At 45.7% G+C, this 72,089-nt stretch overlaps 1 protein-coding gene across 1 annotated transcript; it reads left to right on the top strand.

Annotated features, from left to right (window-relative positions):
- The first annotated feature begins 38,067 nt into the window (after nt 1-38,067).
- Nucleotides 38,068-66,917, top strand: YPEL5 (yippee like 5). The gene is made up of 3 exons (XM_085613009.1): nt 38,068-38,269; nt 51,053-51,223; nt 65,949-66,917. The coding sequence occupies exons 2-3, from the start codon at nt 51,083-51,085 to the stop codon at nt 66,171-66,173; spliced, it is 366 nt and encodes a 121-aa protein (XP_085469135.1). The 5' UTR covers nt 38,068-38,269; nt 51,053-51,082; the 3' UTR covers nt 66,174-66,917.
- The last annotated feature ends 5,172 nt before the right edge of the window (nt 66,918-72,089 follow it).

Raw genomic sequence — 72,089 nt, 5'->3', positions numbered from 1 at the left:
ATTCCTAGGCTGAAATTGATCTTCCTCAGCCGGCAGTTGTTGGTAAAAGTTATCTGCCAGATATGGATACATTTTTTCTTGAGTGGTATATCTCACATCTTTTTTGAGCTTCTCTGTTTTTCGTTTCATAAGGTATTCATGGTAAGATAACATCTCTGTTTCTACCTCTTCTAATTTCTTTTTCGCTTAAGGAAGCTCAATAGACAACCACGCTGCAGTCTATTCTCATTGCAGCACATGTTCACGCTGCTAGCTGTTTATTGTACTGGTTCCAGTAGTTCTCACTGTTCTTTATATGTAACTGCTACTGGCTTTCTTTCTACAGGTTGTAGTTAACACAGTTTTTGCTGCTGATTCTCTTGCAGTTGTTTTTTCTTGCATCTAGTAGTTCTTGGTAAAGGTTGTCCTTGCTACTCCTTTTCTTTTTGTTGGTCATATTTACTTCTAGTTGCCTTTTTTGCTACTCACATATTGCGCTTCTGGGTTTGTTCTTATACCAGTTTGTTTTATTTTTACTGGTTGTGCATGCTAATGTTTATACATGCTGATTAATGGCTATGGTTCTTGCTTGCTGTACGTTTTGCTACTTTGGCTTCACCTGCGCTTTTTGCTAGGGCTATCCAATTGTCGCTTATTTAAATTTGCGTTTCTTCCCATGATATTACTGCCGTTTTGATTTTATAGTAAATGTATTTGTGTTTTGAGGTGCACGTCCTGCATGTTGTGCTCAACATTGTTTTAAGTTGTCTGTTTCTTTCTGCGGTCCTTGCTCTTGCTGTGGGCTGAATCTATGTGTGTTCTTGTTGCCTTTGTTTGCTGCCTGATGTCCCCACAGTGTTATTTCTGCAGGTAGTTCTATCCTTCTGCTTGTTTTCTTGCTACTGATTATGCGTGCTGTTGCTGGGTCCACTTGTTTACGTTTGTCTTGGTGATGTTCTTGTTTTCAACTCTGGGTGTACTTGCTAGTGATTTTAGTTGTAGCTGGTTGTGCGTGCTAAATGTCGTGTTGTTGCTGCTGCTGGTTTTGATTCTTGTTGGTTGTATTCTTGGTGCTGTACAGGTTATGCTTCTTGCCTTTGGCAATTGCTGCTGTATGTCTAGTTGTTGGCTGTGCTTGCTGTTCTGTTTTCTTTACTGGCTATACACGTGCCTTCATCCTTCGAGATCCCCTTTCTCTCCATGTTGTGACTTAAGCTGCTGGACTCCTAGGTGAGTTCTAAAGCTCTGTGAATCACCATGTCCTGGGACATTCCTACGCCATTCAGGAAAGGAGTGCTTGTTTGCTGGCCACGAATGACAGTGGGAGGTCGGTGGAGTGGAGGGAATGAGGTCCCTTCCTGCAGATGCTCCGTGTGAAGGGTTTCCCGTTTAGATTTCTGAAAACATCTGTTTGCAGCACAACTGTGTAACACGCAAGCACGTTGGGAAGGATGCCTCCTGTTTAAACAAGCATTGGCATAGCCAATAGGTCTCGCCTTTGGGACCTTATAAGTGTTTAGCCATGCAACAGTTGATATTGCACCAAGGATATTGTGCTGCATAACTAAATGCTTATAAGGTCTCAAAAGCGAGACCTATTGGCTATGCCAATGCTTGTTAATATCTATATGCATCCACCGGCGGAAACTGTTGTCCCCTTTTGGATTCATATAGTCACTTACGCCGATGACACTCAGTTGATGGTGGCTTTGACCCAGGCCATCATGCTACTTGGCAACCAGCTAAATTTTAAAGCCAACACAATGTGGCCATCTTGTATGGGATCGGCACCCATCCCAAAAACAGAGATAAAAAGTCTGGGTGTCTGGTTAGACCAAGATCTCTCATTTAAAGTCCAAGCCAGAAAAACTGTTGCTCTTTGTTTTGGCTTGCTAAGAATGATCCGCCAAGTTCTGCCACTTCTACCGGACCAAGCCAAAAGAACTCTGGTACAGGCACTCATCCTATCCAGGATAGATTATGGTAACGCCCTTTATTTGGGCGCCCCTAACCATGTCATCTCAAAACTGCAGATTGTGCAGAATTCAGCTGCAAGACTGCTCACGGGAACCCAGAACCGATGCTCAGCAAAGCCGGCACTTTGCATACTCCAATGGTTACCGGTGCAGGAAAGAATTAATTTTAAGGCCCTGTGTGTTGCCCATAAGACCCTTGGTAGAAATGGGCCTCCCATTATCAAATATATGATCTGCACTTACAAGGCCAACAGAAGCCTTCGCTTGGATGAGATGTACCTTGCAGTGGTACCTAGGGTCAGGAAGGCCAGAAGTGGAGGCCGGAGTTTCTCACTACTTCCTTTAATTAACCCTCTCAGGGGATTCCTCTCAAGGGTAGTGTCCCCTTTCAAAGACCTGCGCACTTCTTTCTGTAGCTTATCTGTTCCCTTTGAGCAACTGCGGTGTTGGTTGGAGTCTCAATTAAAAATATCAAGCCGAACAGTGACAGAGTCCAAAGGTGACACCATCTGCTCTAGACTCGGAAAACTTTGTGCTCCTACTCTCTGTAGCTTCCCTTTGAACTTCTCCCTCCGTCCGCATAGCCCAGGATAGTTCGTATTTTTTATTCTATAATTCATGTTGGTTCAGTTTGCCCACTCCGATATGCTCCCACTTTCTGTTTAATAGTTTTAACTATACCCAGTATGCACTCTGATATCATATTTCCTCTTCTTTCTAAGGCAATACTTGCAGCATGCAATTCAATCGTGGATAAGCACAATCGTGGATAAGCACGCTAAGTATTGTAAACGGCAATGCCTTTTATTTATGTTTTCAAAACATGCAAGTGGTGTTCATGCACCGCTTGCAGGTTTTCAGAACACATAATTAGAAGGCATTGCCATTTATAATGCCAATAGCTCAAGCTCTCACAAATGCGAGACCTATTGCATTGCAAATGCTTGTTAGAGTTCTCCTTAGTCTCTAAGGACTGCCACTGTGGGCTTCCCTGACTCTGTTCCCCTCCGCTTTAAGCTCTGGTTTTAATGTGTGACATTACTTTATATTCCTCTATTGAGTCTAGAGCCGTGCACCTAAAGGACTGTAGAGGCTGTGAGTTTATGAACATTAAATATTTTCTAGGACACACTGCCACACGGGAGGCTTTTAACCCATGTGTTTTTTCAAGTGCTCTGTGATTGAAGTTCAAAGGCAGATGGCGAAGGCAGTAAATGAAAGGCTTCAGTGTTTTGTTCATCCTTGATGCTTGTCGGTAGTAAAGTTGGGGTCTGTGACTCCTTGCACAGCCCCACATTACTTACTCTTTGTAGTATTCGATAAATTGAGGCATTATTGTGTCTTTTTTCTATGAATTGGTTGAGTTTAGTGGCCACATTTTTGTAGAAATTTGGGACTCAGCGCTACCTTTTTTTCAAGGGGGGGAGGGAGATGTGCGAGGGGGCAAGTGGAGAACCGAGCAGCACAAACAAGGTATTTGAATTGCCCAGTGCCCCTTGCTTTCCGAAGATTAGGTGCAGAGGGGAGATGAGAGGTCCACTGAGCCAGGGGCCACTGCTGACAGGAGTCCTCCAGGCTCCTGAAACATGTCAGGGGTCCAGGTGGAGCTGCGCGAGAGTGCAGAATCACCCCTGGCCCAGTGAAGTGCAGTGAGTAATTGAGCACAGTGAGAAAGTGAGCTAAGGACCACTGCTCACAGGAGTCCTCCAGGCTCCTGAAACATGTCCCTGGTACAGGTGGGGCTGTGCTGGAGTGCAAAATCACCGCTAGCCCAGTGGAGTGCAGAACCCCCTCGGGCCCAGAGGAGTACAGAACCCCTCGGGCCCAGAGGAGTACAGAACCCCCTCTGGCCCAGAGGAGTACAGAACCCCCTCTGGCCCAGTGGAGCGCAGAACCCCCTCTGGCCCAGTGGAGTACAGTAAGAAGGACTGAAGTGAGATGTAAAAAGCAGTGTCTCTGGATGTTGAACAAGTTGTACCAGGAGCCCTCCTTGTGACTGATGGTGGGAGGACAGTGTGTCTGGGTGAGCCTGGGGCAGAATGAAGGTGCTTTCTGAGCTGGGTTAATGATGGACACTCTGTCCTGGCTGTCAGTGGGGAGCTGGCATGAGAAATGCTGTGCTCAGCAGCCCTCATCATTACAAAATTTTAAAGAGTGCTTATCCACTGAGGTCTAAGAGATGGGGGGTGAGGGGGGCCGGTGGCATCTTCAGTGAGCATTTGGAGCACGAGCGAAGCTCTGCCGCTGCTGTAAAGACGGTTAAAGTGCCCCAGGGGCTCGCCCGGCCTCTGATCTGCCCTCCCAGGCCCCTCTTCCGTGAAGGCCCCTTTCAAACTCCTTTGTAAGGCCTGGAGGGCGCGCGGTCCTGGCTGAGCCACACGCTGAGCTGCTGACACTGCAGCCGATGCCGGGAAAGGCACAAGGGGCCTCGCTTCCAGGGACTGCCCCCGCCCCCTCCTGCCTGCCTCCTTCACTGCAGGCTGTGTGCGCCGGAAATGTGAAAAATGCACAAGGGGCCTCAATTCAAGGGACTGCCCCCACCCCCTCCTGCCTCCTTCACTGCAGGCTGTGTGCACCGGAAATGTGAACAAGCATTTGCAATACAATATGTCTTGCATTTACGCGAGTTTGAGCTATTGACATTGCAAATGGCAATGCTTTTTATTTACGTTTTAGTTTTCAAAACATAAATAAAAGGCATGTCATTTACAATGCCAAAAGCTTAACCTCGCGTAAATGCGAGACCTATTGCATTGCAAATGCTTGTTAATCATTGGTAATTACTGTCAACTCTGTCAAATGTATTTTAAATACGTTTTTTTATATTCTGTTGTATCTGGACTGGTTTTGGACATTTTAGTTATCTGTATTCGCCTAATAAACAAACAGATTTTTTGGGACGGGTCATGTAATGTCTCTTTGGACCAGATGAAGCAACACTACATAGACGAAAAATACGTTAGGCCTAGTTTATGAGGTATAAAAGATTTGGTTTTTGAATAAAAATCTACAAATCAATGACTTGCTCAAGTCTCCAGTGTGATATCTATATACAACAACGTGACCTCAAACTGTCTGTAAGTCATCTCAATAAAAGACAGCATTTGGTAGTACCACAAACGCTGTGGGGGAACGTGTTGTGGATCTGGCGCACCAAGGCCTTCAAAGGGCTGCTATGACCAAAGCAAAGCTGAAACACAAAGTATGGTTTCCTAGCATGAACACGGTCGTGGACGACAAGATAAAATGTGTTACCCTTGCAAAATCACAGGCAGAAGGCCACACCCAGTCAGTGTTCCACAAAGCCCATCCTTGAAACGTGGTTGCCACATTTGGCCTGCCCACTGAGCTAGATAGATAACGGGCCCCTGTTCCAAGGCTGTGAAGCAAAAAAATATCTTAAGTCCTTTGGGCTCCAACACAGACGAGTCACGGCATAGTGGCCATAGGCCAATGTTAAAGTGGTGCATTCTATGAAGACACTGAACAAGGTGCTATAAATCGGTGATGACCAAGGGGATTATCTTGAATGGTGCCTGCACCAATTTTTTGTGAGTATATTGCAACACGTCCCATTGCATAACTTTGTGCTCAATATTTTCCTTAATGTTCAAGCGGCCAGTACGCACCAGTCTCTCTGCTAGACCAACGGTGCATCCCACAGTGTTGGATTTTGCCCTAGCTTCACACAAAATATGAATGACAATGCAAGCCATGAGCGTCAAGTGTAAACTTTGAGACATGAATGGAGAACTAATATGAGGCAGACACCAAGGGTTGACATTTAGTGCACCTTTCAAAAGTAACCCCTGGTTTGTAATCAACGTAAATGGCACTATGGTGACCAGCTCTCAAGGGCGAAGACAATAACCAGGAACTTTTTGTGGTTCAAGAAGGTGAGGGCTGCTGGGTCACCATAGGAAGAAGATCCTACTGTAAATTGGAAGCAACCTGCTAGCATGCAAGGGTTAAGTAGATTGCCCTGCTGAAATCACAAAAGAAATGGCCAGGTTGCCTGGGACACCAGGAGCATCCTGGCCCAGGATAAAAACTGTTGAGGACAACGAATCAGGGACGCCGAGTAGCCAACAGTACCACCTGCTGCTCAACCGTCCCCTTAGCCAATCACTGCGTGGGCTTTTGTGTACATTGCAGCCCAAGGCTGCACCCACTACCATACATGCCAACAGACCCGATTCGGATAGTAGACTCCAGATTTTTTAAGCCAAATATGGCTTTACTTTAGGTGTGTCTCACCTAAAATTGGCGCTGTTTCAATATAAGCCAATCAATAAAACACACTCCTCCGATTTTTTTAAGCACTTTGAAAATGTTGGCATATGCACTTGCAAGGAGGACATACCTGATTTCTTACGTGGGAAGAGATGTCGAGTGCCACCAGGCCTCTACGTGCAAGGAAATGAGGTTTAGGCCTGGCGCATCCCAGGAGATAAATAAAAGGACTGATAGGCCAGGCCCTCTCCTGTAGCGAAGTGTATGAGTGCAAGTATTTCGATTATGTACCTATTAGAGCGCACCTCCAGTACTGACTTACCCAGAGCTTTAAGTGGGCCAGGTCTCATCGGTGCTGAGCACCGGCAGTTTTTTAAAGGGGGCCTCGAAACAGGTCTCTATTGGGCTCTGTTTGTGCCCTGGCTCAGACGGTCCGTTTTTTTCCGGACTGCAGTGACAGCAGGCACATCGCTGTGCGCGTGCTCACACTGCTCACTAGTGGAGAAGTTACGGCATGACGTTATGCCAGGTGAGCATTGTAAGAGAAGGGAAAGTCTTTACAGAAAGTCCTTTTCTCCCTGGATTTCCCTTCTCTTTTCGAAACTCAGGAGCAGCAACATTGTCGTGGTGTCACCAGGGCTTTAAGTGGAAGCTTTTTCAATATCATACACAAGCCATAGTTGATGCTCATTTATCTTATACAACTAACAACAATTGACAAAGCCAAGAGTCCTGCCTTGTTTTAGGTATGATATTTCTTGTATCATATCTGGATGCAATGACAGAAACAGCATATTACAAGTCGGGCGGCACACTATGCTTAGTGCCAATATCGGCAACACTCCCCATCCCTCCCACAGCAATTATCCTGGAGAAATACACAGACAAGACACCTTTGTGGAGAAATATGCTGCAGGTTTATTTGCATAACAAATTTGCTAACATGGTGGGTTATCTTACGGGCGATCCCAGGGCAGGCAGCCCTCGCCGCCTGCCCACCTGATGAGCCGAATTACACCGTGGTCCTAGCCAACCGGTGTTTGCCATATTTGGGGGGGGAAGGTATAGCCCCTCCCTCCGGGGGACTGCCAGTCTACCCCCTTACTCACACCCCCCAGAAAGGGAGCTGAGCGTTGCAGGCAACCCCCGGTTGCTCAGGTTCACAACCGCCCGTAGGACTAACGGGGCACCGTCGCTCCTCAAGGGTCCAACGCGAGGACCTCCCTGGGAATATTTGGCCTTTGCACTCTTGTGGTGCTCGAGCAGAGGGTACCCCTCTGTACCTTACAGCCTCTTGATCGCCCTGTAACTCCGCCACAGCACTGGGTGTGGCCGTCACCCCAGGGCCCCCCACCACGATAGACCTAGTTACCTACACCCTGCGGATTCCAAGGCCTCCCCTTGATCAAGCAAGTACAGGTCCATTCCCACTCTGGACAGGTGTATCCCATCTTCATCAAAACGCCCTATGGACTTGGCGTGCAGTAAACCATGCCGGATGAAACCAAAACCCCTTTGTTCGGTGAATTTACGCTTGGCGCTGTTAGCCCTCCTGTGCGAGGTATCCATGACTTCCCCTGATTGCCCTCCTACACCGTAAAGTCAAGTCATTGCCTCCCAGGTGTATGGCCAAAATTGTTGGGGGGGGAGATACCCCCCCCTTAGTCTGTGTGGCAGCCTCTACAGCAAGCTGTTCCAGCACATGCCTGGGAGCCCCACTCACAGGACGCCCGGAAGGCCCTCCCCCAAGACCGTTGGTCCTGGCAACTTGAAGAAATATTAGGTGGCAAAACCCCCTTTGTTGAGCACTGCATACTATTCTATACAGCTAATCCAAAATTTTGGTCCGTAAGGGGATCGGTCCCGCGACCTTGGCATTATAAGCACCACGCTCCAACCCACTGAGCTAACTGGCCAAGGCTTGCACATACTTGCCTAATAACACTGCACCCCAACAAACCTCAGGTGCCTATGGTATATTCACCATTCGCCTGTACTTAAAACACTTAACCTGTCACCCGGCCACTCCCCTGGGTGGCTGTTGCCGGATGTACCTCTTAACACATTGGGATTCACCTCGTCCCACCTGCATGATGCGCTCCACTGACAAGCCTGCCCAGATCGGTGGGCTTGCTGCCCCTTCAAAAGAGTGCTTGCAAAGTTGCCTGCCCGGCATCGCAAGCCTGACATTTAATTATGCCTTCCATACCTGTTCAACCCCAAAATGGTAAGGGGTGTGCTGTCAGCATGAACCAGAGTACCCCACTCCCGAAGGACCAGGTAAGGAGCGACCATACATCAATCTCCCAGCTGGGTGTACAGAATACCCTTCAGCCAAGCCTGGTCGGAATGTGCCCTTCTTCCTACCCCTTGTAAGGGACCACCACACCCACCCGTCATCCTAGGCCAAAATTGGGGCATTCGTCCCCTTGTTGGATGGGAGGACATGGAGTAAACCTATGGTCAGTATATCTGTACCCTCTTAACTATAAAAGCAAAACGTGCTCTGATCGTAGTCCGTCTTTGTGATCCTAACCTTCTATTCCAACAATATTAGGGTACCAGCACCCTATTGGGAATGGAAAACTCACACCCTAGTTGACAGGATAGAGCCTATTCGTGCTCGATCTAAAAGACCTAACCGACACCTCAAACCTTGATAAGAGGAGGCCTGCTAACCTGCCCCCCGCTGAGTAAACAACAACCTGTGCAATAGTTGGGGAAGCTGCCACCCAGAAAAACCCTCCCCGGCACCCAAGGGTCAAGCAGTCGCTCCTTGGCCTGAAACGAACGACGTTCACAGGTGGATGAAGTCCAAAGACCCATCTCACAGCGCATGCTTGCAACCTGTCCCCTACATCACCCTAGTCAGAGAACGACTGCAGGGAGCATGCCGAGCAAGTCGTTCCCAATTACTGGCCCAGGTCCCCATCCTCACTTGAGTAGCCCATGGCCGGAGTCCTGCTGACACCTACCAGAATGCCGTCCTGCGTGTGGAAAATCTACTGGAATGGGGCGCTGGAAAGTGGATCTACCAAGATCCAAACCAGTGACCAAGAGGTCGAACACCAGCCCCTTTAATTTCTGCCGCTCCACAGGCCTGTGAAATTGTATCCTAGGGCCGACTACCGGCACCTGAATCCTTACTTGGACATGCCCGAGCTAGAAACCAACCTCTAGAAGGCCTGCCAACAGGCTGACCACCTCCAACACTAGAGTGTCACACAGCCACTCCGTAGCCAGGAACTAAACCAGGTATGTGTATCAGCAGACCCATCTCTTGGAGCATGCCAGCCACAAATTTCACTGCGTATCCTAGTCTGTTAAAACCAGGGCACAGGGTAGCTGTCAGAGCTAAGCCCACAAAGAAATCGCCCGCCACTGCGTGCCGATCAAGCATCCCTTACTCGCCCTGCCAACGAGACTTACATGTTAAATGTAGCTGTCAGGCACTAGCCTCACCCTGCTTGCACTGGAAGTGGCCCAAATTCCAGTCACCGAAAAATTGACAATGGCATGACCGCACTGGGCCCCTCCTAATAAAAGATTCTATATTATAACCCTAAATTAAACTTGTTGGAAGCTTTAATACCCGTGCCAGGGTGCGACTAGGGGGTTGCTGTGTCCCTGCTGACAAGTTTTTTTTTTTTTTGAAAACCTTTATTTCGAAATTCAGGACACAGCTATTCAGCCGACAGCCCGAAGGTTCGGCAGCATTGCAAGTTAGATACAGTAATGCGTCCCGGGTACAGTACGAAGAGTAATGCAAAGGTCCAATTTTAAATAAACACAGAAAAAACACACTACAAACCCCAGCAAGGCAGAACATTGAAATCCCATGGCAAAAGCCCCCAGGGGAGGCAGGACCCCACTCATCTACTAATTATAAGACTGTGTGCGGAGGAAGAAGGGGAGCAGCAGAGGCCCAGAACGGATACCTAAACCAAACTGTACTGGAAGGTAGGTCAGGGGGAAAGCTGTTCCTCGGGAGGTTCCAGATCCGGGGCAAGACATATTCCCCCCCTATATTGGTTCCACCGCCCCCAGATGGCGTGCCACTTCCGGGGGCGACCTCTAGAGCAGTAGACCGTCTTCTCCCTAAACATGCTCCAATCCATGTTCTCCTTCCACGCGGTCAGTGTAGGGGGACCCGAGGAGCCCCATAATCGCGCGATATCCCTCTTAGCCACCATGTTACCCAGAGTCACCCATTGGGTCTGTGCCTCATCAAGATCAGTGGGCCCCCAAACGTTCAGGAGGCAACACCGCGCCTCCGGCTGTATCACAATGCCCGTCACCTCCCCCATGACTACATGGACTCTCCTCCAGAACTCCACAATGACCCCACATTCCCAAATGATGTGCAGGAAAGTACCCACCATACCACAGCCCCTTCTGCACAGTCCATCCTCCGAGAATCCCATGTGGACCAGCCGTGGCCCCGTAACATACACCCGGTGCAGTATTTTGAGCTGCACCAGCCTCAGACGCGACGGGATCGCAACCTCCTTAGGCGAAGAAACCGCTGACTGCCAGTCCTCATTATCCAACTCGAGGCCATCCCTGGTCCACTGCTCTCTCAGCCCCAATAGCAAGTCTGCCCGGACGTTTATCAACTTCTTATATATGAGCGAAATCGTGCTCTCGGGCATGTGACCATCGAGGACTCGGTCCTCAAGGGGAGAGGACTCCGGCACCTTCTCACCCTCCACTAGGACTGATCGGAGGGCGTGACGCAGCTGGATATACCTAAAATACTCTGAAGGCCCTAGCTCAAACTCAGTCTGCAACTCCTCGAAAGACTTCACCCTCCCCTTATGCAGCACATCCCCCACCTTGGATATCCCTATCAGATCCCACTTATCAAAGCCCTTCGTATGCCAGAGTCTTCCCAACCGTTCCGATTCAAACAATGGGGTAGCGAGGGTTAGCCTGTCCTTCCAGCCCAGCGAGTCGGTCGCCATCTTCCATACGCGCACCGCCACACCTGTGGGCCCCGTGAGGGACGAGTCTAGGGACTGTGAATACAACGCCCTGTAGTAGTTGCCGCCGCGCAGCAGCCACCTATCCGTTGCATACCCAGGGCTGAGGGCAGGGCCGTAAAACCCATGGTTGATCGCGCTCAACTGCGTGGCCCAGTAGTACCGTCGGATGTCTGGGAGCGCAATGCCCCCATCGTACCATGGGAGCGTCAACTTTGAAATAGCTATTCGCGGCCGCCCATCCCACAGCAACGTCCTTTGGAGGCCTTCGACCTCCCGAAAGTATTTAGCCGGTACCCAGTCCAAGGTGTTCTGGAGGGCGTAGAGGAAGCGGGGAAGAGACATCATTTTGAACAGGGCCGCACGCCCAACAAGGGAGAGCGGCAGCCTCCGCCAACCCTCAACATCTCGCCTCAAGCGTGCCAAGGGGGGGAGCAGGTTCCTCTCATAGCGCACAGCAGGATCCATGGATATAAAAATCCCCAAATACACAAAACCTTGCTGGGCAACCTGTATCGAACATGTTCTAGGGATCGGTGGGACCTCGCCACTAAGAACGTACAAGTACGATTTGCCCCAATTAATCACAAGCCCCGAGTTCCTACCGAACGATGCGAGTACGTCACAGACCACTATAAGTGACTTCTTAGGTGAGGCAAGATACAGCAGGATATCATCGGCATAAAGTGAAATCCGGTCCTCGTGATCAGGCGACCACCGAAGGCCCCTTATATCCGGGTGCCAACGTATCCACGCAGCCAAAGGTTCAAGGGCGAGGGCGAACAACAGAGGCGACAGGGGGCAGCCCTGCCGAGTACCCCTTCCAAGCTGAAAAGGAGCAGATGCCCGACCATTCACCACAACATTCGCTAGTGGCCCCTCGTACAGCAACCGGACCCAACTCACAAACCCGCGACCGAAACCAAACTTGGCCAGCACGGCCCATAAATATGCCCACTCCACCGTGTCAAAGGCCATCGTGGCATCGAGAGATGCCACTACAGCCGGTTCACGCAGCGTGCCCGCCCTGGCGATGACGCCATGAAGACGCCTAAGGTTCAATGCTGTGTTTCGGTGCGGGATAAAGCCAGATTGATCCGGGTGGACCAGATCGCCAAGTACTCTAATCAGACGGGTTGCCAGGAGTTTGGCCAGAATTTTCGGCTCAGCGTTGAGGAGTGAAATGGGCCGATAGGAGGCGCATCTATCTCGGGGCTTACCCTCTTTGTGTATGACCACGATCGACGCCAGCCGCTGATCCAACGGAAGGACCCCATCCCCCCGCGCCTCCAAGAACATGGCGCGCAGGTGAGGGGCGACCCTATCCGGGAACAGTTTGTACACATCGATCGGCAGTCCGTTCGGTCCAGAGGCCTTACCCGAGTTCAACGCGCGAATCGCCCCCGCCACCTCGTCAACCGTGATGTCGCCATCCAAATCGTCCCTATCTATGTCAGAGAGGCAGGGCAACTCGATATCACGAAGGAGGTCAGACGAGTCCTCGGGCGGCCTGTCCGACACAGAGGAATAAACCCTATGAAAATACTCCGCGAAACACTCCACAATCCCTTCAGGTTCCACAATCACCTCTCCCCCCCTCTCCAATCAACTCTGGCACCACTCTATTGACCCGTTCCTTCCTGTCCAGCCACGCCAGGAGTTTCCCTGCCTTATCTCCAACATCATACAGACGGCCCTGTTGTTCCCTACTGAGGGTCTTGGCGGCGTCAGTCACCAGGTCCCTATACTCCGCCTGCTTCAAGCAAAGCTCATGCAATGAGGACTCCGTGACCTCCTCCTCCATATCCCCTTCAAGGGCCGCAATCTCCTCCTCTACTTGCCGCACTTCGCAATCCCTCCGATTCTTGGCAGTCACCACCAGGGAGAGGGCCTCCCCCCAAAGCACGGTCTTAAAAGCTTCCCACAGCGAGATCGCCGAGTCCACGGATCCCAGATTGTCCTTAAAGTAATTATCTACCTTCTTTACCAGGGCGCTGCGCATCTTGGGGTCTCGGAAATACCAAGGGTTAATGGGGGCCACCCTCCCTCCTCCCTCCCGACCGAGATCCAGCCGGATCCACACTGGCGAGTGATCAGAGATACCACGTGCCATGTGCCTCGCCTCGGATATCAACGAGGCATGTGCGGCCAAAGTGAGCAGGTAGTCAATCCTGGAGAGGCTACCATGCGCCCCGGAGTGAAACGTGTATTGACTCTGTGTGGGGTGCCGGAGCCTCCAGCAGTCTATCAGGCCAAACGTGTCTAGGAGGTCTGGAAGCCATTTCTGAGCCCCCCCTGTGTCCCTGGGCGGGTATCTATCCAGCAGTCCGGAACCCACAGCGTTGAAATCCCCTCCCACTACCAGCATGCCCCCCGGGAGAGTCAGCAAAGCCCTGCCCAATTCAGCAAATGTGGCGGCCTGCAGGGCCGGCGGGACATAAACTGAAACCAAAACCAAAGTCCTTCCTTCCCACCGCCCCGCCACTGCCACAAACCTCCCCCTATCGTCAACGATGGTGGAGTCCACCTCAAAAGGCAAAGATGCTCTAACGAGGATGCCCGCCCCCCTGGACCCAGAAGAGAATCCCGAGTGTGCAATGAATTTATACCCCTTCCTATTCAGGGCATAGCACGTATTGCCTATGAGGTGCGTCTCCTGCAGCAGTACAACGTCAGGCATCGAGCGTTTCAGAAATTGCAAAACAATCCCCCTCTTAATGCGATCCCCCAAACCATTAACATTCCAGCTTATAACACTTAGGCCCCTACCCCCCATCCTCAAACGGAAAGAGGCCCACCCCACACCCGAGGCGCCACCATGGAACAGCCCTGAGGATAATCATCATGCCTTGCAGAAATAACCCCCCCAACAACACACTCAAACTCCCCATAACTCCCCCCACCCTGCACCCCTGCTGCAGCTTAAAAAGCCCCCCCAACTTGCAGTGTGCCTGTCGCCCCACAAAAACAAAAATCTACAAAAAGTACCCCAAGGGAGGAAAAGAGCACCCCTCGTCCTCCCGCAACCCTCCACAGTTACTGCACTCTATTCAAATCTACAAATATGGTCAAATCAAGTCAGGCCGGCTTTGAGTTATCAGCCCTGTCCATCCCGGCCACTGTCTCCATGCTCAGCTGTGTCGTCCCCGGTCCGTCGCCGGGGCAAAGCGTCCAGCCACTCATCGGCCATAACAGGAGGGTCAAAAAAGAATGTCCGATCTTCATGCACCACCCGTAGTCTGGCGGGGAAAAGCATGGCATACTTTAGGTCCCGCTCCCGAAGCCTTCGCTTCACCCCCAGGAAGCTCTGTCGCTGTCTCTGCACCTGCTGGGTAAAGTCCGGGTAAAAATTCACCGACGCATTCTGGAAGGGGACTGGGCCCGTCACCCTCGAAGCTTGCAGGATAGCGTCCCGATCTCGGAAATGAAAGAGCCGGGCGACAATCGGCCGCGGCGGGGCACCCGCCTTGGGCCGCCCGCCTGGCACCCTATGGGCCCGTTCCACCGCAAAAAACTTCCCAAGGCCCTTGGGCTTCAGATGATTGAGGACCAAATCTTCCACAAGCAGGTCCGCCGAAGCCTCATCCGAGGACTCCGGGACCCCGATTACGCGCACGTTGTTGCGCCTGGACCGGCTCTCGAAGTCCTCCAGCCGGCGGGCGGCGAGGTCACTCTCGGCCCTCAGCTTCCGGACCTCGTTCTGCAGGTCCGCGACCTCATCAGTGAGGCCCGTGGTCTTGTGGTCCAGGTCCTTAACGCGCTCGTTTGTCTTGCCCAGGTCCGAGCGGATCAAGTTGACATCCACCAGGATGGCATCCACCTTATGCGCCAGGGCCTCGAATTGCCTCCCCATCGAGGTCTGCATCCCATCCAGCGCGCCCATGACATCCTGCAGGGAGAGCTCCGGGGTCCCAGGCGAGTCCTCCTTCTGGGCATCCGGCGCCTGGCTCGACCCACTCGGCGATGTTTTCGGGAGGGCGTATCGGTCCATACTATTAACTTGGGAGTACGTTCCCCGCCTGGTGGACTTAGTCTTCAGCCTATCTCCTTCTGCCTTGCCCGACATAATGGACTCCAAGCAATCCAATGCAGTGAGGACCGTCCCCTCTCAGAGAGAGGTATAAGGAGTGAGCAGGTCCGCCTTGTTCTTCCAAAATAGCCCACCGAGCGTCCCTGGGGTTATAGAACCACCCAGAGCACTACAGTGTCCGGGCAGACAAAGGGAACGAAACCGAAAGTGAAAGAGCGAGGGCCTCCGTCCGGTAGTTCACACCTCACCAGGCCGTTGTTGATCAACTAGGAGTCGGGCAGCCTGCCAACTCTAGCCCCTGGCATCTCCTGGAGTTAGGCCGCAATCTTTCGCCAGTCATAAGTCCGGTTCCCGGTGGACGATCCGGTCGCGGGTAGCATCAATCGCCTCCCTGACAACTCAGCAACACGGTGCCATGCATACCATCAGGATTTGAGTCAGGATAGTCGACGGAGGGCGCGAGGGTCTCGGGAGCTCTAAGCTCACGCGGCCATCTTGGTCAAGCGCTAGGCTCCTCCCCCCTGCTGACAAGTTTTGAACCCTATGACCCATCCCTGAAATGATCTCCGCTGAAGGAGTTTGCGCTGGATGTCCTGGTCGACCAAAGGGTGGGGACTGGCCTGAGTCTCCCTGCCCAAAACTTACCACAGACACAATAACACCCAAAGCTATTGCTCACCGACCTGAGGGCAGGAAGACACACTAGCCAGTCCTTAGACCAACGGACCCCTAACCCCAAACAAGGTGACCCACCACAAACAACTGAAATTGCCATTATGGTCACCCCACATTCACCAAACAGGACTGCTGGGAACACAGTCCACCAAATTCGCCGACCACCGACAACAGGACAGGCCGAGCTCATGCCCAAACCGAGCGACACATGCTACCAACCACACGTGGCACAGTTCCCTTGCCTGGTTCCTCCAACCTTTTCACGCACCTACTGCAGGAGCCTGAGAATTAGTTCTTGTGATCTGCATTGGATAAATTAGTGAAAGATGCACGTTTGAACTGGTAGCTGATAATGTTAATAAGCCTGCAAATACTATGCTCAGAGCAACCCGCTAGACAATGGCTTCCCCTGAAAAGGCGGTGCCAACAGACCTCCAAGCACCGGCGGCGGCACATCTGCGTACAGCTTCAGTCTAACAGATGCCCCTTGCATCAGATATCAACCATACACACCTGGCTGAAAGCTGCTCAGTGCTTCTGATGCATCGGCGCTCCCTGGCCCCCAGCCCGCTCACCCTGATAAAATCAGCTCGTGACTGGGACTTAACTGTGCGATGAAAGCACTAGACGCACTTACCCGACATTAGCTCTTCAACTAGGCTCCACCACAAAAGCCCTTCACAAGCCATGTGGCCTAAAACATTCGCCCTGTGGGGCAGTTGCAAATGGACTGCCAACAACTCCTAGGCATTCTCTACCAATGTCATAAGTGGAGTTTCTGGTTGGCTAAGGTCTGCACCTGAGCCTGGCCGAACCCACCACTAGTCAGGAGAAGAGAGTACACCCTTAAGCTAAGGCCTGCTCAGCCCCTAAGTAGCTAGGCAGAGCCTTAGGGCTTATCCCAGAGGCAGTGTAAATTTAATGTGCCAACAGCAGACCCACAGTAGCAAACTAGGCACACCACAGAGGAGACTCCATACAAGGTTATTCAAATAATCCTTCGTATCCTTCATAAAAGAAAAAATGTAGTTCCAACTGCCTATATCACACTGTGCTACCAAACCTCGTCATGACTCCAAAGGGATCACATCAATCACTATGTCAATTGGGTCACTGTCCTACAGATCAGTTAGCACAACCCAGTAGTTACTGGTAGGAACTGTACTTAACACAACACATTATGCATCAATTCACTCAGCAGTGTACCCTACTAACACTTGTAGCCGGGCGCATATCAAAATTACCTCATGTACAACTTAGGCATCACAGATCACCCTAGCGTTGCATACAGTTGGCTTCACACAGGGTCTAGGGTGCAGCTTCTACACCCTCCTGTTGGCCAATCTCTGGTAATACCTTCACAACGTGAAGCACAGAAGCCTCTGGACCAGCCCCATGCAACTCTGCCTTCGGACGCTTCGAGTCAAAGAAATAAGCAACTGACATGCACGCGCAGTCACAAGTAGAGGTAAGTCACGAGCCCAGGGAGAAAGTTACTGAGGGCAAATGCCACCCAGTGGCCCCAACTTGGCTGTACTCCTAAAAGTGTCCCCAAACCCGTAACTGATCAACTCTGGTGAAGGGGGCTATGAACACGGTATTGTACTAATTTGCAACATATACTTCCAGAGAGGATACATACACAGAGCATGCTAGTATCTTAAGCTTGAGTTGAGTTGCAACCTGTAAATATGTAAATTTAGTGGCTTTTGGACATTGAACCTGCTTCAGTTTTGAAATGCAAAGGCTGTGCAAGCTCTTTGAACCTGCTTAAGTTATGAAAAGATAAGGCTGTGCAGGCTCATGCTCAGACACTATTGAAGTCACTATTGAAGATACATCACCGGCAAAACGGTCGACAAAACTACCTTATTCGCCACGTTACTCCAGATTGCGCACCCAAAACGCGAGCCACCGTCGACACCCATAGCTACAGCCACCTCGCCTTCTGCTGCTACAATCCCCCTCCTCCTTGGAGCAGCTGCACTGAAAAGATGTCCAGCGAGCATTATACACCCGACATTTTGGCATGAAAACCAGGTAACATTCAGACCGGTTGAGAAAACAGTAGAGCCGTGCTACCTAGTGGCCTGACACTTTAAGCCATAGAAGGGGGGATACAACAACTCCCTTTACCTAAAATGTAGGATAAAATCAACCGGACCGACCACCTACCCCTGGATTCTCTGGAGCACTAATGCCTGCTGACCGGCCATGGTGTTGTGCCTCAAAAGAAGTCACCCTGGGTAATCTATTCAGCCTGTAACAGTGCCGCTGCTGCAGGTACATCATACCGCCAACAGGCTGCAGCGACGCGGGACACACTGAGGCCCGGTTCACAACGCCTGGCAATGTAGCCATATAATCACCACTAGTGCCAAATTTGTCCTTTACCCCAGTTGTTGCTGGCAGAATACACCTTACGTGCACCCGTTTGCCCTGCTGTCATTGACTCTGCCTTTACGCGAAAGGGCACCTCCAACATCCGCGCCGTGGAAGCAACCCCTGCGGCACCCCTTACACCAGAGTCCCAGAGTGGCACACGAGACCGGGATGGACCCGAGACGTAGGAGCCATCCCAAAACCACTGAGTCAACTTTTAACATCGGCAAAAATATATCTATGTAAGATAAGCACCGAACGAATCGCTTAACAAAGCGAAAGTCAACCCGACATACATGAAACCCCGAAGAACAGGTCTGCTCCTCCGCTCACACAGAACACATCCGCTTCCTTCAAGCCAAACTTGACTGTCCTACCCGTATTACATCATGCAAGAAAAGGGGGCGTCAACAATATAGACATCTTCCCTGTGAACAGTGTTTTTAAAAGGATGCTGCAAAGCTTTACGGTTACCGTGTAAAAAAACCAAAAAAAAGTAACTCACCTGCTTTGCCCTTGGCTTGGTGCTAGTCCGCCCCCACCCCAGTGCGCAGCCCGCAGACGGGCCTGGCAAGGCATGGGGCACCCCACCCAAGAGAAAGTCCTATGTACGCGGATGACTGAGGTTCGGCCGCGCCACCCCCACGACAAACTGACACACACAACCTTCAAGCTCCGGTCCCGGCCCAAACAAGCAGGTCGCCCAGTTTTGGGAAGCGTACTGTTCATACTGACTTTCACTCAACATCAGGTTGCATTCTTGACCATGGGCCTTGAAATTACCAGCATGAAAGGCACACTTAGACAAATGGTGCATGGTTCACTGAGCCCACACACTGCCTGTAGGGAGATGGTGCTCCAGCGTAATGAGGTCACTGAGGCCCTTTACAGCGGTTTATCTCATCAGATGCCTCACAGTGCCCTGGTCTTGGAAAGGGGGCCCACCACTCAGTGGACACACCCACCCCGAGAAGGTTTTCAGAGGCCCAAAGCCTCTCTCAACTTGGCAAGTAATGGCATCTGACTCAATATCCCCGACGCTTCCAAGTCAAGCGTCATGCCTCATGCTTAGCAATACAATTCCAGGCGTCAGCTTAGAGGTACAATCCACGCAGCTAAGCGCTACGCTATGTTGGACTGAATTTTCATTATTTCAATGGCTGTGATATAAGTATCCTTACATCTCCCCCACTCTATCTTATTTAACTCTCCATAACAGTCAGTGCCTAATCCAGGAGTTAGATCGTGTTAGAAATTCATATTCAGTATGGCACATTAAATAACACTTGATAGCAACATGGCGTTGCTCGCGGCCCTCCCCCAACACCACAGGCCCCATGCCCCCCCTAACTGATAAAGGGAGGCTTGACTGAACTGGGGAGGGCGCCCCGTGACGCTCCCTGCCACAACAGATCCCTGTGGGCATGCAGACTCAAGAAGCGCCTGTATCGGGGGCGGGGGAGGATTAGGGGTAAACCGCGATAACAATATCTTCTCGTAGCGGCGCAGCAGTAGTGACCGAGCCCCTCCTCCAGGCAGTGCAGACGAAGCAAGCTCCCACTCCACTAAGGGCAGCGGGACTCGAGGCAACGTCTTCCTAGGGCAGTGCACACCTCATATTGACTCTTCAAAGTTCTTTACACGCAGCTGGGCTTCTGTGCATCACAAGGCTTCTGAACTCTGCAGTTTTGCTTCCTTAGCTGCTGGAATATCTCTCATGAATGCTAGAGGGTAGCCGTGTATTGAGATGAGGCAGGGACACCACGTCCTGGTGTCAGCATTCAAAACCGGACCAGCCCCCATACAACATCGCCGCTGGGGGTCCTTAACGTCCTGTAACCTACATGGCCCATGTTCTCTCTCCCCGGGAGCAACCCAGGCCGGAGAGTCTGCCCCCCACTTGGCCGCCACTATCCTAATCCTAACCAGACAGTCTGTAATCAGGGTCCGTGCTCTGCTGTACCCTCGCAGACATGGAACCCACATGGGCAAGGCCAGGAAGCACTAACCACAAAACCCGACCCCCACTGTTCACGGGGCCTCGGGTCACCCACCATGCCCCTCGAGTCCCCGCACAGCCCTATACTGACGGTGAGACTTGTGTGGGAGGGGTTAACAATACCCCTGAACTCACCAGGACAATGCTGACGTGAGGACACGACAGCGGAAAAACCGACGCCAGACAACGGACACCATCAAAATGGCGTCAGGGCAGCAGGACAAAGAGGGCGACCAGTGGACGAGAACGGTATAAGTACCTCGCCCCCCTCCGTCCCGGAAGTGACGCGGGCATGTGGACACTGGGCGGCTGACTCGTGTGGCACTAAGGGGGCCGCCCTCTTAGGAGGGCCCCCTTCGTGGGCCCGGGGCAGCCCTGCAAAACAGATTTTTAGCTTTTGTGTTTTTAAGCCACGCCCTTAATTACATTGGTCATGCCCCTTCGAGAGACCCCTCCCCCCCCCAGTTTTTTCATCCAACTTAAAGCCCTGGGTTTACTGTTAAGGTAACAAGTCGCTCTTTCTCTTTAAGAGCGACTTGTTATTCACGCGCTGTTACTTAGGTCTCTCGAGCGTCTTCTCCGCGCTCTATGTACTTTTAATGTGTCCCGTTAATTCCAAGGTTGTTGCGGTAGCTGTCTGTAACCGCTCATTCAGGCAGTTGCTGTGGGAGCTGTTGAGTGACCGGTTGTGGGCTTTCTTTTCCTGTACTTGATGTCGACAATTAAACATCAGATCTTCAGCACAACTTAAGGAGTATTTCATCATTTCTACATTTGGCGACAAGGATCCATTTCAGCAAGCCCACCGATCGAAGAAAAGATTCAACAGCCTTTTTCACACAAAACTCACAGCTCATCTACGACGCTGCAGCAATCTTCCGCCCCGATCTCACGAAGGATTACATTTCACCCGACGATGATTTTGGCACCTCCCCTCTGACGTTGTGACGCTCCTCGCTTACACGGCTAGAGGGATTGCTTCAATATTTCACCTGTTTTGGGCTAAAACACACTCCGTACACAAGACGGAAAAGTTGGTTGCCTAGCAACGCTACCAGCAAACACTTGTCCTCCGTTTTCGCGACGTTTCTCACAGAAACTTCGTCCTGCTTTCAACGCGAGGACAATTTATAAGGCGGTAAGACTTGCCCATCCATCGGTGATGAGCACACCATTAATTTAATCAATTTTGAGGGAGGTTTTACATAATTCCTAACCTGCATGGCTTAAAAACATAGATACTTGAAGCTAAAAGCATTTATTTCCGCCTGTTTCTTCAGTGACAGGCACACTTTACATACATCCATTTGGAGATTGACATTACTATTCACTATGGCATCAAATAGTCACCTGTTGAACATTTCTGACTTTTTACCTTCACCAGGCAAACCGATTGTTCCCTGGAAACATTGGCTGAATTTATTTCAAAACTATCTGGTTGCCAATGATGCAAATAAATTTGATCCAAAAAGAAAATTTGCGCTCCTTTATGGTCATTTGGGCTTTGAAGAGTGTTCAATAATTTGCCACAAATCCAACCCCCGGCGGGAGCTCAAGAGGGTTGGAATGTCTATGTTGAAGGTTTAGCAAGACTCTCAAGAAAGTTCACAGAAGAACCAAGTATACTTCTTGAACGTTTTAACTTTATGAAGAGAAAACAGCACATAGATGAATCTGTAGAAGATTATATTTCAATCCTGAGACATTTAGCCTCCACATGTAATTTTGGAGCCGTATTAGACACATGCCTTAGAGATCAATTTGTGTATCACTGTGCGTCTAAAAAAATACAAGAAAGGCTATTAGGGTGCAGAGACCCAACATTGAGTGAAACAATTGAAATAGCAAAGAGTACAGAGAGGTCCATAATCTCTTCAAAGGTTATATCTAATGATCTTATTTCTCCAAGTCCATCAGTATCAATAGTTTCAAATGATGAGGAGGAGCCTAGCGCGCAACCAAGATGGCCGCGTAGGTGCGAGGCTCCCGAGGACCTCCGCGACCTCCTGCATAAATCCTGACTATATCCTGTCCTAGACGAGGGGACTGTGTTCGTGAGACCGAGCTGAGGTGCCACCCGTTTTCCGTTTCCAAATCGGACCTCGGACACCGGCGGGAGCATCGATTGAGGTTTGCGGCCTTCTCCACGCCGGCCCCCCGGATTGGAGTTGTGGGGCGATCCGGAGACAAAGTGAACAACAGCGGCGGGCGAGGCTGGGCGATTCGCGTACCCCGCACTTTCACTTTCGCGCCCTCCTTGCTGCCAAGCGAGGTAGGGTCGCGAGGCGGCGTGCGGTGGTGTGACTTCATCGGGGTGCCCTGCCGGCCCGCCAGCTGTGATCCGCCCTTCGGAGCTGTGGTCGCCCTCCCCCGGAGCCCGTGAACCGGTCTGTCAGCCCATTTCAAGGAGATTGGCACGATTTGGGGACTGGAGCCATGTCCACGAAACAAGATGGCGACCGAGCAAAGGTGAAATCGACCCGCCGTGGCGCAGCCCCTCAGTCTAACAGCTACACCCTCCAGAAGGGATCTCCAGAGGCGCCGCGTAGGTCCCCTGTTGGCCCGACTGATGCCCCTGCTTTGCCCGCGGATCTGACCCTCCGGGACGTCATGGGCGCCATCGCCGAGATGAAGGCCTCAGTGGACCAGCGCTTTGACACTCTGGCGCAAAAGATTGACTCGGTCCTCGTGGATGTGGGCCTGGTGAGGGCCGATCTGTCCAAGACGAATGACCGGGTCGACTCTTTGGCCCACACCACCTCGGGCCTCACAACGGACGTGGCGGCCCTCCAAAAGGAGGTGCGCCGACTGGGCCAGGCGAGCGCCCTGATGGATCGTCGACTGGAAGATTCCGAGGGTCGGGCCCGGAGGAACAATGTTCGCATTGTCGGGGTGCCGGAGGGACGTGAGGAGGAGGCGGCGGATGTGTTTGTGGAGGACCTGATCCTCACCCGTCTCCAGCCCCGGGGGCTGAGTAAACTCTTCGCAGTGGAACGTGCCCACAGGGTCCCCGGAGGGAGACCTAAGATCGGAGCCCCTCCGAGGCCTCTCATTGCCCGGATCTTCAACTTTCGGGACAGAGACGCTATCCTGCAGACTTCTAGGCAACAAGGACCGGTCAGACTCGACAATATGGACGTAAACTTCTATCCTGATTTTACTCCGGCGGTCCAGAAGCAGAGACTGAGTTTTCTCGGAGTCAAACGTCGCCTACGGGACCTGAACCTCAAGTACGCGATGCTTTTTCCAGCGAAGTTGAGGGTAGAGGTGGATGGCCGCACGCACTTTTTTGATCGTCCCGAGGCGGCCGGGGACTGGTTGGACACTTTGCCCGGGGATCGGGGTCGGGGGGTGGGGGGGGCGCGGTTGGTGGGGAGGGCTTGCCGGATCAGGACTGAGGGACTAATAGTAGGCCTTGCTCTGGACAACATTATTGTCATCATTGACTGATTGTGTAAGTTCCCCTCCCGTGGAGGTCGTACGGGGTCTCTTGGGGGCTTTCCCTCCTCCTCTGGGGGACTAGTTAGTGTTTTCATATATGGGGCGACAGGCACACTGCACTTTGGGGGGGCTGTTCGGGCTCATGCAGGGGTGCAGGGAGGGGGGAGTTCTGTTGGGACGGGTGGGTTGGGGTGGGGTGTTGTTCGTTTTTACCGCAAGGCAAACCCTTTACTGTATTGGTGTTTTTGAGGTGCTCTCGGGGGGACGAGTGATGGCTTCTGTATGTGATGGGGGGTAGGGACTTGACTTTGTTGTCCTGGAACGTTAATGGACTGGGGGATAGGATTAAGCGAGGTGTGGTCCTGCAGTATCTGAAACGAATTTCGCCAGATGTGGTCTTTCTGCAGGAGACACACCTTATTGGTAATTCCTTCTTTGCCATGAATCGGCGTGGCTATCGTTTGGTGGCCCACTCGGGCTTCACGTCTGGCTCGCGGGGGGTGGGCATCATGGTTAAGAACTCGCTCCCGCTGGAAATAGATGAGGTGCGCCATGATGAGAGGGGACGCTACACTGCCTTGGTGGGGAGAATGGAGGGCAAAGTGGTTGTCTTTGTTTCAGTGTATGTCCCACCGGGGCTACAGTCTACCACTTTTGCGGACCTGGGGCGCCTCCTCCTTGACCTTCCGGGGGGGCTTCTGGTGGTTGGGGGGGATTTCAATGCGGTGGTTTCTGGGACTATGGATCGTCACCCCCCTAGGGACCTCCCCCGGGCGCAGGCGTGGCTGTCCGGCCTTTTAGATACATTGGGATTGGTGGACTGCTGGCGCTTAAAACATCCCGCGCAGCTGCAATACACCTTCCATTCGGGTGCCCATGGTAGCTTCTCGCGGCTTGATCATATCCTTGTCCCTGCGGCCTATGCTGGGAGGGTGGGAGAGGTGCGCCATCTGGCGCGGGGTATTTCAGATCACTCCCCGCTCCTGTTGCACTTTGGTGTCCTCCCGAGGGGGGAGGGCAGGGTAGCTCCAATCAATGCCTGGTATCTGCGCGACCCCACTATTCGCGCTGACCTGATTAAATCCTTGCAGCGGTATTTCGAGGAGAATGTGGGGTCTGTCCCTTCGGCTATCTCCCTTTGGGAGGCCTTCAAGACAGTTATTAGGGGGGAGGCCCTCTCCTTCATATCCCATGCCCGGAGTCGCGAGCAGGAGGAGGTGACCCGAGTGGAGGCCGAAATTACTGAACTAGAGGGTGATTTGGGGAGTGGGGTGACGGATGCTGCACTGCATGTTCTACACCTTAAGCAAGCGGCCTATAGGGCCCTCGTCACGGAGGCAGCCAGTGGCCTCAGTAGAGAGCAACAGGGGCGACTGTATGATGTGGGTGATAAGGCTGGTAAATTGATTGCGTGGTTGGATAAAAAGGAGAGAGCGAGTCGTGTGGTTCCGCTGATTGAGAGGATGGATGGTGTACGTGTCACCGAGCCAGAAGACATTGTCTCTTGCTTCGCGGATTATTTCCGCGAGGTGTATTCCCCGGTCTCTCCCTGCTCGGAGGCGGATTCTCATGCCCTGCTTCGAGATATCGCGCTGCCCTCCCTTTCGGTGGAGGACAGGGAGTCGTTGGATGCTGCTCCTACCTCGGACGAAATTGCCCTCGCTATACGCTCGGTTGCATCTGGCAAGGCCATGGGCCCGAACGGCATCCCTATCGAGTTGTATAAGCTGCGACCGGACGTACTGGCACCCCACCTCCGCGCGATGTTCCTTGCGGCCCACTCGCGGGGCTCCCTCCCGCCGGACCAACGTCTGGCTACAATCGTGGTGATCCACAAGGAGGGGAAACCCCGAGACCGGGTTACCTCCTATCGGCCTATCTCGCTCTTGAATGCGGAGCCCAAAATCCTTGCCAAGGTGCTTGCCAACCGGCTGGTCGGCGTGGTGGGCGATTTGGTCCACCAAGACCAGTCTGGCTTTATCCCCCATCGCAACACGGCCCTCAATCTGCGGCGCTTGCACGGGGTGCTCGCACGTGTTCCGTTTGTGCGGGAGCCGGCCATCTTGGCGTCCTTAGACGCCACCATGGCGTTTGACACGCTCGAATGGCCATACATTTGGGCGATGCTGGCGAAATTTGGATTTGGACCGGGATTCATCAGCTGGGTTAAATTGTTGTACTCGGGCCCGTTAGCGCAGGTGGTAGTGAATGGGCGAGTCTCGGCCCCGTTCGCGCTGGGACGGGGCACGCGACAGGGTTGCCCCTTGTCGCCGCTCCTGTTTGCATTGGCCTTGGAACCCCTGGCGGAGTGGCTGCGGTGGCACCCTTCCATCCGTGGTCTTCGTTGGACCCCCGAGTATGAGGACCGCGTGTCCCTCTACGCTGACGATATCCTTTTGTACCTAGCCTCCCCGCGCAAATCACTGATTGTCCTGCTTGATGTCCTGCGCTCCTTTGGCCGTAACTCAGGCCTTGTCATCAACTGGGCCAAATCATGTGTCTATGTGCTTTCCGGGGAGGCTCCCGTCCTCCCGCGGGGATGTCCGATCCAGATTGCCTCGCAGGGGTTTCGGTACCTGGGTGTCTATATCACGCTGGACCCGGCGGCCCGCTACGAGCGAAACTTGCTTCCCCCCCTCCAGCGCTTGAAGGAGGACGTCGCGCGCTGGCGGCACCTGCCGCTTTCGCCGCTCGGCCGGGCGGCATTGTTTAAGATGATGTCGTTGCCGCGCTTCCTGTACGCTCTCCAGAACACTATGGACCTAGTCCCGGCGCGCTACTTCCGTGAGGTGGAGAGTCTACAGCGCCGCCTGTTCTGGGACGGGAGGCCGCGTATAGCCCTGGCGAAGTTGACGCTCCCGTGGTATGACGGGGGGATTGCCCTCCCGGACATTAAGCGGTATTACTGGGCCTCCCAGCTAGCTGCAATTAATCACGGCCTCTATGGGCCCGCCTTGAACCCGGCATTTGAAATTAACAAGATGCTCCTGCCCGGTGGCGACTACAATCGAGCACTCTACTCTGGCGCGCCGGATCCCCGCTTGACGGGGCCCAAGCGTGTCATGGTGCGGGTGTGGCACGCGGCCAATGCAGCTATGGGGTGGAAGGACCGTTTGACCCGGGCGTCGCCGTTGTATACGCCTCAGCGGTTGGGCTCCCTGTGGACCTCGAAGGGCTTCGAGAAGTGGGACACGATTGGCATCAGTAAAGTGGGGGACCTCTGGACGAGAGGGGGATTTAAAACATTCGAGACGCTGCAGACGGAGTTTCAGCTGTAGGGCAGTGAATACTTTCGGTACTTGCAGGTCCGTCATGCGCTGGGCTCCGTCTTCCCAGACGCCGCCTCCATCCCGGAGTCTTCCCCCCTGGAGGATAGAGTGCTGGATGGCCACGTTCCGGATAGCACGATCTCCCTCATTTACAAAAAATTGATTAATGACCGCTCGGGCCTGCTCACCGGCCTCCGTGAGGCTTGGGTTGCCGACGGGCTGGAGTTGGACGACGAAGACTGGATTTCCGCGGTGGCCTCTCCGAAGGAGGTGGCCATACCGGCTCGCCTTCGCTTCGTCCAGCTTAAGATACTCCACCGGGTTTACATGACGGGGCCAAGGCTTCTGCGTATGGGTTATGCTGAGGATGGGTTGTGTAAGCGTGGGTGTGGTGCTTTGGCGACTTTTTTGCATATTTTGTGGGAATGCCCGAAGGTGGAGCGATTCTGGCGTGGTGTGCATGAGGTCCTGCGTCTGGTTACGCATGTCGCACTGTTGCCTGAAGCGAGGAGATGCTTGCTGAATGTGTGGGAACCAACTGATTACTCGGTTCCGCAGACGCGATGGGTGACTCTGGGATATATGATAGCTAAGCGTGACATCGCTCAACTGTGGGGATCCCAGCGGCCCCCGGCGGTGTCGGCTTGGAAAGAACATATGGATTGGTGCATGTTCCGAGAAAAGGTGGTGTATGTGGCGAGGGGCAAGCCTGGGGCGTGGGTGAAAATATGGGGCCCCTGGAACGCCTACCGCGGGGGTATTTGCGAGCCACCACTGCTGCCTGCTGCCTCACCGGCTCCGTCCCCCTAGTTGACCCCCTCCCCCAGCCCCGGGCACAGAGTTCCCCCAGTCCTGGACTTGTTTCACTTCCCCCTCTTCAGATTCCTGTGGATGGTCGGGGTCCCTCATTCGAGGAGCACGTGTGGTTACCTTCGATTGCGGGTTGCCTTGCGGGTGTGTTTTTCTATGTTGTTGCGTGTGTATAAAATGAAACCGTATTGTGGGCTTAGAGTCATGTGGCCCACGTCGTTGATGTCTCCTGATTTGCTTCTCTGTAACGCCACGTGCCCTTTTGTAAGTTTGTCAGGTGCTCCTGTCACTCTAGCGGCCGGCCGGAAGGTTGTAGGCCCATACTTGTATATATTTGAGATTGCAATAAACGGTTTCAAAAAAAAAAAAAAAAAATAGTTTCAAATGATGATGTTCAAGTTTCAGCCATTGACACCAGAAACAGGTTTAACAAAATTCCCTTTAGAAAACCTAACAATTTTTGTTTTAGATGTGGATCTCGGAATCACCTAGGCAATAACCCAAGCTGTCCAGCTTCATTTAAACGTTGCACAAAGTGTGGCAAATTAGGACATTTTATGTCAGTTTGTAAGTCTGGTAAAAATATTGTTAAAGTAAGCTCAGTTGAAGTCACACCCAACTCATGTGCTCAAGATTTGGGTCAGATGTTTCTTACAATTTCAGATGATAACATAGAAGATATTTCAATAAAAAGGACCATTTTGTCAGGCAACCATATCCAATATTCCCATTGAGATGATGGCTGACTCAGGTGCACCCATCACGATCATCTCTGATGTTTTATTTGAGGAAAAATACAAAAGCAGACAACTGTCTCAATCAGACGTTCACACTAAGGCATTTGGGGGTCAAAATATTGATATCTCTGGTTATTTCATTGATATCCTTTCAGGTTTAGGTAGAAATGTTACAACAAAAATATATGTAGCTATCAGAGGGCAAAATATAATTGGCTGGAAGGACCTGGCTAGACTAGGTATTATGCTTAACCCTGGAGCTCAAAACCCAATTGTCCTTGCAGAACAATCTGTCAATTTCATGGAGAATGAAGTTGAGACTGATGTTGCAAATGTAAACAACAAGTTTAATGAAGTATTTTGTGATGTCATTGGTAAAATAAAAAAAATTGAGCACCTGGATAAACTTAAAGAGAATGCATCTCCGGTGGTACACAAGGTAAGGTCCGTCCCTCTTAGCGTTAGGCAGGATCTCAAGACCCTTCTTGATAAACTGTGCAAGGAGGGTATTATTACAACCACCGATTCATCAGAGTGGGTCAGTCCAATTGTTATCGTGAAGAAAAAGACAAACGAGATCCGCTTATGTGTGGACCTTCGCACCCTCAACAAAAATATTGTTATTGATTGTCATCCTTTACCCAAGGTTCATGATCTTTTAGCAAATCTGGGCAAAGCAAAAGTATTTTCACTACTTGATCTTAGATCAGCGTATCACCAGATTCCACTTGCCAAAGAGAGCCAAGACCTGACAACCTTTATCACACCTTTTGGCGCATTTAAATATCTGCGCATGCCGTTTTGTCTTGCCTCTGCGGCAAGTGTGTTTCAAAAATTCATGGAAACCATTCTCAAGGGCATATCTGGAGTACAGGCATTTCAGGACGATGTTCTCATTTTTGCAGAAACCGATAGGGAACATAATCTTATTTTAGAGAGAGTTTTGTCTGTGTTTAGAAATGTTGGCATTACTCTTAGGAAGGAGAAATGCAGATTCATATTGGACAAATTGGATTATCTAGGCCACAGCATCTCAAAAGATGGTATAAGACCCAAACTTTCTCTTATTGCTGCTATCAGGGATAGTACTTCGCCCAAAAACAAGGACACCCTCCGATCTTTTTTGGGACTTTGCGAGTATTACTCTCGGTTCATTCAAGGCTATTCTGTGATAGTTCAGCCACTGAGAGAATTACTGCGCAAGGGAAATACTTTTGTGTGGTCTGAAGAAGCACATAAGTCTTTTTGTGAAATCAAAACTTTAATTACCTCTGAACCTATTTTGGCACCTTTTATTTCTGGTCAACCCTGCTATGTAACTGTAGATGCCAGCCAATTAGGTTTAGGTGCTGTCTTATCACAGCATTATGAAGGAAAAGAACTCACCATTGCCTATGCCTCGAGATCTCTCCTTTCATCAGAAAAGAACTACAGTACAATTGAGAAAGAGGCGCTGGCCTGTACATGGGCAATCGAGAAATTCAAAACATTTCTTTGGGGAACTCACTTTTACATTTTTACTGACCATAAACCCCTCATTTATTTGCTCAATGGGAATGGCACAGGCAAGGCTTCAGCTAGATTAGTGAGAATTCTTTCGAAATTGCATGAGTACAATTTCTGCATCAGATACTTACCTGCTGGTAAGAATGGGCGGGCGGATTGTCTCTCGAGGATGCCCATTGATGACACTTCATCGAGTATTCATGATGAAGTGGAATGTGTTGTGGCACTTATTGATGACATTTTAGTGGAGAACTCTTCGGATGAATTGTCTATTGTTAATGAATGTTTACTCCGACATGATTTTTTGGTTCCTCCTACAAATTTCAGACATCTTCTGTTCAAAAAGAGTCATGAAGGACATATGGGGGTGTCTGCCACCATTCGTAATCTCAAGCAGTTCTATTGGTGGCCTGGTCTAGATTCGCAGGTGAGAACGTGGATTTCAGATTGCAATAACTGTCTTATTTCTGATAAGCATTGGAGGACATTTGAGCCTAACATCCATATGGTTCCATTACCTGATTCGCCCTGGGAAAACATTGCTCTAGACTTTGCGGGTCCATTTGATCTGCTTCCTGCTAGTAAGAGACATCTTTTGGTATTGATTGACTATTTTTCAAAGTGGGTCTATTTTGATTTGGTATCCTCCCCTGATACTAATACGGTCATCAAATTTTTGAGAAATGTGTTTGACATTGAGGGTCCTCCAAAACAAATTGTGACGGACAATGGAACACATTTCAAGGCTCATCAGATGTTAAAATTTGTGGAGGATTTTCAAATCAAACACCTTACCGTGGCACTTTATTCTCCTTCCTCTAATGGGCTAGTTGAACGTATCAACAGGTTCTTTAAGGAAGGAGTTCAGACTGCTCTGTCTTCTGGTTTACAAGTTGAGGAATTTTTAAAAGAGAAACTGTGGACCTATCATAATACTCCCCACAGTATCACAAATATATCTCCTTTTAAGTTACTGCGCAACAGGGTACCAATTTCACGTCTGTGTCCCCATTGGGTGAAAGATATTACTAATGCTGATGTTACCCATATGGGGAACTTACAGAGAGTTCTGGAACAGGTAAAGTGTAAACATGATGCTATTTCTTCACATCATCACGATTCTAAACACACCAAAGATGTTCAATTTTTTGTTGGAGATAGGGTACTAATTAAAAAACCTAAGAGAGTCAAGAAAGGAGAGTCCAGATTCACACTACCTGTCAAGGTTGTTCAAGTGGCAAAAAGTGCTATTTTATTAAATGATAGGGGGTGATGGAATAGAAGAAGTCTGGTTAAAATCACAGATGATCAAGCTTTCAAAATCATCTCTACAAAGAAGAAACGTTTTTGCACTTCAGACTTTGATGGTTTTGGTATGGATTTTTTCTGTGACAACTTTCCCTCAACTTCTTTGGACAGTAACAATGTTGGTCTGGAAATCTCTTACATAATGATTGTCCTAACGTTATTGATTCAGAAACTGCTTTGTGTCATGATCCTTTACCCAGTGTTCAATCTCCATCCAATATTCCTACTGCAATGGTCACTGCTAGAGTTGCACATCGCAATGTTTCTGTTCCTCAAAGATTTAAGGATTATTATTTAATGTAAGTTAGTCGTACAGTAATAAGTTCTTTACTACTTTAGTTAAATGTTCAGTTTATTGATGCTAGTCATTTTTGTCCTTAAATATTTTTGTGATTTACTTCTTTTCTTGTTTTGTTTAATAAAGGGGAAATGATGTTAAGGTAACAAGTCGCTCTTTCTCTTTAAGAGCGACTTGTTATTCACGCGCTGTTACTTAGGTCTCTCCAGCGTCTTCTCCGCGCTCTATGTACTTTTAATGTGTCCTGTTAATTCCAAGGTTGATGTGGTAGCTGTCTGTAACCGCTCATTCAGACAGTTGCTGTGGGAGCTGTTGAGTGACCAGTTGTGGGCTTTCTTTTCCTGTACTTGATGTCGACAATCAAACATCAGATCTTCAGCACAACTTAAGGAGTATTTCATCATTTCTACACTTACCTACATGCGCACACACCCAGAATTACCTCTGCGGAGATTTTACTATGAGAAGGGTCATGAATATACACCCTCTCCAGGTAGAGGCTCAACTAGAGGCAAAATTGGGGAGGGGGGGTCCAAAAAATTCGGGGAGGGGCAAATTCTATCAGCAATAGGCAGGGTGGAGATACAGGGGCTCTAAAAAGGGGTGACAAAACAACAATGCCTCATTAACAAGAAAATGGTCTTCTAAAGACCTGTGAAGTACTCGGTATGACTGTGTGTGTGTGTGTGTGTGTGTGTGTGTACCCGGGAAGCTGCCTCAGCCCGGGCTGCCACACACGTCGGCGGGGGGGGGGGGGGGCGCTTTGAGCCCAAGGGGCGTTGTGCGCCTGTCTCGGTGGTACGAGTGTGGAGCCGTGTAGTGAATAAATATACAAATTGGGTAATATTCAGATTGCTTTATTGACAACCTCAGGACAGCACAGGCAAGATGATCTTGACTCTTCCTCCGGCTACTCTCCATTCCATTCCCCCGAAGTTCCAACCCTGACACATAGAATGTAGAATGAAGAACACTCTGTACCTCACGATCTATTAAAGAGGTATCACTACACATCCCCCTTCTTTGTTTAAACAGTACCTCTTCTCCTCTCCTTACAAAAAGAAAAAAAAATGAAAAGAGAGAAAGAGAGAGAAAAAAAAAATAAATCTAAACATACGTAGTACAAACATAGTCTTCCAATCTTTTTGGTTTTACAATTTTCCTTCCAAAACCACTCCTTTTTTCCAAACAATTTTGGTTTGTAGAAAAACTAGAAATAGAATTATCAATCACAGATTCACTATCATTTAGTAAAGTCTCGTCATTCACAGGTACATTAACAGTGTCATCACAATCTGTATTAATCCACCAATATTTGTCGCACCTTGAATTAGAATCAGAATCTACTCTCTTGTCATGAGATTTGACGATGGCAAGTTTACTCATGTGGTAAATGGACCCATCATCCAATTGAACTGTGTTTCTATTGACTTTAACAATTTTTTTTGGTTCGCTGAATCTATTTTCACCTTTCACAATTTTCTTGCTAGATTTCACCCTTACCCATTGCCCCACTTGAATATTTACTTCTTTAACTCCATACTTGTTATCAAAATACATTTTGTTTTTTTGTTGAGTTTTACCCATACATTGTCGAATTTCATTAATGTCCCAATCAATTTTTCCACCTTTATTCATCCAACCAGGATTAACCTTGGAATGAGGAATTCTACCCCTCATAATGATAAAAGGACTATTACCAATAGAATCATGTACGGTGGTTCTATGACTCCACAACATTTTCATAAGCTCTGAATGTAGATCCTTCATCTTTCTACTGTTCATGGACAGCTGTATAATACCTTTGATAACTCTATTCATTCTTTCGACTACAGCATTACCCCTAGGATGATAAAGTGCAGTGAACTTTTGTTCAATTCCAGCGTGCTCCAAAAATGTTTTCATATCCGTGGACTTAAACTGAACACCATTGTCTGTGAGCAATGATTTGGGAAAACCTTCTCTCAAAAAAATATTTTCAAGGAATTTAATGACTGAACCTGTGTCTATCTTTGTGACTATTTCAATTTCAAGCCATTTTGAAAATAGATCCATCAAAACAATGATGTATTTGTGAGAACCATCATTCCATAACACAGGTCCCATAAAGTCTAAAGCTAAATCTTCCCATAGTGAGCTAGGACAACTTAATGGACTAGAAGGAGGGTTTAAGGTTTTCTGTGACTTATCAGCTGAAACGCATTCTGCACAAGATCTCACAAAACGTTCAGTTTCCAAGTCAATTTTAGGCCACCAATACATAGATTTTACCTTCAGTTTGGTACGTGCAATACCTGGATGACCCTCGTGACAAAGAGTTAATATTTTATTTCTTATGCTTGAAGGAGGAATAATTTTTTCTCCTCTCACTAAAAACAACCCTTCAATGCCAAGTTCATTACGCACTTCCCAAAATGCCTTAAGTTCACCTAGGAGGTCGTGTTTGTCATACCCAAGCCAACCATTTTCAACACAATGTTTCACTTTTCCCAAAACAACATCCTCAGTTTGTGCTTTAATCCATTCATTTTCTTGTAGACCATGACATTTCTCATCTGAGAAAATACCAGCGACACAAACATCATTCCAAGAGCTGTTATCTATTTCCGTGAGAGGTAAAGACAATCTGCTTAAAAAATCAGCAGTAGTGTTTAATCTGCCAGGAACGTACTGCACCTTATAGATAAAATCTTGTAAACGCATAGAAAGTCTTGCAATTCTGGCCGAAGCTCTCGATAATCCTTCTGTCGTCAAGACTTTCGTTAATGGTTTATGGTCTGTCTTAACTGTGAACTCCCTGCCCCAAATAAACTTCCTAAAGTGCTCTAAAGCCCATACGCATGCCAAAGTTTCCCTTTCTATCACTGAGTATTTCTCCTCCGTGGGCGATAGAGATCTAGATGCAAATGCTATAACATCTTCTCCCCCTTTTTCATTACTTTGGGAGAGAACTGCTCCTAATCCTTTGCCACTTGCATCAGTAGTTACGAAGGTTGGGGCATGAGGATTAAATCCCTTTAATGTGGGAGCCCTAACAATAGCAGACTTAATATTCAAAAAGGAAAGTTGACACTTGTCTGACCATTCAAACTTGTTCTTGTTTTTAAGTAAAGCACGCATCTCATGAGTTTTGTCTGCAAACTTTTCTACAAATTTGGAGTAGTACTCCGCCAAACCTAAAAAGGACCGGAGTTCATCTTTGTTGGACGGAGGAGGAGCTTTGGATATTGCCTCCACCAATTTGTTTTTTGGTTTTACCCCATCCCTACATATAACATGGCCAAGATAAGTTACACTAGATTCAGCAAATTTACATTTACTGATCTCACCAGTTAAACCTTTATCTGCGAGTACCTGAAGAACGTTTCTCAAAATTTCATCATGGTGTTTCTTGGATTTCCCCATAATTAGTATGTCATCCTGAAAGAATACTACATTTTTAATATGACCTAACAATTGTGTCATCAGTCTTTGAAAGACCGCTGCTGCTGATGCCAATCCGAACGGCATTCGGCGGAATTGAAAACATCCAAAAGGAGTACAGAATGCTGTTAACTGCTTACACTTAGGATCTAAAGTGATTTGATGGTATGCTGATGATAAATCTAGTGTAGAGAACCATTTTGCATCCCTGGTTAGGGATAACATTTCATCAATGCGGGGCAAAGGAAACTGATCTACAATAATGTTGTTATTTAGACCTCTTAAATCTACACATAGCCGAACCTTGCCATTAGCTCGTCTGGCAACAACCAACGGAGAAATCCATTCTGACGATTCAATGGGTTCGATGATATGGGCACTTAAGAGTTTGTCTAATTCTTGTTTAACTTCATCCCGCACTATAAATGGAATGTTCCTAGTTTTGTGAATTTTGGGGACAGCATCGTGTTTCAATTTTATGTAATGTGAGAAGCCTTTTAACTTCCCTACTTTACTACTAAAGACAGATGGGAACTCACTAAGAACCCATTTTTTAGTATCTTCAGCATCACAGGCTACTAAGACCTGTTCCGGGCTATTGGGATTTAAAATAATACTTAATTTACGTTGATCTTTCCATCCTAAGACAGATGGTCCGTCTTTGGCTACGTATAATTTACATAAAGCAGACCTGCCTTTGAATCTGAACATTAACTCCCTGAACCCAATCATGTCAATTTTTTCTCCAGTATAGCTTTCCGGATTAATGTCGGGTGGCTCTAAATGACTCCCAATAGTGGAACAAAAATGGCGTGTCCAAACGTTCTCCGCAATAATAGTGTAAGGCGAACCAGAATCCGCCGCAACCTGTAAAGAAATGCCACCTAAAGACACCCAACACAAAGGTTTGCTGTCTCCTGTCTCACCCAAGATTTTCAGAATTTTCTTTCTCTCACCCTTGGGTTTGACATCACTATCACTGTCATCAGAGGAAGACTCCTCTGTGTCACTTTCTTTCACACACGCCACTTTTTTGTTCTTTTTATACATTTTACGTCTACAGGCTTTCGCGAAATGGCCAATTAGTCCGCACTCTAAACATTTTGCTGTACGTGCAGGACATTTATAATACTGCGCAGAATGAGAGGTGCTATTACAACGGTAACAGGAATACTGTGATTGCTTATATCTAGCAGTATTAACACTCTTCTTAGAATCAACTTTATCAACTTTCTTTTTTTGTGTTTGATTCAATTTGTTATGACTTTCTGAAATTTTATTAACAGACTCGCTTCCCTCTTTCTTTTCAGAGGAGAGCGTGGCTTTAGCGCAACGTTCTGACAATTCTGCTTTTTTCACAATAGAGATAATTTCTTTTAGACTAGAATCCCCTTCTACCCACAGTCTATCCTGAATAGCTTTGTTTTTTGCATACATCACAATTTGGTCTCTAATGAGTTCTTCATGGAAATGACCAAATTTACATGTTATTGAAAGTTTGCGTAAAGCGGACACGTAATCCTCGATGGATTCATGCTTCTCTTGTTTCCTTTGGAAGAAGGCATGACGCATGACGGCAACGCACACTGTGGGTGAATAATGTTCATCCAAATCTAATAAAGCTGCCTTAAAAACATCAATGTCTCCGGCTCTTTCTTTTTGTTGTAAATCCCCAAAAACACGAAGACCTTCCGGACCCAAACAGTACATTAAGAGTCTTTTTTTTCTCTCAGGTGAGTAGGTTCCACTACAATCTTCAAGATTAGCTATGTAATTCAAAAAATAATCTTTCCATTCTTTCCATTGAATGATAGGTTCACCGGGAGCAGAAAGAAATTCTTTAGGCGTGGACAGATGTAAAGCAGAGTCACTACGAGGGACTGCCTCTCTTTGAGAGGATGCTGTTGGAGTGGTCATTTTTTTTTTAATACTTTCTGGGGTTTGATTCAGATGAGAGATGTTTGTTCATAGAAAGCGATGAAAGCAGAAAACACACAACAAAAAATGTTTTTTTTTTTTTTAAATGTCTTTCTATGCTTTTACCTTACTTCTTGGCTATTTGTGCCAGCGCTGGCTTCCCAACGAGATTTCTTAGGCCAGAATACTCGATCGGGACACTTCGTTACTTCTGAACGTCCGATAGGCGAAAATCACATAAGGTTATTTATTTATTTTTTTTTAAATGGAGTCACGTTGGGGTCGTGACCAGCGCGGTGACGTCGTAGCGCTCAGTCACGTACCCTAGTGATGCGGAAGGCAGAACTTTGAAGATGTCAGCAGGGACGGCGTTCGAACGACGAACAGCTCGAGGATCAACACCCTTGGAAGTAAACAATGCGCGAGCCCGCCGAACTGCCGTTACTTCGGTGGGAACTTCTCAGGTACATTTCCGTTTTATTTAATAAAATGTACCTTTTTCACTTGAATCCACATCACGATGGGAAGGCATGAAACTCCTTAGGCTGTCGTCTGTTGACACAAACCTTTAACTGACGAAGAGGCTGTAACGATCTCTTGAGTGTGGTCCCTTCCGAGTAAGTCGCGTGGATTCTTTGAGGTTGCCAACTCGTCGCCAATTTGTAGTGAATAAATATACAAATTGGGTAATATTCAGATTGCTTTATTGACAACCTCAGGACAGCACAGGCAAGATGATCTTGACTCTTCCTCCGGCTACTCTCCATTCCATTCCCCCGAAGTTCCAACCCTGACACATAGAATGTAGAATGAAGAACACTCTGTACCTCACGATCTATTAAAGAGGTATCACTACAAGCCGCGTCCCCCTATTTCAGCTGGACAACAGAGAACATCTTGTGACGCGCACACAGACACCGCGAAAGTGCCATCACGTCACACTGACCCTGTGGCACTGCGGCCTCGAGAAGCGACGTCCGAGATGGAACCCCGAGAAGCGAAGCACGGGTAACGCAGGGCCAGGTCGCGTGGTTCCTTTAGGTAGAAATACTGGAACTGCGAGGTAAGGGGAGGAGCCAGTGTTGAAGGATTTGTCGAGTTCGTGACGTCGATACCAACCGGGTGGCTCTCGTCCCCGGAAGTCTGCTCACCAGCAACAATAACAACAACATCCTCGATCGTCTGGCTCGGAGCGGTCGCCCAGCTGTCTCGGGTGTAGACGTCAGCTGTTTTCGGTGTTGACTTCGCCCATTGAGGGGAACGGAAGGCAGGCGAGCGAGCAGCAAGTACATTGTGTGGTAGAGGTACGTATGGTAGGAAGGGAGGAACCCGGTGGTGACTTCGTTCGGCTGTCCCACCGTGTCGAGGACAGCCGCGGCCTCGCTCTCCACCCCCACTGCGGCATTCCCGATTCGGGCAGAGGGGGATTGCAGTGGTGTGCTAGATTGCTCTGTTCTGGTCAGCGATGCCAGTGTCACGACGGGCCTGTTTGTCCCTCGAGTCCCGCACAGTGTCGGGAGAAAATGTTTCCTACTGTTTTTAGTGTAGACGCGAATATGACTTCTGGATTGTTCGTAGGTCCATAAATTATTTCCACACATTTTTGATCTTTGAACGTTTTTGTTCAAACATCGGGTCTCTTTCTGTTTGTTTACAATGGGCGTTTGCTTTATGCACAGACACTCTCGGCCGCGTGAGCCATCAGTACTGTCTTATCCAAACAATTGCCTAAGCGGCAAAGCGTCGTAGTCAGGGCAGGCACGGCTTCTCTGACTGTAGCAGTCCATGTGTAACTAAACAGATCCTTAGTACAGCAATCGATTTCCAAAGTAGGTTTATTCCAGTAAAGGACCCACGACTGCTTACCAGAACGGCAACACAGCCTGTGAGTCAAAACCATCCCAACAATCTAGAACACCCCTATACATGACAAATGTAAATTCCAAGCTTTAAAGAAACATGCATTAAGTCTTTTTAACATCTTAGCACATGCATGGAAATACAACACTACACCCATACTACATACACCATTCCCTCTTTTATAGCGAGTAAAATTAACATCAATAAAATACATAATCTCTAAGCCTGACAGTAGCCACTCTGATCCTACAACTCTGAACAAATTACTTCCATCTCCATCCTGAGCATTCCCACCACCTGTATTGTGCATAACAGGTCTGGAAGTAACAAAGCTACTATTCCCCCTTTCACCACCAGTAGTAGGAGAGACTGTGTTAGGTATAGTCTCATGAATGTCATTAGGAGAATGGGTCATCTCACCCAGACCAAGCCAATCATGATTTTCAGCGTCATTCTTTTCCCACACATGCTGTTGACTGAAGCGATCGTTAATAATGCCTGCCTGTTCTTTGCTCAAATTGATAAGCGCATTCCTATTCCACCACCCTTTTGTCTTCCAACAAAACAGCCGTTTTTGGACACTTTGAGTACTTTTGCAGGTTCAGAACAATTAGTGTCAGTCAATCAATCAATCAATACAGGCTTTATTCGATTTAAAATTAAAAATCATAAAAACAAACATATTAAGAAAAGCAATAAAAGTTCCAGCACAAATGACAAATATACTACATCAGAAATATAGAAAAATGAACAATGTGGTTTTAAATGACAAAGGGCGAATCATGACATACATATCAACCATCTAAGATGTCCTTGGACAGGCCATAATACTAAAATTGATTTCAACCATTTACTCATTTTGTGATTTAAGTGGTTAGACATTTCCTAACCCGCAACACACTCTTTAAAAAGCCTGCCACTGAACCAATGCAGTAACAATTTTCCAACATCTGGAGGTATACCAGGGCAGGACGGCATTGCCTCCATCTTCATTCTTTTAAAACAGGAATTAGCCATCTGCGCCTTTCATTATTGTAAAACTTACAAAATAGAATTGCATGTATTGTGGTTTGTGATGAAATGTTATCATACGGACAGCAGCAAAGTTCCCTTGACCAGTCGTTGATGTCAGGGTGAGTAATAAGGCGATGAAAAGTCCCAAATCTGAATCTTGTAAGCAGGTATCTATCAAAACCCCCTGCGACACATAATAGGTATGATTGAATTTTGCTGGTAACGGTGATTATTTGGTGGTTAACCACCATAGTTTTGTTCAATTCAAGGCCTAGTCTGATCTCTTCTAGATGTGTCATACAGATCTTTTTAAGATCCTTTCGATTGATGGAAGTCATATTTTCCGGTAGGGTAAAAAACTCCGGGCGTCCAATATCATGTAGGAAATTTTTTACATATCTGAGCCAAGATATTTTGCCCACATTATCCAACCTCATGGCGTCCTTTATTATTTCTCTGTTGAGGCCAGTGCTGTCCGAAGTCCAAATTCTATGCCACAGCAAAATCGGTTGAGTCTTTATTAAATCAGAAATAGTGTCAGTTATATTAGCTTTATTCGACAATGTTAGTCATCAAAGCAGATATACAAAACTTAAGAAGACACATGACCGTTAATTAATAGCACCTTAAAATCGATTTGCACTTAGAAATATAAAAACAGTTAAAACATTTTGGGAATAAAAACTAAATTGATAATAGTTAAATACATTATATCTTTTTGCTACTTATTGTACAAAACAAAATTCATTAGTATCGATCTTTTGCCATGCCACGCTATTCTTATAAACCACTGTTATCTAAAACAGATGGACTATGGAAGTCAATAAACATCAATCAGAGATTTAGGGGCATTTGGGAATCAGTACGTATGCACATAACATACCCACTACCCAGCTGAAATTATTGGAGATCTGATAGACAATGCCCAGCCTAAGAACTTTGCCAAAGCGATAACAATAGATGTCGTTGTTTCTGGGCGAAGTAGTCCGTGCCATTTTATTGCTTCCAGTTCCCAATGATCCTCAAATCAAGGGCAGCCACATACGGCGCGGGCCGTATACGCTGGGCAAGTAAACAATAAATGGGCCAGAGATTCTGGGTGAGCAGGGCATACTGGAAAGGAGACACTGGTTTGCATGCCCCATTTTGCGGAAAATGACCTTACTGGCAAGGTGCCAGCTCTGAATTGGAAGTATAGCTTCCTATCATGTGGTAATGTGATTAAGTCCCAGTATGGTTCCTGCTTTTGCATAGGCTTCACATTCAGAAAGTACCCTGTTAGTGTTAAAGGATCACTATCTCTGACGATGTTATCCGTCACCCAACTCCTGTATCTTTCCTTCAGCAAAGCCTTAGTTGGAAAATGGGTACTTTCTGGATTTTCCCACAGTGTAGCCATGCCAATATTGGATAACATAATTCTGATTTCCTGCAACCATCTGACTTTTTTTTATAACGATCTACTCTAATTAAGTCTTTCATGTCAAGTGCATAAGCTCTTAGTTCTGGTGTTGACCAGATTCTCCGCCAATGTAGTAGGGGTCGCAATCTGGCTATGTCGGCCAGTGACTTCCTACCCAGGTCGTGGAGCAGCGGACGTATTGGTGTGCTTTGTGGGAGTTTAGTAATGTTTGCAAGAACGTATTTTCCACTGATGTAAGTTTGGAAAGATTATTAAAACCCCACAACTCTGCCCCATATAACACGGAAGCGATAACTTTTGTGTTATATATTTGCAGGACTGGACTAACTGATTTAGTTAGTGAAGTATTGAACTCTTTTTGCAGAATTCCCGCCAGTTGGCAATGCTTAAATGTAGCCATTTCTAGTTGCTTATTGTACTTTAAATCTCCCTGCATTGTGACCCCTAGATATGTAAAGTCTTTTACCTGCTCTAGAGGTCGGTTATTCAATATCACTCCTCCTCTAAATGATCTATGTGGACTAAAGGTTATAAACTTCATTTTTGACACGTTGATTACCAGGCCCCGCAGAAGACAAAACTCTTCAAAGAGCAGCAGGGCTCATTGCAAACCGCTTGGTGTTTTAGCGATAATCAACATGTCATCCGCGAACATTAGGATCGGTATTCTAACACCAGCTAGGACTGGAGCGTCAGTGGGGGTAGCTTCCATAAATTTTGCGATCCCGTTAATAAACAGAGAGAAAAGTGTAGGTGCCATTACGCAACCTTGTCGCACTCCTCTTTCTACAGGGAAGGTGTTAGTAGTCTGTCCTTGTGTGCCCCATCTGATTCTTGTGTGGTTTCCCTCATGGAGTCTAACTATCAGTGATAGTAATTCATGGGGTATACCTAGCTTTTGTAATATGGCCCACAATTTAACACGGGAGGCGAGGTCAAAAGCTGACTTGAGATCAACAAAGGCAGCATATAAGCTGCACTTCTCAATGACCACCGTCTTCCAGTGTAACATTGTGAAACGAAATATCTGGTCAACAGTGCTTGTACGTGCCCGAAACCCCACCTGAAGAGGTGATAATATACCCTGCTCATCCACCCAATCTTGCACCTTGTTCTGTACAAGACTGCCCATGATGTTTTGGAAAGAATCATTTAAACTAATTGGTCTATAACTTTCATGTTGGCATCTGTCCCCTTTTTTGAAAACAGATTACCTCTGCACCTTTCCACGAGGCCGGGACCGGTGCACCCTTTGCAATTTCATTAGCTAAAATCATAATGTATTTACTCCACTTGGCTTGATCATAAAGGTATATGTCAGCTGGGATTCCATCGGGCCCCGGTGCTTTGCCTCCCCCTAACATCGGCCTCATTAAAAGCCAGGCCGCAAAAATGGGAATATGAGAACTCGGGCAATTCACTGTCCTCTGGGTTACGGGCATATTGGGGTTTGAAGTAGTTAACCCATTGGTCCTGACTTACATGGTTTATCGGTTCTGTCGGTCGACCACCGCTACCCCATTTTACAACATTCCAAAACTCTGCAATTTTTACTCTCGAAGGCACGTTTGAGGTGAAACCCTCTGTTCTCATCCCAAGTTTTCTTGGCTATATGTTGCACTTTCTTGTAGATTTGCCCAGCCTTGCGTACTTTGAGAGGATCCCCTTCTCTTACTGCGCTCCCTAGAGACTTTTTCGTGCCTCCTTGCATTCAGCGTTAAACCATTTTGAGATATTTCTAGAGTTGGTACTTCTGGTCTTAGAATGCTTAAAAAATGGGTACGTAGTTGAGTGAAGAATTCTTCATGGAGTTCTTTTATAGTCTCAGGGGTTGCGGAGTTGGAGAGGAGAACTTCTAATAAGGATCTAGCACTATTAGTATCCATGGAAATTTTTCTGAGGGCTTCAGAGTTGTCAAGTAGGTACGCCCATTTTAACCTCCTCATATCATTTGTGGAGGACAAATCCTGAGTGGCAATATCTCTATACATGGGTTTGACTACTTCCTTTATTGATAGGTTAAAAACTGCACACAAAGGGTTATGATCGCTCTCAAGCCTCTCTGAGACCACCATATCACTTAGCACATTCCATAGTTGGAAGTTAATCAGTAGATAATCGATGCGGCTAGTACTAAGGCCATTATTGAATGTACAAGCCCCATGTCTATCGGATGGGGTTCTGCCATTTGTCGCCCTTAGACCTTTCTCCAGGCAGATAGAATATAATTGGATCACCACATCCGTCCACTTTTTTATGGGAGCTAAATCTAGTTTAGGAATTCCCCACTGGTCATCTTCATCTTCAGTAAGGTTATGATTCTCGTTTCTAAGGGGCTCAATGTCACATTAAAATCACCCGCTATTAATACATTCCTGCCCCTAGAATGCAGGTCTAGTAAACCATAGAGAGCTGCTAAAACTTCAGATTTTTTACCATTAGTCCCTCTTGCATCTTGCATAGACGTTATAGACGTCAATAGTGTCTCTTTGGCCCCATTTCACCCTGATTGCTAAGATGTCCTTGTTATTCGACTCTAGTGTCTGTACGACAAAACCCAATTCTTGGCGAACCCAGATTAGTAACCCACCCGAGGCGCGTCCCCCCCCCTCCTCCTCCCAGTAGCTGGTATGTTATAATCTAGGTAGCCTGCTTGGAAGCAGGAATCCACCATCCAGGTTTCCGGCAGGAGGCAAATGTCGTATTGGTCCATAAAGGTGTGCCAATCGGGGGATGCAATCTTAGAACCTAACCCGGCTATGTTCCAGGAAAGCACCAACAGTCCTGCAGAGCGACCACAGGCTGAACCCCTGCCACTGGGGCCAGTCAATGGGCCCCTCCCAGGAATGCCCGGCTTCAGCGATGGCAATAGTGTTACCAGTGTGTTATCTGGCACTCTGTCGCTAATATGGCATGATGGCATGTAATTATAAGGTGTGCAGAACGAGGATTCTCTGTTTACTAAAAGAGCTCCCTGGGTTTCCTGTTCTTCATTGGTCGTGTTCACGAGTCAATCATTAACTTCCAAGGTGGAAGACCCTACTTGAAGGGGATGATGTAGCCCAGGGAAACATCCATAGCTGTCAGTGAGTGGGAAACGTCTAAATTGGATTGAAGAGTAATCTGAGGACGATGTACGGAATTCTAATGCTAGCATGTTTTCTGCAAGATCTTGCCCTTTGAGCTGTAGCTCAATGCAATCCAGTGGGTCAGCGTGTGAGGTGAGTCTTCTTGCGCTAATAATATCCTTGCGAATGACCGAGCAGCACCCCCTCACATAACGGATCCAGTGTATTGCTTTGTTGGTAAGGGAATCTGCACTTTCTGTAACATTGTTGTTAGCATATTTGGGTATATTTACCATAAAGATTGTAGAGGCCTGTGATGGGTTGATACTAGGCACTATAGATCTACGCTCTTGAGTGTTGTGTAGGGAATTTCCTGTTCTTATTAGGCAGGGTCGATTATTAACTGTTTGTGCCACAAGTGATTTTACACTGGTTATGTTTGGGCGATCTGGCCTAGCCATAGGTATCGTTTCTGTTCCTGCCGTAGAGCAGCGATGAGACTGAGGGGAACCTTACTAGCTAAACCAATACTTCTAGAGCCAGGCTTTTGTTTATTATGATTTTCCTTTCTAAGCTGGTCGTCCTGACTTAAATAGTTTTTTGTGGCTTCTGTATAGGTAGGTATCCTTTGCACTAGGAGTTTAACCATAGATGTTAAATCTACGATCAATAGTCGCATTGCTGATATTTCTGACCTCAATTCATTAATAAGAAAGTGTGTTCCCTGGGGATCTAGGGGTAAGTTGGTACTAGAACAAGGAGCAAGCTCAGGAGGGGGACAGTCAGACGGAGGAGGGGAAGTACATGGCAGGGTGTCTGGACCATCTCCGACCACAGAGTCAGTTAGAGGGGAGAACCTGTTAGCACAGGTGACTTCAACTCCCAATAGCTGGAAATTATCACTTACATTCTTAACGGACGCCTGTCTACCCTCCCCAGCATCTATAGTCTTGCTATTTTTAGTTACTGAGCTTCCGCCTTCAATCGGTTTGTGGAACATTGCAGGGATAGTTAACTGTCGGCCAGGGCTGTGAATAGTTGTACATTTGGAGCCTTGGGATAGATCGGTGGTTAGGACCTGAGCGGATGTATCATCCTCAAGGATACCCTCGCACTCGCTAATGAGTGTATTTATACTATCCTTGTCGCAGTTATTTCCTGGTTGGATCAATTTCAGTGTTTGTTTTGGGATCTTTCTAGCCTTTTTCCCCCTATTATCCCTGCCGGCAGTACCCCTGACCCCCCCCCCCTTCACTCCCCTCCATTGATTTCCTTTTCCCCATACTCGGAAAGTTTAACAATTAGAAGAGATAACCGGTCAACTTCCCACTGCGTTACGGACTAACTAATAACAGCCATGTAGATCTTTTAGTCTCTAGGGAGACAAAGACTGTAAAAGCATGGTATGAAAACAATCACAGATTTCTACAGTAGGCAGCACAGATGGTCAAACCTGAGATGTGATGGCTGTAAGCAGTTCAGGCCGTAAGCTGTCCACTGGATTCAAGGGGGGTGGCCCTATCCTGTCTCTTCCTGTCAATGATGGGCAAGGACGGGTACTGACGAGTTGTGGGCGATGTAGTCCCCACTAGCAGCAGCAAACAGAGGGACCCACGTCCTCGAGCTGTCCTTTCACCACTTCCATGGGTTTTATAATAAGCACACAATCACCAGACACCAACCTCATATCTTTCACATGCTTACACTGATCCAAATTTCTTTTGTAGGCAGCTTGTCTTTCTTTCACATGTTCACGTACCTTCTGTAAATCCAACGCACCGTGGGCTTGACCCACTCTATCATCTAACCATGCAGGCTTTAAAGTAGACCTAGATTTTCTTCCTCTTAGAAGAACAAATGGGATAATTCCTGTTGTACTGTGAGGAGTAGTATTGTAACTCCATGCTTTATAGTGCTAATAATTTGCTACATTAAGTTTACTAGCAGTAGCAGTTTGCACTCCCTCTTTCAACAAGCAATTTGCCCTTTCAACAAGTCCATTAGAAAAAGGCCAATAGAATGGCATCTGAACATGCTTTATGTCCTGATTACTAAGAAATCTGGCCATTTCCTCTGAAACAATTATGTGTCACAATCTCCTTTGTGGTGCCCTCAATAAGAAACAAACATTCCAAAAATTCACCACACTGCTGGAATCAGCAACTTTGACAAAGGCAAAGTATAACCATTTTGAAAGGTAGTCAGTGGCCACAGTGTGAAATATTTTATCACAACCCAAAGCATTAAATGGACCATCAAAATCTAAACCTATTTTCTCCCAAGCAACTTAAGGCCATTTCACGGGACACAAAGTTGTTGTGATAGGCTTTCAATGTTTGTCCGAACACAAATACTCAGCACACTTCTCAACAAATTGTCTAACTTGACCATCCTGTTTGATCCTTCTGACAATAGCCATAATACCCAGATGTCCTTCATGAGCAAGAGTAATACATTTGGCTGGCAAATCTACAGGTGGCACAAACATGTCTTATCTAACAAGTATGTCATTACCAAGAGGTAACTCAGATGCCACCTGAGCAAAAGATCTCATCTCCATGGTTAAACTCCAGTCACATGGCCACCCATCTACCAGAAACTTCTTAACGCTGTTCAAACACTCCTCCTTAGAACAGCAATCATCCCACTCCTTTTCAGTTATTCTGAACTGTTCTGTAATATCACTTATGGTCAAAGCAAATTCATCTTCATTTATATAGATTTTCTTAACTATGTGCATCTTCCACAGGCAAATGAGAAAGACAGTCCACTCTAACATTTTTACCCCTCTGGCAAATACTTAACATCAAAATTGAACTCTTGTAACCTTAACAGCAACCTGATGAGTCTAGACAAAGCCGTGTTCGAACAACTGTCACCCAATATGTAGCTCATAGGTTTGTGATCAGTGTATAACTCTAACTTAGTGGCCCAAATATACATCTTGAACTTTTCTGCTGCCCCTGAGCAAGCTAATGCCCCTCTCTCAATAGTGCTATAGGTCTTCTCTGCAGCACTAAGTGTTCTAGAAGCAAATGCCACTGTCTATTCTTGCCCTTTTACCAGTTGGCTCAAACTCAGACCCCAAACCTTTCCAACTAGCATCCACAGTAATGATGCTTCTCTCCCCATGAGTAAAAGTTCTGACAGCAGAAGCATGAACAATAAACCTTTTTACACAATCAAAAGTTTGCTGAGTCACCTCAGGTGATACATAATTTTTGTTTTTCTTTAACAAGTCTCTCACAGTTTGTACAATTACGGCATACCCCTGCACAAACCTAGGTAGCATAGTACTCACTAAGACTAAGGAATGCTGTGAGGGTATCTTTGTAGGTACAGGGGCATCATTGATTGCATTCAATCAGAGACAATTTAGGCTTTATTCCTTCACGTGAAATAGTATGACCAAGATAATTCACATCATCAGTGACAAATGTGCACTTGTCTAAATTGACTGTCATTCCATGCTTCTCAAGTTTATTCAAATCTTTTTCTTACAGAACATAGTGCTGCTCCAAGTTCTCAGTATTAATGAGGATACCATCCTGAAATGCTTGGATGCCAGTTTCCCCACCCAACATTTGATCCATTAACTGCTGAAAAACACCGGCAGCCGATGCCAGCCCAAATGGCTTGCGCACATAGGCCCCAATCGGAGTTACAAACGTTAATGGTTTGGATTCCACAGTAAGTGGAATCTGGTGGTATGCCGAACGCAGATCAATGGTAGTGAAGTGCTTACTTCCTCCAAGACTAGCCAGCATATCATGAATCCCAGTAAAAGGGTGACCATCAACTAGAATATTGTGGTTAAGTACTCTCAAGTCTGCACATAAACTTATTTTGCCTGATCTTTTGCGTGCTATTACTGCAGTGGACACCCACTCAGATGACTCCACAGGTGTAATAATACCTTGTGAACACTTGCCATTCTACCAATTTCTAAGTTCTTTACTTCCTGAAATGGGTATTGGTCTGTCTTTTTCAGCAACAGGGGTGGCATCAAATTTTAATTTAATAGTGTGGTGAAATCCTTTAACTGTCCCAACCATATCACTAAAAACAGAAGCATATTTTGCGACAAGACCATGCAATACACTATCATCGTCACCTTTGAGCACGTGTTTCACAGGTAAGATGGGTAAATCCCCTAAAACAACTGGCTCAGAAGGGCCAGGTCGAAGAATAACGCCCACATTTGCTTCATCTTGCCATCCTAAAATATCCTGTTTGTTCAATGCCATATATATCTTTGTAAATACCTCTCTTCCTTTGAACTTAACCATCTCAGTAAAATAACTCTTCATAATGATATCATACTCCCGGAATGCTTTTGGGTTAACATCTGTTGGTTTCAATAAGGTATTGGACCAAAATATTTCAAACATAAGATCCGCAAGGATGTTAATTGGTGAACCAGAGTCAGCCATAACACCTAAACTGACTGCACCAGTTTGCACCTCGCAATTAGGACCCTTGCAAATTTTGCGAGAACCATTAATTGTATTAACATCCACCGTTAATAAAACATTGTTCAAACCTTCACGCAGAGATTCATCTCCTACACTAACCTGGTTAACTTTGTATTTCGTTTTTTGCAGATTTGCTTAAATGTCCAATTTTTTTGCAATTATTGTATCTCTTGTGCAGGACATGTAGTACTATTACCCATGTGATATTTAGATCTGTATCTGGAGCATGCCCCTGTCCTCTTAATATCTGCACTTTTCTTAGCTTTTTTCCTTTTAAATTAGCATTAACATCCGTATCATCAATCTCTGCTACAGCAGCGACTTGCATTCCACTTTTAACTTCTAAATTTTTACCCCTAAAATCTTCTGTTAAAATTCTAGATGAAATCACAGACCGCTATATACTGTGCATAATATCCATGACTTTATTTAAAGAAGAGTTTTTGTAAGTTGAGATGTGTTCTTGAATTTGTTTTTTAAAGCAGTTAAATACAAGTTGATCACGTAAATATACATCTAAATTAGTACCAATTTCACATTTTGCTGCTAAGACCCCAAGTACAGCCAAGTAATCTTTAACAGACTCATCCAATATCTGCTTACGGTTAAAAAAAAATATCTCTCTAGAATGACAGATGGCTCATCCACATGCTGTTTCCCCATGCAAGCGAAAGATTCTGCGTACACATCCCAAGTATCAACACATCCCAAGTGTCATCACCAGCAGGTTCAGCCACAATCGGCAAATTATCAAACACCTGTTGGCCAGTTTCCCCTAGATGATTAAACAACAAAGCTTTCCTTCTAATGGTAGGGTACTTAGATGCATCTATCACCACCAAATAGTTTTTTTGAAATTCCCAAACCATTTATTCCACACCACTGATGGTTTATCTGGATTCTGTAAAACAAGTGGTGATTGTACTACATTACTGGATGTAACCATTATGAACAAACACAATAAGTAATAATTGCAGTATGCCTGTCACCGTTGTGACACACACTGAACTCTAAAGTGCACTCATTTTTTCTTCTTATACAGGCTATACATAAATACTGTTCATAGTCCTGAGGAAGACCCCATGGTGATGTGTTCTGATACTCACACGTAGTTAAGGGGTCGAAACGTCGACGTATACTAAATCAAGCGTTGCTGCCCACTAGACCTTGTAACTGAGATAATAGCCTCTAGGCTGAGTTAAGGTTTTTCTCGTATCAAACAACGCTGAATTTATTGATTCTGTTATATGTATATTAACGTTTGTGTATAAACTATACCGTGATATATGTGTAAAACCTCTTTGTATTCACCTCCCCTGTGTTTCACCATTGTGTAAAACCCAGATTTTGTGTATATGTCCTGGGTCTTAATATTAATTCTTGAAAGAATATGCTTTTCATATATAGATTTTAATCACATTTGATTTTTCATATACAGAGTGAGTGTTGTGGCCTATCACACCATTAATTGGAGTCCTACCATCTGTGAGGACATCAGAGTAACTACTTACTATCCAGGCATTTCTAAGTAGAAACATCTTTTTTGTTTTTTGCAGCTTTATATAGCACGAACTTGACCCGAATCCAATCAGGTATCAGAGCGCTTTACAGAGCACCAGTTACGTTACATGAGGACACACATTCATTTTTGTGGGGGGCACGGGGAGATTAAGTGATTTGCCCAGAATCGCAGGATGTTTTATCGTCGTTACCTAGACTTGAACCCAGTTCCCCCAGGTCCGAGGTCGAGCGCCCTAACCGTTTAGCCAACTCCTCTCCCCATCTGTTCATACTTGGTTCTCAAGACATTATGATTTAAAGAATTCTAATAATTTTATAGTTAAGTTGACACTGTCCCTACATTTTTATCCCTATCTTTATACAATATGCATGTGCTTTTTGTCGCCAGCTACTTGGGATGATATCATTCTGTAGCTCTCTGTTATGCAACTTTGTTTCTTTGGATTTTCTCTTAGTTTCTGGTTATATTTGCAGTTGTCTAGTTCCATGTAAATTCCTCCCAGTATTGTTAATATTTAGACTAAGTTACATGACTTGCTATTTATCTCTCATATCATCTCTTTATTTTTGATTGAGAATGAACAAGTCAGATATCTGCTTTGGAAATTTAGTGCTGGCTGCCTCCCAAAAAGCAATCCTGCTCTATGGGCTTTCTACATGCAGAAACTCTTACATGTAACATAATGCTTATTTGGCAGTGTCCTAACATTCTGTTTGTCTTGCTAGGTTGTCTCCTGTGAAAAGAAAGGTGTAATAATGGGCAGAATTTTCTTGGACCATATTGGAGGAACACGCCTCTTTTCCTGTGCAAATTGTGATACAATTTTGACCAATCGTTCAGAGCTCATATCAACTCGATTTACCGGAGCTACAGGACGAGCTTTCCTTTTCAACAAGGTACTGACTATTCCTTTTAGAAGGTAGCAAACTTGTGGTGTCCAAGCTGAACATAACTTATTTTGTGAGTGAGTAGGTGTATTGAATGTGGCTTCTCACCAATAAGCCACACCCAATCCCTGCACTCCCACCTGGGAGGCAAATATACCACTGCACCTTTGAATAATATACACTTTTGAGCATGTCTTACCACCCCTGGCACTGCAAGACTTCAACACAAAACAAACAGCACCTTTTGAAAAGGGGTTTTATTTAACCAAATGCAAAGACTCTATCACTTTTAGAATAAGGCTTGGGGTTTATTACATAATACTCTCTAAACAAAGGCTATCTCAGATACCAAATACATAAGATTCAAATATATGTAGCAAACTTATAATCTAAAGGCATGAATCAATAACTGAGCAAACTATAATACTGATTAATAAACGAGCAATAACTGATATAAGATAAGACACACTGGACGTCCTGCAAGAGATCAGAAAGATATATATATATACACACAGTAGAGGATCACTCTGGATGTGCACCTCCCACACCACAAAGAAAACACCTCAAACGATCACAGCCATTGGCTCACATCTCAATGGCAATAACCACAAAACTCAGTACATCACCTGATCCATACACTGCCCTCTTCTGGCCGGGGGAAGTCTTTACACAGCCGGGGATCAGAGCTCAGCAATCAGGGTTCAATCCGAGATAGACACGTCTGCCCTCGCTCGGAATCCAAACTCCCGCCAGACCAGTGGAGGCTCCCCTTCTTAATACAAATCTGAACATAACGAAGCTTCTAGCAAGCCTCGCCCCCTCGTTCTCATGAGAGCCCGTACCAGTCTGCTCCAAGGCCACGGCATCGGTTGATCAGGCCTTTGCTATGGCTTCGAGACGGACCATGTACATTACTCTGATAAGAACCGGTTTTCTCTAGTCAGTAAAGTGCGAAAAACAGGAGAAAGAGCAGAACATGCCCTCCCCACTTTGCAGCTACGTGCAAGCACAGAAATAGCTTAAAATGGAGTTAGTTAGGCCATGCACACAGAAAGGCCCAAAGCAAGATGGAATTGAAAAGCAAGATGACATGAAAGCATGTCAAAGCTAATAAATAGTAAGCACTGCCATAAAGCAAGGTAAAGTCAGAAAACAGAATGACATTAAACCATGTCAAAGCCAATAGTAAGAACTCCTAATTCTCACCAATGCACAATACAATACACATTCCTGCACGCCTTCAAATGCACATCCCACACGCTCTACTCTTGGCAAGACTGTTCCACTCCGTAACAGCTCCCACTGAAAGACAGCAAGATTACAGGACAGAAGAGAAGCAGGCATATGCAGGACCAACCTACATTAAGGCTAGGGTAAAATAACACACTAAAATCAATCAAAATGGTGGTAGTTGGAGGTCAATGAGTGTAATCCAATTGGAACGAGGACCTTCGCACTCCTGGTACAATGAGGTATTTGAAAAGTGGTTTAATTTTGGGTGCCTGGTAGGTGAACCCTCCTGGGCATATGAGGGTAGGATAAATCAGAATATGGCGTTATCTCCCGTGGGAGTAGCGTCTCCTACTCAGCACTCCTTTTTGTGAAAGATTTCCAATAAATGTACAATAAGCGTAATGCAGTTTATCGTGTTCTTTTCAATTTCTTCAGTTTCATTGAGTTGTTATACTATTATCGTCATAGTATTTTGAACATATTTTGCTTTATTTCACGTATTTCGGCCCAATGCATTTTGGGCTTGCCCTTCATCAGGGGACTTGCATTCTGAAAGTATTAAAGATGTTACAGTAAAACATAGGATCAGACCAAATCATATTATATGTACTTAAAATGAGACGACTATTTGCGGTGGAGATGCCAGTTACAAAATTACAGAAAAGTGCTGGTTTAGTTAGAAGGGCGAGAAGGACGAGGTTTCACTAAGAACCAACAGTAAAAGATAAGGAATCGCTAGGAAAACCCAGATGTGTTTAAGTGAAAAACGAGTGCTCATGGTTCAGTGTTTTTAATCAAACATCTAGCGTGCTCATGTGCAAACATAAAAGTGAGTTGAGTGCCCGGACGCTTATCCCGGTGATTACAAGGTTAGAAAAACCGAACTCGGTAAATTCTGTGTGAACATGCTTTATCTGGTTATTCAACAGTTTTGACGGTGATTTAATGTGATATAATTAAAACGCGTCAATGATGAAATCGTGTCGGTACATTGGTGCGATAAAAACAGTAAAGTCTAACCTCGAGTAAACGACAGAAGAGTCCGTAGGTTGTGAAAGTAGAACGTGATAATTAACATACAGTGCCTGTGAATAGAAGTACAAACTCAGTTTTCACAATTTCTACTGCATGTAACCGAAATGTGAAATTGCAACAGAATTGCATTCTGACTTACCGTGGTGTGTTAAAAAACCGGTGTTGGATGCCGTGTCTGCGTTTGCGTTTGAATGATTAGTCTTCCGGGTGTCGGAACAAAGAAAAGAGAAGAAGAAAAAAAACAGAAAAAAAGTCTGGTCATGTGATTATGAAAGTAGAAGATAGACTACGAAAGTAGTAGCCTGTAAAGAAAACCAAGGTTGCGTGTAGTGATACAATAAGCACTGATAGTAAAAAATGATAGTAAAAAATGTTTGTGAAGAAAGGATAAAGGCGGTGAATATTGTAAAAAAAATGGTAAGAATATAATCTTATGTGAGACACACGAGGAGGTAGAAGATGGTAAGCGGGGACCAGAAGGGTATCACTGTAGTGTGGCTAGGCATCAGGTATGAGTACAATTAATACATATAGTAATATACTGGGATCTGCAAACAAACGTACAATTGATGTAATCAAGGTGTACTACAAAAAACAATTTAGTTCCAAACGTTCATTCAGTCCTTTTGGCTGACGTGTATTCAAATGGGTGATCCAAAATATTTCTCTTCTTAAAAGGTGTTGTGAGTTGTCTTTTCCTGGAAGAATTGGAACATTCTCTAATATACAAAAACGGAGTTGACTCGGGTTGTGGTTGTGTTGGTTAAAATGCGTTGCCACAGTGGATTTGATATTTTTCAGTCTTATGTTGCTTTTATTCTCGATAATTTGTGTCTTTATTTTCCTTTGAGTTTTTCCCACATAAGCATGACCGCAGGGACATTTTAACATGTAAATTAAGTTACTGCTGTCACATGTTCCTGTCACTCGTAATTTGATCGGGGTACCTTTTGTAGGGTGCAAAATTTCATTGCCCTTGATGATGGCGTTACAATTACTGCAGTTGTGGCACGGTAAAGTTCCACGATGCTTCACCTTGGTAGTATCTTCCTTGGGTTGTAATAGTTCTTTGAAATTACGTGTACAGTATATTACTATATGTATTAATTGTACTCATACCTGATGCCTAGTCACACTACAGTGATGCCCTTCTGGTTCCCTCTTACCATCTTCTACCTCCTCATGTGTCTCACATAAGATTATATTCTTACCATTTTTTTTACAATATTCACCGCCTTCATCCTTTCTTCACATCTTTTTTCACAAACATTTTTTACTATCATCTTTTACTATCAGTGCTTATTGTATCACTACAAGCAACCTTGGTTTTCTTTACATACTACTACTTTCGTAGTCTATCTTCTACTTTCATAATCACATGACCGGACTTTTTTTTCTCTTTTCTTTGTTCCGACACCCGGAAGACTAATCATTCAAACGCGGACACGGCATCCACACCGGTTTTGTAACACACCGCGGTAAGTCAGAATGCAATTCTGTTGCAATTTCACATTTCGGTTACACGCTGTAGAAATTGTGAAAACTGAGTTTGTACTTCTATTCACAGGCACCGTATGTTAATTATCACGTTCTACTTTCACAACCTACGGACTATTCCGTCGTTTACTCAAGGTTAGACTTTACTGTTTTTATCGCACCAATGTACCGACACGATTTCATCATCAACGCGTTTTAACTATATCACATTAAATTACCGTCAAAACTGTTGAATATCCAGATAAAGCATGTTCACGCAGAATTTACCGAGTTCGGTTTTTCTAACCTTGTTATCACCGGAATAAGCATCCGGGCACTCAACTCACTTTTATGTTTGCACATGAGCACGCTAGATGTTTGATTAAAAACACTAAACCGTGAGCACACGTTTTTCACTTAAACACATCTGGGTTCCCTAGCGATTTCTTATCTTTTATTTTTGGTTCTTAGTGAAACCTCGTCCTTCTCGCCCTTCTTACCCTTCTAACTAAACCAGTACTTTTCTGTAATTTTGTAACTGGTATCACCACCACAAATAGTCATCTCGTTTTAAGTACATATAATATGATTTGGTCTGATCCTATGTTTTACCGTAACATCTTTAATACTTTCAGAATGCAAGTATCCTGATGAAGGGCAAGCCCGAAATGCATTGGGCAGAAATACGTAAAATGAAGCAAAATATGTTTAAAATACTATGACCATAATAGTATAAAAACTCAATGAAACTGAAGAAATTAAAAAGAATACAATAAACTGCATTACGCTTATTGTACATGTATTGGAAATCTTTCACAAAAGGAGATAACGCCATATTCTGGTAGTTGGAGGTCATCATAGGGTGCCAGACTACAAAAGTGGCTCTTTCACTACAGTAGGATATTAAAGAAGACACTCACCTACGTGAAAATTGTATGTATTCAACATTACACAAATGATTTTAATTGTAAACATTGTATATACTTTTTTTGTTTTCATTTCTTACGGAAGAAAGAAAAAGAGACATTGAAGTCACTGCAGAATATCTGAACACATCACTTTCAAGGTATAAAAAAGGCTGATTCGTAGATGTGTCTGTCAGGGTGAACTAATTCAGAAAATAAATCACTAGCAAGCGCACAATGTTTTTGTGTGTCAGATAATTTCTGAGGTCTGTAAATGCCACAAGACACTCGTATTGTGTAGGTGAACCCCACACCACAAAGAGAAGACAACATTGAGTCACTACATAGCAGGAACTACATGGGATTCACTACACAAGTAAATCTATGTAAGCATTAAAATATATTTATGAATACTTTATAGAAACTTAGAACAATAGACCATGGGAAAAGATTAACAAGCTAGGACAAAATAAAGAATGAAATAGAGAATACATTAAAAAATAACAATGTAAGATAAATACAAAATGAAGTAAATTGGTAATGTAAAACATATTTAATAAGTAGGCATTGGCAAATCCAATAGATCTGATGTTGGCTACCAGACTTTTGCCTTTGTCCATGATTGTTAAGTTTTGTCACGGTTTTTGCAGAACTTAATTGGTAGTTTTTGTAGAAATTAATTGTTGGGGAAGCTGCTGGGCTCATGTCATTTTAAATAAATAAACTTTGGCTAAAAGCACATCTTTTTTTTTGTCTCAAAAAGTACACACTGTCGTAGCAGTCCCTGGCATTGAAGGGAACTACTTTGTGTGGATACGCTCCTTGTGAAAGGTCAGAATGGTATCTCTCAAAGTGAACTTAGCCAGTAGCTGAAGTGGGCTTACCTTCAGCCTCATGCTGCGTGCTCTAAAGGGGAAAATTAAAATGTGAATAACACTATAATAGATAGATGGATGAAGAACACTGTCTGAATGACCCTATAGGTAAGTATTTATATTATTGATGTAGTTTTAGTAAAATCAAAAAGTCGTGGCTAACACCAGACCTAAAGAATACATTTAAAGTAGTTTATGAAATAAATACTTTTAAAATTAAAGAGGTATATAACTAGGAATATGGGAAAGGAAACCTATATAGGCAAATAGTTGATGTGAGTATGTACACGTATAGATAGATATGTCAGTTTATTTCGGTTTTTATAAAAAGGAAGGTTGGGGGCGTTATCCCCATAAAGGTATAAATATCTGATTCAATGAATTTATATTGAAAAGAAGTTTTAAAAAAAATGAATACTTTTTTTGTAGTTTCAATATTCTGCACAAAGCGTTTCAACATACTTTATCCGATTTAGATTGAGCATGGAATAGAGGAAGGATGGAAAATAAAGGTGGGATTTAAAAAGCACAGGATTCACATAGGAGAATCTCTGCTTGAGAAAAAGAAAAAAACCTGGATGGAATTACATCAAACGTGGTGTGAAACAATAACTTTACCCAAGGAAGAGACTTTGCTTGGTGTGGTGTGAAATTGTTAAGTCGTTTTTGAGGAAGTAGGGCTTGAAAAGAATCTGTGTGGGCTAGAAACTGTTAAAAGTTGAGATATAACTGGATAGTAAATCAGCAAACTGCCCTCTAACCCAGGTTTGATGACATTTGGTTGACCCCCCCACCCCCAAAAAAAGTATATACAGAAATGTGATTGGACAAGTGGAGCCTGTACAAAGCCTGCCTCACACACCAAATGCATTGCTTTTGACATCAAAATAGTCATGCCAATAACCACACCTAAAAGTGCGTCATTTACAACACATATATTTAATTACTAATATTATATTCCTTGTTGTCTCACTGACACCGTTCATGGTAATGTGATATGGTAATGTGATATGTAATCTGACCTGTAAAATAATTTGTGACATTTGTATTTCCATATGTTACATCAAAGTTGAGGTCATGAGCATTTCTTTAGGTGTGTGAGCTAAAGTTTGCTTGGCTGTGTTGTGAGTTGGATTGTGGAGCTATCCACCCTTTAGCAATTTCAGTGTGTTGTTTTGTTGTTTTATTTTTAGTTGTATACATAACAGTGCATAAAGTGTTTTTTTTTAATAATTACATTTCAGAAGTTTTTTTTTTTTAAAGTGCTACGGTGTTATAACCAATCCTTACCATAGCTTCACTTTAACTGTCGTTTTTTGAGTATGTATGTGTATGTATATATATCTATATATAATATTGATGTGTGTGTGTGTGTGTGTATATTTATATATATTTGCACATATAGAAAAATAGAATACATGTAGTAATTAAATAATCACACATAATGTGTGTTAACTTAATGAAAAAAATAGAACTTATGAAAAATTTAAATATACCTATGATGTAATAGCCACTATTCAAGCAACTCCTACAGCAGAGGCATGCAATCATTGTGGAGCTTTAAGCTAATGTCTGTCGGTATTCAAATCCTGGGATCTTGTCCATTTCTAATTCCTTATTGATCTAGCACCTTCACCTAAAATATGTACAGTGAATTGGCTGTCCTATGAAAGAAGCATAACACCATTTCTAAATAATTGATAAACAATGTATTTATTAAACTATTGTTAAAGAGGAAGAGGTGCCACTGAAAACACATAATTGAGGTTCATTCTTGCCTGTAACATCATCCCACACAACTCATCAGCCAGTTACCTCCACTTGGTTAATAACAATAGTTGTATTCTACCACCTTAACTGTTGTGAATTTTGGCAACTCAATCAATCAATCAGGTAGTTTTAAGCGCGCTACTCACCCATGAGGGTCTTATGGCGCTGGGAGGAGTGGAGGGCAGCAGCTCCGGTCAGCCGAAGAGCCAGGTCTTGAGGGTCTTCCTGAAGATGTGCAGGGTGGGGGCGCGTCTGATGTCGATTGGGATCTCGTTCCAGGTCTTGGCCGCGACGGAGGAGAAGGTTCTTCCACCCATTTGTGCTCTTTGAATGCGCAGGGGTTTTGCAAGTGCGAAGTCGGCGGATCGGAGGTTCCTCTTGGGTACGTGGAAGGAGATTCTTTCGTTGAGATATTGGGGTCCCGTGTTGTGGAAGCGTTTGTAGGCGTGGGTGAGTATCTTGAAAGTTACACCCTTCTCAACGGGGAGCCCGTGGTGGTTCTGCAGGTGTTTGGTGATGTGTTCGTGTCGAGGGATGCCAAGGACGGGTCTGGATGCGATGTTCTGTATGGTCTGGAGTTTGTGGAGCAGAACTTGTTTATCCCGGCATAGAGGGCGTTTCCGCAGTCCAGTCTGCTGGTTGTGAGTGCGTGGGGGACGGTCTTCCTTAATTCGGGGGGGCATCCATTTGAAGGTCTTTCGTAGGATGCGGAGGATGTTGAAGCAGGTGGAGGTGACGGCGTTGACCTGTCGGGTCATGGAGAGGGAGGAGTCGAGTACAATGCCGAGTTTTCGGGTGAGGTGCGTGGGGGTGGGAGGGCTGCTGAGAGCGGTGAGCCACCAGGTGTTGTCCCATACAGAGTGAGAGGGGCCGAGGACGAAGACCTCTGCCTTCTCTGAGTTGAGCTTTAGGCAACTGCTGCTCATCCAGGATTTGACGTCCTTCATTCCTTTCTGGAAGTTGAGTCTGGTGGTGATGGGGTCCTTGGTGAGGAAGAGGATGAGTTGGGCGTCGTCGGCGTAGGATACTATGCTGAGTCCGTGCTGTCTGACAATGGTGGTGAGGGGGGGCCATGTAGATGTTGAAGAGCATAGGGCTGAGCGATAATCCTTGGGGTACTCCGCAGTTGATCTCTGTGGGTTCGGAGAGGAAGGGTGGAAGTCTGATTCTTTGGGTTCGGCCGGTGAAGAAGAAGCGAGCCAGTCGTGAAGAAGGAGCGAGCCAGTCGAGGATGGTTCCCTGTATGCCCGCATCGTGTAGTCTGGCGGTGAGTGTGCGGTGGGAGACAGTGTCAAAGGCTGCAGAGAGGTCAAGTAGGATCAAGGCCGCGGAGTGTCCTGGGTCGAGGAGGGTGCGGATGTCGTATGTAGCGTCTTGGGGTTCTTTGCAGTTGATTTCCATGGGTTCGGAGATTGTTGATCTTTGATCCCTTTGGAAGCCTTTACATTTATTTTTATGACTTTTCTTTCAAAGTTATGTTTTCAAAAAATAAAGTATTATGTGCTGTGTAAAGAACTCAGTGCATAGTTTTCTTTATAAAATAGGGTCCAGCGAATCACATCTACCTGTTGTAGTAGTTTTTTAGGTCTCGCCTAGCTATTGCGATAGCAATCGCTATGCGAGACTATAGTAAGGGGCTCCCAAAAGTGCTCCCAAAAGCGGATTGCATGGCGAGCACGCGCACAATCACGTGCATCGTGCCGCCATGCAATCCGTTTGGGGAAGCGCTTCAGCCCACTGGCGCGTGCACTGGCGACGGGCGTGCGGTTACACGCACAATGACGAGCAGAGGCGCCATATGGCTTTCCTCTCTCGTCATGGTGCGCGCACATCGCACACCACTCGCCAGCCAGCCTGCTTTCACTTTTGGCCTCAATGCTCCTCCCCCCTCCCCCACCACAGAGCGCGTCTCATGGCCCCTTCCTGTATGCGAGGCTCGCCGGGGCCGCGCTTGTTTTTCCGAGCGCTGATATTCACAGGCTGTGTGTTTCCCGTACTTCAAGGCAAGCGCGCACGTATGTTGAGCCGACAACAAGGCTCGCGCTCAGTTAATTTCAGTGATTGCCTGAAAGCCTTTAGTCCTTGGCATCCATCTTAGATCAACACACTTCTTGAATTTCGGAGGTGCCAAGATTTAACCCAAAATCCGGTGGTGAAAGCCAGCCCGTTGCTTGCCAGATCTCCGTTTTGGAAATCTGTGGCCGCCCCTGCAAGGGAAACTTCTAACCCGGGCTTTTCAGGAAAGCTGCTTTGTTTTCATAAGTCAGATTGTTTTTTCCTAACACCATGTCAGTTGCACTCACAGCTGGAAGAGGATTTTATGACTCTGAACCGAGCACAATGTGTATCATTTTAGTTTAATCTGCACAGTGTGCAGGGGCTCTCTCTGGTCTAAGAGCCCAACGAGCAAAGAACGTTAAATGAATGGCCGGCGCCTTCTGTTATTCCTCTGCTTCTTTTATTCTTCTGCTTCTTTTCAAAGCACACTCACTTAATTCTTGTTTTTTTTACCAAGCACGTTTAACACAACAGGGGTTGCGGACTTCACAAACTTTAATTGTCGTGTATCCAGTTTCAAAGAAAGGACAATTGGTTTACGTCTGTATTAGATTAGGTTCGGGGATGGTTCCATTTCATGCGGAAAGCCATTTTTGGGTTCTGACTTTACTTTAACAACTCAATGCATTCTGGGAGTTGTAGTTCTGGTTGGTTTTGGGTACGGCAATGCACCACTACACTGCTGCACATGAGATAACTGGATCTATGGGGAGATTTCTGAACAGAGTGCGGTTTCATGAATCCAAAAAGCACTGCAAGCAGAAACAGATTGTGTCGAACTAGTTATTAAAAGATGCACATGTATCCACAGCCGGATTACATTTACAATTGAATTTGCATTATGGGTCTGGCACGGGTCGAGTCAGAATTATGTGTTCCGGATCGCGCTTTCGGGATGCACACCTCTCCCTCCCCACGTCATCAGTGCAGAGGCCCGCCTTCATCGCTTCCCTGTGACACAGCAGGTCATACTTCACAGCACGGGGCTCACTGCTAGCAGCACTTTGATTTTTCCAGGTCAGTTTGTAGAGGGCAACTTACAGCAATCGGAGCGAGGGGCGTGGCGCACGCAGCCAGCTGCAAACTATCCTTACACGGACACTCACCCCCGCGACATGTGACCTTGGAGGGCGAATTCCCACATAAACTATTTATTTAAAATCCTACAATCCAAGATTCCTCGCTGTGCCAAAGTACTCAAGCGGGGCAACCCTGCCATTAACACGGGTTTCTATCACAGAGGGCCATGGCCCTGCAGCGCTTTTAAATTAGTTCCTTTAATGATTAAGTGAGAGTACAAAAGACGCTGAAGGAGGAACACCTGCCCAGAAAACTGGAATTATCACGATCAGTCGGTCACCGCCTGCTCATACTAGTCACTAGTGTGACCAAGAGCAGGGCCTTTAGTGTCGCAACTCAGCAAAACAGTAAACAGACCAACCCCTGCCCTTTGTTGATCGAGAATCAAGGAAATCTGATACTATTGTACATGCTCTGAGATAGGCTGGGGCAGTGGTAGCAAAATCATAAGAAATATGCCACGCATCAAAGAGGAGACCGAGAGAGAGTGGTCGAGATTTCTCACACATGCGGAAATAGTGACAAGGTGCAGAAGAGCACTTTTCTTTTCTTTTCGACTGGCAAAGCAATTTTTTGCCTTTCCGAACGCGCTCAGCAGCTGGTTTCTCCCCGTCCCCCAATCATCTCCCTCCCGCTGTTAAGTACTTGCTGTCCTGTCCGACTCCGAGCCTCTCATCGCCCCCCCCCTCCTCACTAATTCCCCTTGTTGATTGCTCCTGAGCACCGCTCGTTTTAGGACTTGTGTCCTAGCAATAAGTTCTTGTGTTCAGTGAGCATGATTGTGTACTCAGCTCTTATAATGTTGAGCCGAAGTCAGGCTCAAACCTATTTTCTCTGCTCCAAAAGCGGCACCTCTAGCCTTACGCCACACCCTAACACATAATAACGGATGCATTCTCCATATTATATACAATGAATTTGTAGTTTTTGCTTTTTTTATCTTATGCAATTTACAACTATTCACAAAGCCAGTAGTGCTGGTACAGTGGTGCGCAGTTTATAAAGCGCTAGTCAAATCAGGAGCAGTTGCTTGTATACATTTTTTTTCAACATGGTGTTTACTAAAATAGAACCTCTGGGCATTATTTATTTAAACTTTCACGAATTATAGGCTTTCTTTCTAATAAGTATGCAGCTGTGCGGCAAGTGGAGAGTTCTTACTGTTTTTACTATTGTTAGAAAAGAAACAAAAGCATGCTTTTTACTTTTTGTGGATGTATTTCTTCGTTTAACCATATTGTCATTTTTCGTTTTTTTTATACTAGCACAATTTTTCTAGGAACAAATGGAGAAACTACTGAGCCCGTTCACACCACCATAGACTTCTTGTCTCAGCTATTCTTTTTTGTTTTGTTTTAGCAGGCCCTACTGGTCCCAGTATGCTATGTGTTGGAGTGGGTGATCGTGTGAGTGGGGATAATGTGCTGCATGGCTAATCACATAAGGTAAACAAGCATTGGCATAGCCAATAGGTCTCGCTTTTGGGACCTTATAAGTGTTTAGCCATGCAACAGTTGCATAACTAAATACTTATAAGGTCCCAAAAGCGAGACCTATTGGCTATGCCAATGCTTGGTATATATTGTTTTAGTTTGGTGCCTTGTGCCTATTTGTTGCTCCAGTTGCATATACAGTTTTTCTATGTTTAAAGTTCATTGCTTTGTCTAGGATCTTAGGGGATCATTATGATGGGAGAAGGACCGCCACCACCGTGCCGGACGGCGGTGGGTACCGCGGCGGACAGAAAGTCCGTCTGCCGCTTTTCCACCGTAGGCAATCGCACCGATTGCCTGGCGGACGGAGCTGGGCCACTAATATGGTGGCACCGTCCGCCATATCAGGATGTGAGTTTCAGGAGGCCTTTCCACGGCGACGATGCCGCCATGTAAAGGCTGGCGGGGATTGGGTTTGGGGGCCCGTTGCGGGAGGGATGTGTCGCTGCACTGGGGGGTACCCATGGTACCCTCTGCATTTCCCGTGGTGCAGGAATATGCGGTGCAAACACCTTTATCATTGCGGACGGTCCAGCAGGCAGCAGCACCGCCCGCAATGTTAAAGGCACAGAATGCACCCGCCACTATGGCGGGCGCATCGTAATAGCAGTGGTGGGACCACCGCATGTCTGGCGGGTGGTCCCAAACACTGCTATGGTGGCGGGCGGACCAAGGCCGCCCGCCATCATAATGAGCCCCTTAGTGTTATCTAGCTTAGGGCCTGGTTTAGAACTCTGCGAATGGGTTTCTCCTTCACCACGGTGACGGATATTCTCTCCGTCGAAATAATAAATCCCATTACATCGTATGGGATTTATATTTCGGATGACTGAAAATCTGTCACAATTGTGACGTAGTAACACGCCTGCCGAGTTCTAAATCAGGCCGTTAGTGTTACCTGTAATGATTGTAATCATAATCTATACAATATTAATTGTGTAATGCTGACCCATGTTTATAATTCTTTCATTTTAAGTTGGCTGCAACCAGTATATTTCTGATTGCATTTTTAATTTAGACACTTATTTTTTGCATTGGTTTAGTGCAATAAATATGCAAAAAGTGTTGTTCATTTGGATTATCTCCATGTGAGCTTTTTTTTATGTTTTGCGATTGGGGCTACTTTGTTATATCACTATGTCATAGCTGTAACTGATTAGAACGTTACTGCCAAGTCTAGGTAAACATGCACTGGCAGTCATCGTTTCACAAGTGCTGCTTACAGCTTTGCAACCAAACATATACAGACTTTAACTGTTTTTCGTTAAATAAAGTCTTTCTTATTGATGAGAAAGCTGTTGTATCTCGGACAGCCTATCAAAGCCATGTGCCATTTGTTCCCTCAATAAGAGTCTGTAATGGGTTGCCACAAAGTGAATGAACTTTGATATTGCTACCTATAAGAAGATAGCCCAAGAGGCTAAGACATAAAGGGGTATATTACGATGTCGGGCGGACTTGCGTCCACCCGACACATCTCAGAAACGGGAGCGGACGAACTCAGGTCGGCGGTCCTGACCGCCTCATTATGATGCCACTGAACACTGGTTCGGTTGCATTCCGACATTTCCCTATGGGAGCAAGTGTTACGGCCATAAACTGGCCATAGTACCTGCTCCCATAGGGAAATGGGAGGTGATGTTAATTTCTGCACCCCATGGCAGGCCCTCTCCCCTGTGCTGCTGATATGTACACTTTGCACTGTGGGCAGCACAGGTCACAGAAATGCAAACTGACAAGCCATCAGAATTTCAGTTACATGGCAAATAATGATTAACACCACACACACGCATTAGGTGCTTGGGACTGAAATGCAGACCGCGCCTTATTGGAGTTTAATGCTGTAATCTTATTTATGTTGCTCTATTGAAAAAAGCCCTTGTGTATTTTGAATAGTTAAAATGTTCCTTTTTCCTTGGACTAATGTTATTGGGTAACTTCTTATGAAGGGCAAAGCCCGAAATGCATTGAGTTGTAAACAGTTATTAAAAGCTCATGGATTTGTGGCCTGCTAAATGTTTGCATTAAGTCATGCGTACGGTGTATAATTTGCAAATGTAAAAACTGAAACAACTTGTTTGTGTACTAATACATGGGTGCAGGAGTAAAAAGTTCCCCTAAATCATGCTCTGTGTGGGTCTTGATCATGATCGAGGAGGAGGCCACACTTTTCTTAAGGGTTTCCTAGAGTGAGATCTTCATTGCTCTTGGTTTGGTAGAACAAAGGCCCTGCAAAGCTGCCCTGTGGGGACCTCCCCACCCCCTAAACCTATCCTCCTTTGCTCTCTAGCTGATTATCTCACTCTCTTTAAATTTCTAGACTCTACGCACTCCCTTCCAGGAATACCCAGTTCACTGCATCAACTCAGTGAAACTGCACTCTGCTTGATACATCAGAGTGTTTCATCCTTTGTTCCTCATCAGAAATTTGAGGTTGTGCTTTTTCCTGGGCAAGTGCATCTTGTGCAGGACCCTGGCACACATCCAATGTAATGCAATTATTCTCTGTAATCATGCTTCAAATACTCAGTAGGGATGGCACTGATACAAGTGCCTGGAACTGCTGAATCCTTCTTCCGCCACGTCCAACCCCGAAGTTTGAGTCTAGTTGCACACCTCCATGCAATGAGATTAAAAAGCCTTTATATTCAGACACTTTACATCTACGTGCACTCCCAATCCCATTTGATAGAAGTCTATCACCCACAATAACTTTATCTTTTATAATTGAAATGCATAAGTGACATTATGTCTAATATCAGTGGTTTAAAGGCAGTTGTTTCACTTTTGTTCTTGTTCTTCCTTTTAGGTGGTAAATCTTCAGTACAGTGAAGTTCAGGATCGCGTAATGCTAACCGGGCGTCACATGGTGCGAGATGTGAGCTGCAAGAACTGCAACAGCAAACTAGGGTGGATCTATGAGTTTGCCACTGAAGATAGCCAGCGCTATAAAGAAGGCCGCGTGATTCTGGAAAGGGCTCTTGTCCGTGAGAGTGAGGGTTTTGAGGAGCATGTGCCATCGGATAATTCCTAAAGCATATAGAAATGTGTCCTCTTATCCTGAGGTTTTCTTAAACGAAATGTTAAAAAATCGACTTGCGTACACTGTCACCTTAGCATCAGAACTGGATTAGTAATGAGCAGCGTGAGAAATGGAATAAGTATTTCAAAACCCTTTTTTTCATTTGCTTTTACCCAACCACCGTTAAGACTTGTGGTGATCTGCCCTTACAATTAGCTACATTTAAAATATACAGTCTTGTAAGTGTTGGGGCAAAAAATGTTTTTTTTGTTAGGCTGATGTTGGTTCTATAAACCATCAATATATCAGCAAACAGTATAGGTCTACATTTGTTATCCATTTTATATAACCATATTATTTTTCATTTATAATATGAAAGAGGTTTGAATATACGATGAGCGCTAAAGGTCCAGTGTTGGTATGGCTTGTGCTGGCCATTACACCATTGTCTTGTTGAGGTTGATTGCTAGCAGGGAACCCATTTTTGTGTCATTCTTGGGCAAAGATATCATGATTCCTAGGTTTTGTTGTGTTTTTTTTTTATGACTAGGAGGAAGATGTTGATTGGAAACTTCTTTTTGAACTGCAGCAAAAGCTTGCTTTTATATAAAGTATATGTATAATAATAATATAATAAAGTAATGTGTTTCATTATATATTAAGGTGCTAGAAATTGTAGCGTTTGACTGTTGTGAACTATTTTACTGTCATTTTTCTGAAGATTTAAAAATAAAATGGAATGTTCCGACTGCTAAATCAGTCCAACTTATTTTTTCTCATGATATTGAATAATTACGAGGTAGTTTGATAGATCTCTTTAACTGAAGAGACATTGCCTAAGTAAAGGTTCATCCACAGAGACTCATCTTCATTTGTGAAATCCCTGCCTAAATGTAGCCTGAAAATGTGAGCATGCAGGAAATGAGTGTGTTTAGGCATTACATTTCAAAAAGGCATTTAGAATTGTATGAGGCTTTGGTGATAACTTAGGAGCTCCTAGTGCTACAGTGGTCATGGAAATGACCATGGTACATGGGAATGGTTGCCTCCGGTCCCTTTAAGTAACATGAACCATTAATACTTGTCTCCTAGACGTTTGCAAAAACACTATTTGACTACAAAGCATGCTTCAGCTCCACTCTTTCAGTTTTATTAGTGAATTTGTCACTTAACATATTTCATCAATCAAATGTATATGTTATTGAAATTTATAAAGTGCAACCTGCTACCCAGAAGGGCGCCCTGGTGCAGAAGCAGAGTACAACAGTGTGAGCAAGAGTAACAAAGTGAGCATTACAGAGTGGTGTGCTACTACTTTCCTAAATGGAAGGTGATCAATTTTTTTCATAAAATCTGGGAGCTTGTTCCAGTGCTAGGTCGCAAGCACACAAAACTTCATCCTCTTGTTGGTATATCCTGAAGATCTCCATGGGCAGATTTGAAAACAGCACGGTGGGTGAGACAGAGTTTTCATAAGCCAAATACCATACAAAGAGCAGTTTTCTACATTGTTTGTAGTACAGCGGTCATCCTTTTTAGGTCGAGCTTCGATCGACCTGTTATATCTCTTCTGTGGGGTTTGGCATACCCACGTATACCCATTGGTTACTATCTGTGGCATTCAGAAATGCTGGCTTCTTATTGTTGCATTTCTGTCAAAGTCCCTCCTGTGTGTGATTAGTTATCTTTCCGGCAATTTCACTCTGAGAATAATTTAGTTGGCTATCAAACAGTCCAGTGTGTGATGGCCTTTCTTCTCTCCTTCCATCTGGCTATTGCAGGTCAGGCGTAGCTGACCTAGAGTCACGTGGCCAGCTGCGGCTCCCCCAGCTGCAGGAGCACAACATTGTCATTTGGAATTTTGTTTTCCTGCCACGTCTGTCGAAGTAATTCTGTTTGTTAATGCACTTCGACCAATGGCTATGAGGTACACACAGCACATCAACAATACAGTGAGTTTGATATTTGTTACGTCACAACCCCATGCTGAACTATGAGGAAGATATGGAACAACAAAATCGTAAATCAGGGCGCCATCTTAAAAAAGTTTTATTTAAGCGGTAAACAAGCAGTCTCTTTTCTCTTAAATTGCTGAAAAGCAGGAGAAGCCTGCTCACAGATGCAGATATTGCAAAGCACTTATTTCAACTACAAGCAAAGTGACCCTTTTTCATGAGAACAATAAGAATAATATGATTTTCAGAATGGCTATACCTAAAACATGCACATCTCCTCAAGGTTTTCAGATTTTTTTTTTAGGAAGGCAATACGTTTTTTTTCCAAGGGACCCTCTGCTTCACTAATATTGAGCATGAATTTAGACTTAGTCCTTCCTCTTCTTCCATAGCAAGATGAGCTTTCAGGAAACAGTAAATAAAAAGAGGCCGCCATATTGAAATGTAACGCCTCCTAACACATCCCTTCAATATTAATATATGACTGAAGAATTCTTAATAGCTTATTAAATTCTGTTATATTTCAGTACAACTCGTGATTTGCTTAGGTTAACAATAGTTAGGTTATAATTTGTAACATTGGCACGCATATATAAATATGCGACTTTTCATAGTTTTTCCCAAAAAGTGCCATTATGTATTTCTTAATAGTGAGTAAAAGTGGCAGCTTCCCATCATTTACATGTTTGTTCTAGCTCGCTGGAGTTAATCCGTTTCATGATGGATGACAACATGGCCTGTCAGGTGTCTGCTGACCTGCCCCGTTGATGTACCCATAGCGGAAGTGCAAAGGACTTACAGGTGAAACTGGTGGTTTCACTCAGCCCTAGGAAGGTGTCTTGTAATTGGAGGAGATTTAAAGACTTTGGTGTCACAGCCATTGGGCTGTTCGCGAAAAGCAGGATCGCCCTCCCAAGGAAATGGTATGTCCGTATGGCCTCCTTTACAGTGTGGTGCAGGGACTTGGAGTGGATGTTTAGAGAATGGAGCAGGTTGTTGTGATTGAGTTATTACATTACTGCTGGCTCGTTGCTGCATGTGATGTATGACAGGGAGCGCTACGTCATAATTAAGCAACTTCCTAGCAATGACATCTAGCAGGAGGGGTCAGACACATCCCACATACACTATATGCATGTTTCTTTTTTTATCTAAAGAAAATAGCTGTTCCTGTATTTTAGAAATAGCTTGCCTGCACAAATAACGGTTTCTATCAGTAAAAATCCATCTTAAACCAAACATGCCTAATATTTGTACATATCCCAAATCTATCAGAAACTCATCCAGATTATGTATATGTTACAGTCAAAGTGTGAAATCCCGGTATTGTATAGAATGCCTAGGTAATGTATAGAATGCCTGATGGTTTTCGGCAAACTATGAAATATAAGGTTTTTGTGAAAATGTTACATACTTTTCCTAGGCATTCTATACAATTCCTAGGCGTTTTACAGAAAGACCAGTACCATTTACACAAAGTGTTAAAAGGCCACAAGATGAGATTCCTAGGCATTCAGCAAAGTGTGAAATCCCGGTATTGTATAGAATGCCTAGGTAATGTATAGAATGCCTGATGGTTTAGAGGCAAACTGGGAAATATACGTTTTTGGTGAATATATTACATACTTTTCCTAGGCATTCTATACAATTCCTAGGCATTATACAGAATGACCAGTACCATTTACCCAAAGTGTTAAAAGGGCACAAGATGAGATTCCTAGGCATTATACAGAATGACCAGTACCATTTACGCAAAGTGTTAAAAGGGCACAAGATGAGAAGCCTTTATTAATTAATACGCATTTGAAGCTGAAAGAACAAAACTACGAAATAAAGCACAGGATATTCTTACCGGAAAACAATGAAAGCAGAACTGAGATTGAAGTACTTGTTACACTAAGAAAGGCTGGAGTAACACGTGGAATTGTACTCACTTTTATTCTTCACACAAAAACACCTTCTATTTTGGCACTTTGATCTTGTACATACATTTCACGACTTAAAGAAGAATGCGAACAGAATATTGTTACCGGTGAAACACAAAGCAGAACTGGCATGACCTACAGAATGCGAACAGAATATTCTTACCGGTAAAACACAAAGCAGAACTGGCATGACCTATTTGTTGCAGCACAAAAACACCTTCTATTTTGGCACTTTGATCTTGTACATACATTTCACGACTTAAAGAAGATTGCGAACAGAATATTGTTACCGGTGAAACACAAAGCAGAACTGGCATGACCTACTTGTTGCAGCAGGAAAGGCTAGAGTGACATTTTGAATTGCACTTTATTTTCTTTTTCACACAAAGGCACCTCATATTTTGGCATTTCGTCTTGCACATACACCTGACGAATCCTTGGCCGCTTCCTGTGGACTGAGAAGTAGCTGCAGATCAGAGAGGTATTTCGTGGTCAGGAACATCTTCAATTCTCATTAAGTTCTTTGGACATACGGTGAATTGTGATCTGGCGTAGAGTTGCTTCAAGATTCCTTGTGCAGTTCCAAGTCTGTAAAAGCCATCTTCCGTCACGTTCATAACAACTGCCAAGAGATTGCGTGAGTCACCCCGCCCTTTGTCGACGTCGGGAATCGAAACTCGCACAGTGGCACCCAAAGGCACAGGAGGATTTTTTTTGTCAGAATCCCTTTTCATTTTTTTGGCCTGAATCTCAAGGTTCGATTTCGATTCCATTTTACATTGGATAGCTTTCTCAATATTGAAGCAAACATTGCACAAAATGCTAACCCCATAACCTTCTACTTCGTCGCCGTCATCGTCTTTAGGAGAATGTCCACAGATGGCATGAACGTTTCGGCCACACTTTCGACATGTATGAGCACCGCTGGTTTCTTTTAAGCAGACGCAACAGATAGCGGAAGAAGAAGGATTTTCGGTAACCACGGAAATGGAAGGCTCTTCGATAACCATGGCTTCATCACTGTTTTGGTTTCCTCCATCATGGATTGCATTCTCAGCAATGTCTTCTGCAGGGAGCTGTGCCTCTTGCATTGATTCATCTCGTCTTTCTTCCTGCTGTTGTGTTGTTTGTACGCTCTCTATTATTTTTTCGAGCTCTTCCTCAGTCTCTACGTCTTGTAAAACGTCATCAGGCAGGGACGACATCGAGAGACCTACTCTAGCTTTGCAGCCGAACAGAGCTTCGTATGGTGACCTCTTAATCCCAGAATGAAAAGCTCTGTTCTTCATAAATTGGACGAACCGCAATCCCTCACTCCAGCAGCTAGTTTTTTCATCTTGCATCCAAGCACACAGCATATTTTCAATGTCCTGATTAGCTCTTTCGACGCTCCCCTGACTTTGTGAGTGGCGCGGCTTACCATGGACGATCTTCAAGGTGGGCCAATACTCCTTTAGGCTGCTTACCACATTGTTTGCAAATTCCCTGCCGTTATCGGACTGTAGAATCGTTGGAGCACCAAGCAACGTAAATATGTCGACGAGCTTGTAGGCTACTTCTTCCGCTCTCTTTGATTTCAGAGCCCTGAGAACTACAAACTTAGTGAAATGATCTTGGTACACCATTATAAACTTGTACTCTCTGTCAGGATGGGACTGAAAATCGATGAGATCGACCTGACAACGGGAGTTGAATTCCGAAGAAAACATTGGCTTGACCACAACACCTTTTTTAACACCTTTTTGCTTCTTCTGGCAAGGCTCACAAAGGTGAATGTACAGCTCAATATCATGACGGGTAATATTCTTATACTTGGGTGAAAGTTCTTTCAACATCCTGTCCCGTCCTCCATGACCAATAGCCAAATGGGCCTTATGGAATACGTCAAATAACTCGGGGTCCGCGACGTGAAATTGAATAGCACTCGTACCTTCTTTAACAGGATAGATCAACTTAGTCGTATTCTCGACCATCATTACGTCATAGTGTTTCACCAGCCAATAGTCCCGAGGTTCCTTCTTAATGGTCGTCTTAGCCTTTTTCAAATC

The sequence above is a fragment of the Triturus cristatus genome, chromosome 6 (assembly GCF_964204655.1).
Source record: "Triturus cristatus chromosome 6, aTriCri1.1, whole genome shotgun sequence".
In the NCBI taxonomy this organism is placed as follows: Eukaryota; Metazoa; Chordata; class Amphibia; order Caudata; family Salamandridae; genus Triturus; species Triturus cristatus.
The sequence above is the reverse complement of the archived record's forward strand: the minus strand, read 5'-3'. Positions and strand labels throughout refer to the sequence as shown.

Bases quoted from the DNA above. Each gene is read 5' to 3' on its own strand.
- YPEL5 (XM_085613009.1), top strand. From the start codon at position 51,083: ATGGGCAGAATTTTCTTGGACCATATTGGAGGAACACGCCTCTTTTCC. The intron at 51,224-65,948 runs GTACTGACTATT...TCTTCCTTTTAG, and splicing joins GAGCTTTCCTTTTCAACAAG to GTGGTAAATCTTCAGTACAG.